The sequence below is a fragment of the Eumetopias jubatus genome, unplaced genomic scaffold, assembly GCF_037043125.1.
Source record: "Eumetopias jubatus isolate StellerSeaLion01/CBP00866 unplaced genomic scaffold, mEumJub1_p1.0 scaffold_10, whole genome shotgun sequence".
In the NCBI taxonomy this organism is placed as follows: domain Eukaryota; kingdom Metazoa; phylum Chordata; class Mammalia; order Carnivora; family Otariidae; genus Eumetopias; species Eumetopias jubatus.
The window spans coordinates 2,946,080-3,017,957 of record NW_028274816.1 but is presented as its reverse complement, the minus strand read 5'-3'; the positions used below and the strand labels follow the sequence as shown (position 1 = coordinate 3,017,957).

At 46.2% G+C, this 71,878-nt stretch overlaps 1 protein-coding gene across 1 annotated transcript; it reads left to right on the top strand.

The window, feature by feature from the left end:
- Positions 1 to 17,408: 17,408 nt before the first annotated feature.
- Positions 17,409 to 45,166, top strand: LOC114202188 (regulator of G protein signaling 12-like). Its single transcript, XM_088028238.1, is given in 14 exon segments — positions 17,409 to 17,523; positions 18,230 to 18,399; positions 18,895 to 18,987; positions 25,622 to 25,765; positions 26,247 to 26,426; positions 26,643 to 26,796; positions 28,520 to 28,596; positions 30,695 to 30,889; positions 31,231 to 31,304; positions 31,787 to 31,910; positions 40,923 to 41,019; positions 42,630 to 42,700; positions 43,070 to 43,223; positions 44,583 to 45,166. Coding segments are annotated over 14 exon segments (2,232 nt in total).
- The last annotated feature ends 26,712 nt before the right edge of the window (positions 45,167 to 71,878 follow it).

The window sequence follows — 71,878 nt, the reverse complement described above, 5'->3', positions numbered from 1 at the left end:
AAAGCTCTCAGTTTTTCCCATTGAGAATGATATTCGCTGTGGGTTTTTCATAGATGGTTTTTATGATATTGAGGTATGTACCCTCTCTCCCTATACTCTGAAGAGTTTTGATCAAGAAAGGATGCTGTACTTCGTCAAATGCTTTTTCTGCATCTATTGAGAGGATTATATGCTTCTTGTTCTTTCTTTTATTAATGTGTTGTATCACATTGATTGATTTGCAGATGTTGAACCAATCTTGCAGCCCAGGGATAAATCCCACTTGGTCGTGGTGAATAATCCTTTTAATGTACTGTTGGATCCTCTTGGCTAGTATGTTGGTGAGAATTTTTGCATCCATATTCATCAAAGATATTGGTGGGTAATTCTTTTTGATGGGGTTTTTGTCTGGTTTTGGGATCAGGGGAATGCTGGCCACATAAAATGGCTTTGGAAGTTTTTCTTCCATTTCTATTATTCTGGAACAGGTTCAGAAGAATAGATATTCATTCTTCTCTAAATGTTTGGTAAAATTCCCCTGGGAAGCCATCTGGCCCTGGGCTTTTGGTTTTTGGGAGATATTTGATGGCTGCTTCAATTTCCTTAGTGGTTATAGGTCTCTTCAGGTTTTCTATTTCTTCCTGGCTCAGTTTTGGTAGTTGATACATCTCTAGGAATGCATCCATTTCTTCTAGATTATCTAGTTTTTATCTATTATTTTAAAAAATAATAAAGATCAGAGCAGAAATCAATTCTAGACATAAAAAAAATCAGTAGACAGGTCAATGAAACTAGGAGCTTGTTCTCTGAAAGAATTATTAACATCAATAAACCCCTAGCCAGACTTATCAAAAAGAAAAGAGAAAGGACCTAAATAAATAAAATCATGAATGAAAGAGGTGAGATCACAACCAACACCAAAGAAATACAACTATAAGAACGTATTATGAGTAATTACATTCCAACAAATTAGGTAATCTGGAAGATATGAATGCATTTCTAAAAAAATATAAATTACCAAAACTGAAACAGGAAGAAATAGAAAACCTGAACAGACATAAAACCAGCAAAGAAATTGAATCTCTAATCAGAAATATCCCTACAAACAAGAGTCCAGGACCAGATGGCCTCCAGCAGAATTCTACCAAACATTTAAAGAAGAACTAATGCCTATTCTTCTAAAGCTCTTTCAAAAAATAAAAATGGAAGGAAAACTTCCAAACTCATTCTATGAGGCCAGCATTACCTTGATCCCAAAACCAAAGACCCCACAAAAAAGGAGAATCACAGACCAATATCTGGGATAAACATAGATGCCAAAATTCTAACCAAGATGCTAGCCAATAGGATCGAACAGTACATTAAAAGGATTATTCACCATGACCAAGTGGGATTTATTCCTGGGCTGCAAGGGTGGTTCAACCTTAGCCAATCAATCAACATCATACATCACATTAATAAAAGAAAGGACAAGAAACAAATGATCCTCTCAATTTATGCAGGAAAAGCATTTGAGACAATATAGCATTCTTTCTTGATTAAAACTCTCCACAGTGGAAGGATAGAGGAAACATACCTCAATATCATAAAAGCCATCTATGAAAAGGCCACCATGAATATCATTCTCAATGGGAAAAAACTGAGAGCTTTTCCTCTAAGGTCTGGAATATGACAGGGATGCCCACTCTCACCATGTTGTTCAACATAGTACTAGAAGTCCTCGCCTCAGCAATCAGACAACAAAAAGAAACAAAAGGAACTCAAATTGGCAAAGAAAAAGTCAAAATCTCACTCTTCGCAGATGACATGATATTTTATGTGGAAAACCCAAGAGACTCACCCCCAAAATTGCTAGAACTCACAAACAAATTAAGCAAAGTGGCAGGACATAAAATCAATGCACAGAAATCAGTTGCATTTTTATAACACAACAATGAGACCAAAGAAAGGGAAATGTAGGAATTGATCCCATTTACAACTGCACCAAAACCATGATACCTAGGAATAAACCTATCCAAAGAGTCAAATGATCTGTACTCCAAAAACTACAAAACACTTATGAAAGAAATTGAGGAAGACACAATGACATGGAAAAACATTCCATACTGATGGATTGGAAGAATAATTATTGTTAAAATGTGTACGCAACCCAGAGCAATCTACACAATCAAAGCAATTCCTATCAAAATACCATTGACATTTTACACAGAGCTGGAATAAACAATCTTAAAATTTGTATGGAACCAGAAAAGACTCTGGATAGCCAGATGAATGTCAAAAAAGAAAATCAAAGCTGGTGGCATCACAATTCCAGACTTCAAGATATATTACAAAACTTTAATCATGAAAACAGTATGGTACTGGCACAAAAACAGACACACAGATCAGTGGAACAGAATAAAAACCCAGAAATGGACCCTCAATTCTGTGGTCAACTAATCTTCCACACAGCAGGGAAGAATACCCAATGGAAAACAGACAGTCTGTTCAAAAAATCGTGCTGGGAACCTTGGACAGCCACATGCAGAAGAGTGAAACTGCACCCCTTTCTTACAACATACACACACCATATACAAACATAAACTCAAATGGATGAAAGACCTAAATGTGAGACAGCAATCCATCAAAATCCTAAAGGAGAACACAGGCAGCAACCATTTTGACCTAGGCCATGGGAACTTCCTGCTAGACACGTATCCAAAGGCAAGGGAAACAAAAGCAAAAATGAACTATTGGGACTTCATCAAGATGAACATCTTCTGCACAGCAAAGGAAACAGTCAACAGGGACGGAGCAAGATGGCGAAGGAGTAGGAGACCTGGATTTTGTCTGGTCGCAGGAATTCAGCTGAATAGGGGTCAAACCATTCTGAACACCTATGAACCCAACAGGAGATCAAAGAAAAGAATAGCAACAACTCTGAACAGAAAAGCGACCACTTACTGGAAGGTAGGACATGCGGAGAAGTGAATCCGAGGCGATATTCGGAAGGATAGACGGCGGGGGAAGGGGCCTCCGTTGGCCGCTTCTGGCAAGTGCTAGAGCAGCAGAGCACAAAATTGGAACATTTAGGAGCCGGCTCTGCTGAGGGACGTCACTCCAGTGGCTAAGTTGGAGGTGGAACCCTTGCGGGACAGTGTTGTCTCAGGACCCTCAGGGTCACAGAAAGACCGGGGGTGCCTGAGTGCGGTAGAGCTCCCAGGTATCAGAGCAGGGAAGCCGGCTACAGAGACGGAGCCGAGGATCGGTCTCTCAGCTCGGGGTTGCCATAAATTGTGATCCGCGGCCCAGTCGGGCCACTGCTCCTCCAGCAGGGACCTAACAAGCAGCAGATCTGGGGAGACTCCCCTTCCTCGCCTGGGAGAAGCGGTGCGGGAGCACACCGCAGGGATCTGCTGGGTTTAGAGACTCCACACGGGGTCGGGTGCCAGAGATAGAAACGCTCGGTCATAGGCTGGGTGAGCACGGAGTGCGGCCGGACCTGGGGAGATGGGAGTGGTTGTTTATCTCTGGGGGCGCACTGAGGAGCAGGGCCCTGAATTCTCAGCTCCTCCAGGTGGAGATTGGGAGGCCACCATTCTCACTCTCATCCTCCAAAGCTGTGCCGAGAGCTTGCAGGGAGCAAAAGCCCCTGAGAGCAAACCCGAGCAGATTGCTTAGCCCCGACTGAAAAGGGAGGGAGAATTCTGCCTCCGGCAAAGACATTTGGGAACCACGGCAACAGGCCCCTCCCCCAGAAGATCAGCCCGAACAGCCAGCAAGCCAAGACCAAGTTTACCCATCCAGGAGAACAGGAGAACTGCAGCGCTAGGGGAATACTGCACATAGAATTCATGGCTTTTTTTTACCATGATTCATTAGTTTTTCAACGTTAATTTTTTTAACTTTTTTTCTTTTTTTGAATTTTTCTTTTTCCCTTTTTCAACCAACATCTTATCAATCACTTTAGTAAAAAAACATTTTTTATTTTTCATTTTTAGAAAATTTATCCCTTAATAGTAGTTAACCTTATTTTTGGCATATTTATATGAGTTGTTCTCTCTTTAAACTTTTGAGATACAGTTTCCTCAAACAGATCAAAATATACCCTAAATTACTAGTATATGGCTTAGTTCTAGTCTCCTGCCTGATCACATTCTCTCCCTTTTATTTTCTTCTTTTTTTTTAAATCTCCTTCTTTCTTTTTTCAAACAACTTCTTATCTATCAATTCCTTTTATAAAATCTTTTATAATTTTTATCTTTACAGTCATTTTCCATCCCTTCATTGTATCAACCCTTATTTTGTACATATATAAGTCTTTCTTCCTTTAAAATTTTAGGAGGCACTTTGTTCTAACAGACCAAAATACGCCCAAAATCTAGTGTGTGGCACTGATCTATGCACTAGCCTGATCATATTTGATCATATTCTGTTTTTTTTTTGTTTTGTTCTGTTTTTCTTTGCTTTTATCTTTATCTTTTTTTTCTCTTTCTTTTTTTTTCCCTTTCTTTTCCCCTGGTTTCAGGTCTTTTCTGATTTGTATAGAGTACATTTGCTGGGGACGTTGTTAACCTGTTAGCATTTTGTTCTCTCATTCATCTATTCTCCTCTGGACAAAATGACAAGACAAAAAAATCAATCAGCAAAAAGAACAACAGGTAGTACTCTCTGCCAGGGACCTACTCAATACGGACATTAGTACGATGTCGGACCTAGAGTTCAGAATCATGACTTTAAAGATAGTAGCTGGGCTTGAAAAAAGCGTGGAAGTTATTAGAGAAACCCTTTCTGGAGAAATAAAAGAACGAAAAACTAACCAAGTTGAAATCAAAAAGGCTATTAATGAGGTGCAATCAAAAATGGGAGCACTAACTGCTAGGATAAATGAGGGAGAAGAGAGAATTAGCGACATAGAAGACCAAATGATGGAAAATAAAGAAGCTTAGAAAAAGAGAGAGAAACAACTATAGGATCACAAGGGCAGAATTCGAGAGATAAGTGATACGATAAGACGGAACAACATTAGAATAATTGGGATCCCAGAAAAAGAAGAAGAAAGAGAGAGAGGGGCAGAAGGTATATTGGAGCAAATTAGAGTAGAGAACTTCCCTAATGTGAGGAAGGAAACAGGCATCAAAATCCAGGAGGCACAGAGAACCCCTCTCAAAATCAATAAAAATAGGTCAACACCCCGACATCTAATAGTAAAACTTACAAGTCTCAGAGACAAAGTGAAAATCCTGAAAGCAGCTCGGGAGAAGAGATATGTAACCTACAATGGTAGAAACATTAGATTGGCAACACACCTATCCACAGAGACCTGGCAGGCCAGAAAGGACTGGCAAGATATCTTCAGAGCACTAAACGAGAAAAATATGCAGCCAAGAATACTATATCCAGCTAGGCTGTCATTGAAAATAGAAGGAGAGATCAAAAGCTTCCAGGACAAACAAAAACTAAAGGAATTTGCAAACACGAAACCAACCCTCCAAGAAATATTGAAAGGGGTCCTCTAAGCAAAGAGAGAGCCTAAAAGCAGCATAGATCAGAAAGGAATACAGACAATATACAGTAACAGTCACCTTACAGGCAATACAATGGCACTAAATTCATACCTTTCAGTAGTTACCCTGAATGTAAATGGGTTCAATGCCCCAATCAAAAGACACAGGCTATCAGATTGGTTAAAAAACAAGACCCATCCATATGCTGTCTGCAAGAGACTCATTTTAGACCCAAAGACACCCCTACATTGAAAGTGAGGGGGTGGAAAACCATTTACGATGCTAATGGACACCAAAAGAAAGCTGGGGTGGCAATTCTTCTATCAGACAAATTAGATTTTAAAACAAACACTGTAATAATAGATGAAGAAGGACACTATATCCTACTTAAAGGGTTTATTCAGCAAGAAGATCTAACAATTGTAAATATCTATGCCCCGAACATGGGAGCAGCCAATTATATAAGGCAATTAATAACAAAAGCAAAGAAACACATTGATAACAATACAATAATAGTGGGGGATTTTAACACCCCCCGACTGAAATGGACAGATCATCTAAGAAAAGATCAACAAGGAAATGTTGATCTTTATTTTTTTTTTTTACTTTTTTTAAAATTTTTTTATTGTTATGTTAATCACCATATATTACATCATTAGTTTTTGGTGCAGTGTTCCATGATTCATTGTTTGTGCATAACACCCAGTGCTCCATGCAGAACGTGCCCTCCTCAATACCCATCACCAGGCTAACCCATCCCCCCACCCCCCTCCCCTCTAGAACCCTCAGTTTGTTTTTCAGAGTCCATCATCTCTCATGGTTCGTCTCCCCCTCTGACATACTCCCATTTTCTTTCTCTCCTGTTATCTTCTTCTTTATCTTTTTTCTTAAGATATGTTGCGTTATTTGTTTCACAAGTACAGATCTGTGATTCAACAGTCTTGAACAATTCACAAAGCTCACCGTAGCACATACCCTCCCCAATGTCTATCACCCAGCCACCCCATCCCTCTCACCCCCAACCACTCCAGTAACACTCAGTTTCTTTCCTGAGATTAAGAATTCCTCATATCAGTGAGGTCATGTGATACATGTCTTTCTCTGATTGACTTATTTCACTCAGCATAACACCCTCCAGTTCCATCCACGTCGTTGCAAATGGCAAGATCTCATTCCTTTAATGGCTGCATAATATTCCATTGTGTATATATACCACTGCTTCTTTAGCCATTCATCTGTTGATGGGCATCTTGGCTCTTTCCACAGTGTGGCTATGGTGGACATTGCTGCTATAAACATTGGGGTACACGTCCCCCTTCGGGTCCCTACATTTGTATCTGTGGTAAATACCCAGTAGTGCAATTGCTGGATCGAACGATAGCTCTAATTTCAACTGTTTGAGGAACCTCCATACTGTTTTCCAGAGGGGTTGCACCAGCTTGCATTCCCACCAACAGTGTAGGAGGGTTCCCCTTTTCCACATCCCCGCCAACATCTGTCGTTCCCTGACTTGTTAATTTTAGCCATTCTGACGGGTGTGAGGTGGTATCTCATTGAGGTTTTGATTTGGATTTCCCTGATGCCGAGCGATGTGGAGCACTTTTTCATGTGCCTGTTGGCCATTTGGATGTCTTCTTTGGAGAAATGTCTGTTCATGTCTTCTGCCCATTTCTTGATTGGATTCTTTGTTCTTTGGGTGTTGAGTTGGATAAGTTCTTTATAGATTTTGGATACTAGCCCTTTATCTGATATGTCATTTGCAAATATTTTCTCCCATTCTGTCAGTTGTCTTTTGGTTTTGTGGACTGTTTCTTTGGCTGTGCAAAAACTTTTTATCTTGATGAAATCCCAATAGTTCATTTTTGCCCTGGCTTCCCGTGCCTTTGGCGATGTTTCTAGGAAGAAGTTGCTGCGGCTAAGGTCGAAAAGGTTGGTACCTGTGTTCTCCTTTAGGATTTTGATCGACTACTGTCTCACGTTTAGGTCTTTCAACCATTTGGAGTCCATTTTTGTGTGTGGTGTAAGGAAATGGTCCAGTTTCATTCTTCTGCATGTGGCTGTCCAATTTTCCCAACACCATTTGTTGAAGAGACTGTCTCTTTTCCATTGGACATTCTTTCCTGCTATGTCAAAGATAAGTTGACCATAGAGTTGAGGGTCCATTTCTGGGCTCTCGATTCTGTTCCATTGATCGATGTGTCTGTTTTTGTGCCAGTACCATACTGTCTTGATGATGACAGTTTTGTAATAGAGCTGGAAGTCCGGAATTGTGATGCCGCCAGCTTTGCTTTTCTTTTTCAGTATTCCTCTGGCTATTCTGGGTCTCTTCTGGTTCCATACAAATTTTAGGATTATTTGTTCCATTTCTTTGAAAAAAGTGGATGGTATTTTGATGGGGATTGCATTGAATGTGTAGATTGTTCTAGGTAGCATTGACATCTTCACAATGTTGATTCTCTCAATCCATGAGCATGGAACGTTTTTCCATTTCTTTGTGTCTTCTTCAAATTCTTTCATGAGTATTTTATAGTTTTCTGAGTACAGATTCTTTGCCTCTTTGGTTAGATTTATTCCTAGGTATCTAATGGTTTTGGGTGCAATTGTAAATGGGATCGACTCCTTGATTTGTCTCCCTTCTGTCTTGTTGTTGGTGTATAGGAATGCCACTGATTTCTGTGCATTGATTTTATAGCCTGCTACTTTACTGAATTCCTGTATGAGTTCTAGCAGTTTTGGGGTGGAGTCTTTTGGGTTTTCCACATACAGTACCATATCATCTGCAAAGAGTGAGAGTTTGACTTTCTCTTTGCCGGTTTGGATGCCTTTGATTTCTTTTTGTTGTCTAATTGCTGTGGCTAGGACTTCTAATACTATGTTGAATAGCAGTGGTGACAGTGGACATCCCTGCCGCGTTCCTGACCTTAGGGGAAAAGCTCTCAGCTTTTCCCCATTGAGAATGATGTTCGCTGTAGGTTTTTCATAAATGGCTTTTACGATATTGAGGTATGTACCCTCTCTCCCTATACTCTGAATAGTTTTGATCAAGAAAGGATGCTGTACTTTGTCAAATGCTTTTTCTACATCTATTGAGAGGATCCTATGATTCTTGTTCTTTCTTTTGTTAATGTATTGTATCACGTTGATTGATTTGCGTATGTTGAACCAGCCTTGCAGCCCAGGAATAAATCCCACTTGGTCGTGGTTAATAATCCTTTTAATGTACTGTTGGATCCTATTGGCTAGTATTTTGGTGAGAATTTTTGCATCCATGTTCATCAAGGATATTGGTCTGTAATTCTCTTTTTTGATGGGGTCTTTGTCTGGTTTTGGGATCAAGGTAATGCTGGCCTCATAAAATGAGTTTGGAAGTTTCCCTTCCATTTCTATTTTTTGGAACAGTTTCAGGAGAATAGGTATTAATTCTTCTTGAAATGTCTGATAGAATTCCCCTGGGAAGCCATCTGGCCCTGGGCTTTTGTTTCTTGGGAGATTTTTGATGACTGCTTCAATTTCCTTAGTGGTTATAGATCTGTTCAGGTTTTCTATTTCTTCCTAGTTCAATATTGGTAGTTGATCCATCTCTAGGAATGCACCCATTTCTTCCAGGTTATCTAATTTGCTGGCATAGAGTTGCTCATAATATGTTCTTATAATTGTTTGTATTGCTTTGGTGTTGGTTGTGATCTCTCCTCTTTCATTCATGATTTTGTTGATTTGGGTCATTTCTGTTTTCTTTTTGATCAGTCTGGCCAGGGGTTTATCAATCTTGTTAATTCTTTCAAAGAACCAGCTCCTAGTTTCATTGATCTGTTCTACTGTTCTTTTGGTTTCTAGTTCATTGATTTCTGCTCTGATCTTTATGATTTCTCTTCTCCTGCTGGGTTTAGGCTTTATTTGCTGTTCTTTCTCCAGCTCCTTTAGGTGTAGGGTTAGGTTGTGTATTTGAGACCTTTCTTGTTTCTTGAGAAAGGCTTGTATTGCTATATACTTCCCTCTCAGGACTGCCTTTGCTGTATCCCAAAGATTTTGAACAGTTGTGTTTTCATTTTCATTGGTTTCCATGAATTTTTTTAATTCTTCTTTAATTTCCTGGTTGACCCATTCATTCTTTAGTAGGATGCTCTTTAGCCTCCATGTATTTGAGTTCTTTCCGACTTTCCTCTTGTGGTTGAGTTCTAGTTTCAAAGCATTGTGGTCTGAAAATATGCAGGGAATGATCCCAATCTTTTGGTACCGATTGAGACCTGATTTGTGACCTAGGATGTGATCAATTCCGGAGAATGTTCCATGGGCACTAGAGAAGAATGTGTATTCCGTTGCTTTGGGATGGAATGTTCTGAATATGTCTGTGAAGTCCCTTTGGTTCAGTGTGTCATTTAAAGTCTTTATTTCCTTGTTGATCTTTTGCTTAGATGATCTGTCCATTTCAGTCAGGGGGGTGTTAAAGTCCCCCACTATTATTGTATTGTTGTCAATGTGTTTCTTTGCTTTTGTTATTAATTGCCTTATATAATTGGCTCCTCCCATGTTCGGGGCATAGATATTTACAATTGTTAGATCTTCTTGTTGGATAGACCCTTTCAGTAGGATATATTGTCCTTCCTCAGCTCTTATTACAGTCTTTGTTTTAAAATCTAGTTTGTCTGATATAAGGATTGCCACCCCAGCTTTCTTTTGGTGTCCATTATCATGGTAAATTCTTTTCCACCCCCTCACTTTCAATCTGGGGGTATCTTTGGGTCTAAAATGAGTCTCTTGCAGACAGCATATGGATGGGTCTTGTTTTTTAATCCAATCTGATAGCCTGTGTCTTTTGATTGGGGCATTGAGCCCATTTACATTCAGGGTAACTATTGAAAGGTATGAATTTAGTGCCATTGTATTACCTGTAAGGTGACTGTTAACTGTCTGTTGTCTGTGTTCGTTTCTGCTCTTTGCTGCTTTTAGGTTCTCTCTTTGCTTAGAGGACCCTCTCAATATTTCTTGGAGGGCTAGTTTCGTGTTTGCAAATTCCTTTAGTTTTTGTTTGTTCTGGAAGGTTTTATCTCTCCTTCTATTTTCAATGATAGCCTAGCTGGATATAGTATTCTTGGCTGCATATTTTTCTCGTTTAGTGCTCTGAAGATATCTTGCCAGTCCTTTCTGGCCTGCCAGGTCTCTGTGGATAGGTCTGTTGCCAATCTAATGTTTCTACCATTGTAGGTTACATATCTCTTCTCCCGAGCTGCTTTCAGGATTTTCTCTTTGTCTCTGAGACTCGTAAGTTTTACTATTAGATGTCGGGGTGTTGACCTATTTTTATTGATTTTGAGAGGGGTTCTCTGTGCCTCCTGGATTTTGATGCCTGTTTCCTTCCTCACATTAGGGAAGTTCTCTGCTATTATTTGCTCCAATATACCTTCTGCCCCTCTCTCTCTCTCTTCTTCTTCTGGGATCCCAATTACTCTAATATTGTTCCGTCTTATCATATCACTTATCTCTCGAATTCTGCCCTCGTGATCCTGTAGTTGTTTCTCTCTCTTTTTCTCAGCCTCTTTATTTTCCATCATTTGGTCTTCTATATCGCTGATTCTCTCTTCTGCCTCATTTATCCTAGCATTTAGTGCCCCCATTTTTGATTGCACCTCATCAATAGCCTTTTTGATTTCGATTTGGATAGATTTTAGTTCTTTTATTTCTCCAGAAAGGGTTTCTCTAATGACTTCCATGCTTTTTTCAAGCCCAGCTAGTATCTTTAAAGTCATGATTCTGAACTCTAGGTCCGACATCGTACTAATGTCCGTATTGGGTAGGTCCCTGGCTGACGGTACTACCTCTTGTTCTTTTTGCTGAGGTGATTTCTTTCATCTTGTCATTTTGTCCAGAGGAGAATAGATGAATGAGAGAACAAAATGCTAACAGGTTTACAACGTCCCCAGCAAATATACTGTATACAAATCCGAAAAGACCTGAAACCAGGGGAAAAGAAAGGGAAAGAAAGAAAAAAGAAAGAGAAAAAGAAAAAAAAAGATAAAAACAAAAACAAAACAATACAAAAAAGGCAGAATATGATCAAATATGATCAGACTAGTGCATAGATCAGTGCCACACACTAGATTTTGGGCGTATTTTGGTCTGTTAGAAAAAAGTGCCTCCTAAAGTTTTAAAGGAAGAAAGACATATATGTACAAAATAAGGGTTGATACAATGAAGGGATGGAAGATGACTTTAAAGATGAAAATTATAAAAGATTTTATAAAAGGACTTGGTAAGATAAGTTGTTTGAAAAAAGAAAGAAGATTTAAGAGAAAAAAAGGGAAAAGGTAGAGAATGTGATCAGGCAGGGGACTAGAACAAAGCCATACACTAGTGATTTAGGGTATATTTTGATCTGTTAGAAGAAACTGTACCTCAAAATTTTAAAGAGAGAACAACTTATATATATATGCCAAAAATAAGGGTAACTACTATGAAGGGATAAAATATGACTCTAAAAATGAAAAATAAAAAATGTTTTTTTTTTAAAAAGGGATTTATAAGATGTTGGTTGAAAAAGGGAAAAATAAAAATAAAAAAACAGTCAATAAAAATTAACTTTGATGAAATAATGAATCATGGTCAAAAAAAAAAAAAAAAAAGGCCATGAATCTATGTGCAGTATTCCCCTAGCGCTGGAGTTCTCCTATTCTCCTTGATCGATCAACTTGGTCTTGGCTTGCTGGCTGTTTGTGTTGATCTTCTGGGGGAGGGGCCTGTTGCTGTGGTTTCCAAATGTCTTTGCCGGAGGCGGAATTGCCCCGCCCTTGTCGGTCCGGGCTACGGAAGCTGCTCCGGTTTGCTCTCAGGAGCTTTTGTTCCCTGCAAGCTCTCGGTACAGCTTTGGAGGACCAGGGCAGAAATGGTGGCCTCCCAATCTCCACTCGGAGGAGCTGAGAATTCGGGGCCCCGCTCCTCAGTGTGCCCCCAGAGAAAAGCAGTCACTTCCGTGTCCCCGGTCTCCGGCCGCACTCTGTGCTCACCCGGCCTGTGATCGAGCGTTGCCATCTCTGGCACCCGACCCCGCACGGAGTCTCCAAACCCAGCAGATCCCTGCAGTGCATTCCCGCACCGCTCCTCCCCGGGAAGGAAGGGGAGTCTCCCCAGATCTGCTGCTTGTTGGGTCCCTGCTGGGGAAGCCGTGCCCCGACTGGGCCACAGATCACAGTTTATGGCAACCCCGAGCTGAGAGCCCGCGACTCTGCTCCGTCTCTGCAGCCGGCTTCCCTGCTCTGATACCTGGGAGCTCAGGCGCACTCAGCCACCCCCGGTCTCTCTGTGACCCCAAGGGTCCTGAGACCACACTGTCCCGGGAGGATTCCACCCCCGCTTAGGCACTGCAGCGACGTCCCTCCGCCGAGCCAACTTCTAAAAGGTCCGATTTTGTGCTCTGCGGCTCTATCACTTGCCAGAAGCGGCCGATGGAGGCCCCCTCCCCCGCCGTCTATCATCCCAAATATCGCCTCGGATTCACTTCTCCGCACGCCCTACCTTCTAGTAAGTGGTCGCTTCTCTGTTCAGAGAGTTGTTGCTACTCTCCTGTTCGATCTCCTGTTGAGTTTGTAGGTGTTCAGAATGGTTTGATCCCTATTCAGCTGAATTCCTGAGACCAGACGAAATCTAGGACTCCTACTCCTCCGCCACCTTGCTCCGCCTCGGAAATGTTGATCTTTAAATGACACACTGGACCAAATGGAATTCACAGATATATTCAGAACATTACATCCCAAGGCAACAGAATACACATTCTTCTCTAATGCCCATGGAACATTCTCCAGAATTGATCACATCCTAGGTCACAAATCAGGTCTCAACCGGTACCAAAAGATTGGGATTATTCCCTGCATATTTTCAGACCACAGTTCTTTGAAACTACAACTCAATCACAAGAGGAAAGTCAGAAAGAACTTAAATACATGGAGGCTAAAGAGCATCCTACTAAAGAATGAATGGGTCAACCAGGAAATTAAAGAGGAATTAAAAAAAATTCATGGAAACCAATGAAAATGAAAACACAACTGTTCAAAATCTTTGGGATACAGCAAAGGCAGTCCTGAGGGGAAAGTATATAGCAATACAAGCCTTTCTGAAGAAACAAGAAAGGTCCCAAAGACACAACCTAACCCTACACCTAAAGGAGCTGGAGAAAGAACAGCAACTAAAGCCTAAAGCCAGCAGGAGAAGAGAAATAATAAAGATCAGAGCAGAAATCAATGAACTAGAAACCAAAAGAACAGTACAACAGATTAATGACACTAGGAGCTGGTTCTTTGAAAGAATTAACAAGATTGATAAACCCATGGTCAGACTGATCAAAAAGAAAAGAGAAATGACCCAAATCCACAAAATCATGAATGAAAGAGGAGAGATCACAACCAACACCAAAGATATACAAACAATTATAAGAACATATTATGAGCAACTCTATGCCAGCAAATTAGATAACCTGGAAGAAATGCGTGCATTCCTAGAGATGGATCAACTACCAAAATTGAACCAGGAAGAAATAGAAAACCTCAACAGACCTATAACCACCATGGAAATTGAAACAGTCATCACAAATCTCCAAAAAAAAAAAAGAAAAGAAAAGAAAACCCAGGGCCAGATGGCTTCCCAGGGGAATTCTATCAGATATTTAAAGAAGAATTAATACCTATTCTTCTGAAACTGTTCCAAAAAATTGAAATGGTAGGAGAACTTCCAAACTCGTTTTATGAGGCCACCATTCCCTTGATCCGAAAACCAAAGACCCCATCAAAAAGGAGAATTACAAACCAATATCCTTGATGAACATGGATGCAAAAATTCTCACCAAAATACTAGCCAATAGGATCGAACAGTACATTAAAAGGATTATTCACCACGACCAAGTGGGATGTATCCCTGGGCTGTATGGTTGGTTCAACATCCACAAATCAAACAACGTGATACAATACATTAACAAAAGAAAGAACAAGAATCATAGGATCCTCTGAATAGATGCAGAAAAGGCATTTGACAACGTACAGCATCCTTTCTTGATCAAAACTCTTCAGAGTATAGGGATGGAGGGTACCTACCTCAATATCATCAAAACCATCTATGGAAAACCCCAGAGAAATATCATTCTCAGTGGGGAAAAACTGAGAGCTTTCCCCGTAAGGTCAGGAATGCGGCAGGGATGTCCACTCTCACCACTGCTATTCAACATAGTATTAGAAGTTTTAGCCACAGCAATCAGACAACAAAAAGAAATCAAAGGCATCCAAATCGGCAAAGAGGAAGTCAAACTTTCACTCTTTGCAGATGATATGATACTGTATGTGGAAAACCCAAAAGACTCCACCCCAAGACTGCTAGAACTCATACAGGAATTCAGTAAAGTACCAGGATATAAAGTCAATGCACAGGAATTAGTGGCATTCCTAGACACCAAGAAGAAGACAGAAGAGAGACAAATCAAGGAGTCGATCCCATTTACAATCCCAAAAGCATAAGATACCTAGGAATAAATTTAACCAAAGAGGGAAAGGATCTGTACTCAGAAAACTATAAAATACTCATGGAAGGAATTGAAGAAGACACAATGAAATGGAAAAACGTTCCATGCTCATGGATTGGGAGAACCAACATTGTGAAGATGTCCATGCTACCCAGAGCAATCTACACATTCAATGCAATCCCCATCAAAATACCATCCACTTTTTTCAAAGAAATGGAACAAATAATCCTAAAATTTGTATGGAACCAGAAGAGACCCCGAATAGCCAGAGGAATCTTGAGAAAGAAAAGCAAAGCTGGCGGCATCACATTTCCGGACTTCCAGCTCTATTCCAAAGCTGTCATCATCAAGACAGTATGGTACTGGCACAAAAACAGACACATCGATCAATGGAACAGAATCGAGAGCCCAGAAATGGATCCTCAACTCTATAGTCAACTCATGTTTGACAAAGCAGGAAAGAATGTCCAATGGAAAAAAGACAGTCTCTTCAACAAATGGTGTTAGGAGAATTGGACAGCCACATGCAGAAGAATGAAACTGGACCATTTCCTTACACCACACACAAAAATAGACTCCAAGTGGTTGAGAGATCTCAACGTGAGACAGGAGTCCATCGAAATCCTAAAGGAGAACACAGGCAGCAACGTCTTCGACCTCTGCCGCAGCAACTTCTTCCTAGAAACATCGCCAAAGGCAAGGGAAGCCAGGGCAAAAATGAACTATTGGGATTTCATCAAGATAAAAAGCTTTTGCACAGCAAAAGAAACAGTTTACAAAACCAAAATACAACCGACAGAATGGGAGAAAATATTTGCAAATGACATATCAGATAAAGGGCTAGTATCCAAAATCTATAAAGAACTTATCCAACTCAACACCCAAAGAACAAATAATCCAATCAAGGAATGGGCAGAAGCCATGAACAGACATTTCTCCAAAGAAGACATCCAATGGCCAACAGGCACATGAAAAAGTGCTTAACATCGGTTGGCATCAGGGAAATGCAAATCAAAACCTCAATGAGATACCACCTCACCCAGTCAGAATGGCTAAAATTAACAAGTCAGGAAACGACAGATGTTGGCGGGGATGTGGAGAAAGGGGAACCCTCCTACACTCTTGGTGGGAATGCAAGCTGGTGCAACCGCTCTGGAAAACAGTATGGAGGTTCCTCAAACAGTTGAAAATAGAGCTACCTTACGATCCAGCAATTGCACTACTGGGTATTTACCACAAAAATACAAATGTAGGTATCCGAAGGGGTATGTGTACCTCAATGTTTATAGCAGCAATGTCCACAATAACCAAACTTTGGAAAGAGCCAAGATGTCCATCGACAGATGAATGGATAAAGAAGAAGTGGTATATATACATAATGGAATATTATGCAGCCATAAAACAGAATGAGATCTTGCCATTTGCAATGACGTGGATGGAACTGGAGGGTGTTATGCTGAGTGAAATAAGCACAAGGTGATTCTAGGTGGTCCGTCCACGTCTGGTGGAGTTGCTGGCTTCTCAGAGGGCTGTGATCATGCCCCTTGCGGCTGGTCGTGCTGTGCTCAATGTTTAGCAGTGGGGGGGTCTGTGCCATGTGGTGAACTTGGCGTCTTGCTGATGAGCTCTGGGCTGGGGCCTTCCCCTGCAGTCCTCGTTGAGTAGCCGTGGCAGATTCTACCACAAGGCTTTCATCTAAAATGTCACATGTACCGCATGGCGGATTCTACTGAGCTACAAAGAAAATAAAATTGTCCTTCTCTCATCTTGTTTCATCTTCTGAATCTTATTTAAACTTTCTTCTATAGCAGTATAATATTAGATTACTTTTTGACTTTCTATTTTTCTTTTCTTTTCCAATCTAAATGCTTTTTCAGATTTGAATGATTCCTGCCCAAGTGGCTTCTAGTTACCACATGGGTCCCCTTTGACCAAAATCTGGGCTCTGCTTTCTTGGCCCTCTGTTCTCTGGGTTAGCAGGGCTGTGCCATGGCCTGGTTGTGGGCGTGGTGGCCACAGGCCGGGCCTCTGTCCACTGCTCTCTCTGCACAACCATGGGTGGGCGTCAGCCTAAAGGGTAGCAAGGCCTCACACTGCCTCGCTGGTCCTCATTTCAGCCACTGCTGGCCCCTCATCACTAAGAAGATGCATTTCCAGTTGGCCTAGAGCTCAAGCTGACCAACTAGTCCCCTGGGCTCCTTTCCACCACCAGCCCTGATGGCCGCCTGTGTGTGGCGGCACAGGAGCCCAGGATGTAGCAAATGAGCCCTGTTTCATTAGTTAGCTTTGCTCCTCCAAGCCTCACACCCACACGGGTTAGGGATTTTTCTGTCTTGTGTCCTCTGTGGTCTGTGGGCCGTGACTCGGTCCTCAGTCTCCTTGGTGTTAGGGTCCGCAGAGGGAACAGCCCTATGGGACGTGCTGTTCGTATAGAATGAGACGCGTCCATGGCAGAATGTTTGTCCGGTCCTACTCCCGGCCGGCCTGGGTCCTTCCTTTGGGTTTCGCCGGCTAGGCCTGCCCATGTAGGAACCAGGAGCCCCAGCATGCTGCTCACACGAGGTGGGAGACGGTGACATGGGGCTCCCCGAGCACCTCCCCTTCCCTTTGTGAAGGGGGTGGATTATTCGGGAACTTGCCTAAAAGACAAAGAAACTCATGCTATTTGGGGCTATTTTGTAGATGCTTGGGAGCCAGCCTCCTGTGGCATGTGTCGTGTTTTCTGCTCTGGGGTGGCCTCTAATGAGTTGTCACAACATGTGTGGTTAAATAGGACATTTGGACGTTATGCCACAACAGGGCACACGTGTGAATGCGTGCTTTCACATGGCATACGTTCCCTCCAGACGCAGAGCACCGCCCTAGGTCCTGGACACCCCGTCTGTGCCCCTTTCCCTCTGCTCACCCCACGGAGACCCGGTGCCTCCCGAGCCTCACACGTGGGATCACCTGGGAGCCCCGTTGTGTCCGCAGCGTGCGCTCAGTCACGGACTTGGGGCGTGTGGTTGGGTCGCTGCTCTCCTTGCACCATGTACGTGCGTGTGTGGCCGTGTGAGGACTGGGGTTGGTTGTGTTCCACGCCACGTTCCCTGTGCCTAGAACAGCGCCGGGCGTGTTGTAGGCGCTCGGTGCGGACTGATGGCTGAGTGCATGTTTTAGGGAAGGTATGTCGGGGAGAGCCCCTGCCGCCCGCCAAGAAGGCTGGCCAGGCCCTGCTGGGCAGGTGGGGAGGACACCCGTGCGGGTGAGGTGTGTGCTGGTCCCGCAGAGCTGACTGGCGCTGACCTGAAGGACTGCGTGAGCCACCACAGTCTGAGCAGCAATGCCAGCCTCCGGAGCGTGCAGAGCTGCCGGCGCCTGCGAGAGAGGAGAGCCGCCAGCTGGGCCGTGTCGTTTGAGCGCCTCGTGCAGGACCCTCTCGGGGTTCTGTACTTCTCTGTGAGTAAGGGGGCGTGGCCGGGCCAGGGTAGGGGGCGTGTGCACCCTCTGCTGGGGCTCCTCAGGCAGGACCCCGGGGCTCCGACCCTGAGGACGGAGGTGGTGCTGTCACCGTGGCGCCCTCCCGAGGGCGTCCCCCCTGCCCACCTGCTCGGCACACTCGAGGCCAAGGGGCTGGGGGACGTCTGCCCAGCCTGGCCTTGGCTCTGCGTCAGGGGTCTCCCCGCAGCAAGGGGCACAGGAGCTTCTGGTAAACGCTGGGAGGCCGGCTACATGTGGCGAGTCTGGCTAGGGGGAAGGGGCGCCATGCCCTTGGGAGCCCACAGCGGTCCTTAAAGTGCATGAGGCTTTGCAGTCTGTCGTGCGTGGCCCCAGGTGAGTTAGGGAAATGGGCTTATAAGCCCCTGGCATCCACAAGGGTGAACACAGGGAAGAAGTGGGAATGCAGCAGCAACTTGGTCATATGTGAGCATTCACTGATGGTGTTTTTCTTAGGATTTCCTAAGGAAGGAATTCAGTGAAGAGAACATTTTATTCTGGCAAGCCTGTGAATACTTTAACCATGTACCTGCACACGATAAAAAAGAGGTAAGTGTGTTCATGCCTGGAACGTGGGATGATCTCACTACGGACTAGCGTCTAGTGCAGCTTGAGGTCGACATAAAAATGTCCTCATATGGTTTCTTTTTTTTATTTTGAGTTAAGTACCTTTATTTAATTTTTTATTGTTATGTTAATCACCATATATTACATCATTTGTTTTTAATGTAGTGTTCCATGATTCATTGTTTGTTCATAACACCCAGTGCTCCATGCAGAATGTGCCCTCTTTAATATCCATCACCAGGCTAACCCATCCCCCTACCCTCCTCCAGTCTAGAACCCTCAGTTTGTTTTTCAGAGTCCATCATCTCTCCTGGTTCGTCTCCCCCTCTGACTTACTCCCCTTCATTCTTCCTCTCCTGCTATCTTCTTCTTTTTCTTTTTTCTTAAAATATGTTGCGTTATTTGTTTCAGAAGTACAGATCTGTGATTCAACAGTCTTGCACAATTCACAGCGCTCACCGTAGCACATACACTCCCCAATGTCTATCACCCAGCCACCCCATCCCTCCCACCCCCAAACATTCCAGTAAAACTCAGTTTGTTCCTGAGATTAAGAATTCCTCATATCAATGATGTAATATGATACATGTCTTTCTCTGATTGACTTATTTCACTAAGCATAACACCCTCCAGTTCCATCCACATCGTTGCAAATGGCAAGATCTCATTCCTTTTGATGGCTGCATAATATTCCATTGTGTATATATACCACTGCTTCTTTATCCATTCATCTGTCGATGGACATCTTGGCTCTTTCCACAGTTTGGCTATTGTGGACATTGCTGCTTTAAACATTGGGGTGCATGTACCCTTTCGGGTCCCTACATTTGTATCTTTGGGGTAAATACCCAGTAGTGCAATTGCTGGATCAAATGGTAGCTCTAATTTCAACTGTTTGAGGAACCTCCATACTGTTTTCCAGAGGGGTTGCACCAGCTTGCATTCCCACCAACAGTGGAGGAGGGTTCCCCTTTCTCCACATCTCCGCCAACATCTGTCGTTCCCTGACTTGTTAATTTTAGCCATTCTGACGGGTGTGAGGTGGTATCTCATTGAGGTTTTGATTTGGATTTCCCTGATGCCGAGCGATGTTGAGCACTTTTTCATGTGTCTGTTGGCCGTTTGGATGTCTTCTTTGGAAAAATGTCTGTTCATGTCTTCTGCCCATTTCTTGATTGGATTCTTTGTTCTTTGGGTGTTGAGTTGGATAAGTTCTTTATAGATTTTGGATACTAGCCCTTTATCTGATATGTCATTTGCAAATATTTTCTCCCATTCTGTCGGTTGTCTTTTGGTTTTGTGGACTGTTTCTTTGGCTGTGCAAAAGCTTTTTATCTTGATGAAATCCCAACAGTTCATTTTTGCCCTGGCTTCCCGTGCCTTTGGCGATGTTTCTAGGAAGAAGTTGCTGCGGCTAAGGTCGAAAAGGTTGCTACCTGTGTTCTCCTTTAGGATTTGGATGGACTCCTGTCTCACGTTTAGGTCTTTCAACCATTTGGAGTCTATTTTTGTGTGTGGTGTAAGGAAATGGTCCAGTTTCATTCTTCTGCATGTGGCTGTCCAATTTTCCCAACACCATTTGTTGAAGAGACTGTCTCTTTTCCATTGGACATTCTTTCCTGCTTTGTCAAAGATAAGTTGACCATAGAGTTGAGGGTCCATTTCTGGGCTCTCGATTCTGTTCCATTGATCTATGTGTCTGTTTTTGTGCCAGTACCATACTGTCTTGATGATGACAGCTTTGTAATAGAGCTGGAAGTCCGGAATTGTGATGCCGCCAGCTTTGCTTTTCTTTTTCAAGATTCCTTTGGCTATTCGGGGTCTCTTCTGGTTCCATACAAATTTTAGGATTATTTGTTCCATTTCTTTGAAAAAAGTGGATGGTATTTTGATGGGGATTGCATTGAATGTGTAGATTGCTCTGGGTAGCATGGACATCTTCACAATGTTGGTTCTCCCAATCCATGAGCATGGAACGTTTTTCCATTTCTTTGTGTCTTCTTCAATTTCTTTCCTGAGTATTTTATAGTTTTTTGAGTACAGATCCTTTGCCTCTTTGGTTAAATTTATTCCTAGGTATCTTATGGTTTTGGGTGCAATTGTAAATGGGATCGACTCCTTCATTTGTCTCTCTTCTGTCTTGTTGTTGGTGTATAGGAATGCCACTGATTTCTGTGCATTGATTTTTATAACCTGCTACTTTACTGAATTCCTGTATGAGTTCTAGGAGTTTTGGGGTGGAGTGTTTTGGGTTTTCCACATACAGTATCATACCATCTGCAAAGAGTGAGAGTTTGACTTCCTCCTTGCCCATTTGGAAGCCTTTGATTTCTTTTTGTTGTCTGATTGCTGTGGCTAGGACTTCTAATACTATGTTGAATAGCAGTGGTGAGAGTGGACATCCCTGCCGCATTCCTGACCTTAGGGGAAAAGCTCTCAGCTTTTCCCCATTGAGAATGATATTCGGTGTAGGTTTTTCATAGATGGCTTTTATGATATTGAGGTATGTACCCTCTATCCCTATACTTTGAAAAGTTTTGATCAAGAAAGGATGCTGTAGTTTGTCAAATGCTTTTTCTGCATCTATTGAGAGGATCATATGATTCTTGTTCTTTCTTTTGTTAATGTATTGTATCACGTTGATTGATTTGCAGATGTTCAACCAGCCTTGCAGCCCAGGGATAAATCTCACTTGGTCGTGGTGGATAATCCTTTTAATGTACTGTTGGATCCTATTTTTGCATCCATGTTCATCAAGGATATTGGTCTGTAATTCTCCTTTTTGATGGGGTCTTTGTCTCGTTTTGGGATCAAGGGAATGCTGGCCTCATAAAATGAGTTTGGAAGTTTTCCTTCCTTTTCTATTTTTTGGAACAGTTTCAGGAGAATAGGTATTAATTCTTCTTTAAATCTCTGATAGAATTCCTCCTGGGAAGCCATCTGGCCCTGGGCTTTTGTTTGTTGGGAGATTTTTGATGACTTCTTCAATTTCCTTAGTGGTTATAGGTCTGTTCAGGTTTTCTATTTCTTCCTGGTTCAATTTTGGTAGTTGATCCATCTCTAGGAATGCACCCATTTCTTCCAGGTTATCTAATTTGCTGGCATAGAGTTGCTCATAATATGTTCTTATAATTGTTTGTATTGCTTTGGTGTTGGTTGTGATCTCTCCTCTTTCATTCATGATTTTGTTGATTTGGGTCATTTCTGTTTTCTTTTTGATCAGTCTGGCCAGGGGTTTATCAATCTTGTTAATTCTTTCAAAGAACCAGCTCCTAGTTTCGTTGATCTGTTCTACTGCTCTTTTGGTTTCTAGTTCATTGATTTCCTCTCTGATCTTTATTATTTCTCTTCTCCTGCTGGGTTTAGGCTTTAGTTGCTGTTCTTTCTCCAGCTCCTTTAGGTGTAGGGTTAGGTTGTGTATTTGAGACCTTTCTTGTTTCTTGAGAAAGGCTTGTATTGCTATATACTTTCCTCTCGGGACTGTGTTTGCTGTATCCCAAAGATTTTGAACAGTTGTGTTTTCATTTTCATTGGTTTCCATGAATTTTTTTAATTCTTCTTTAATTTCCTGGTTGACCCATTCATTCTTTAGTAGGGTGCTCTTTAGCCTCCATGTATTTGAGTTCTTTCCGATTTTCCTCTTGTGATTGAGTTCTAGTTTCAAAGCATTGTGGTCTGAAAATATGCAGGGAATGATCCCAATCTTTTGGTACCAGTTGAGACCTGATTTGTGACCTAGGATGTGATCAATTCTGGAGAATGTTCCATGGGCATTAGAGAAGAATGTGTATTTTGTTGCTTTGGGATGGAATGTTCTGAATATCACTGTGAATTCCATTTGGTCCAGTGTGTCATTTAAAGTCTTTATTTCCTTGTCGATCTTTTGCTTAGATGATCTGTCCATTTCAGTCAGGGGGGTGTTAAAGTCCCCCACTATTGTTGTATTTTGTCAATGTGTTTCTTTGCTTTTTTATTAATTGCCTTATATAATTGGCTGCTCCCATGTTCGGGGCATAGATATTTACAATTGTTAGATCTTCTTGTTGGATAGACCCTTTCAGTAGGATATAGTGTCCTTCCTCATCTCTTATTACAGTCTTTGTTTTAAAATCTAGTTTGTCTGATATAAGGATTGCCACCCCAGCTTTCTTTTGGTGTCCATTAGCATGGTAAATAGTTTTCCACCCTCTCACTTTCAATGTTGGGGTGTCTTTGGGTCTAAAATGAGTCTCTTGCAGACAGCATATGGATGGGTCTTGTTTTTTAATCCAATCTGATAGCCTGTGTCTTTTGATTGGGGCATTGAGCCCATTTACAATCAGGGTAACTATTGAAAGGTATGAATTTAATGCCATTGTATTGCCTGTAAGGTGACTGTTACTGTATGTTGTCTGTGTTCCTTTCTGATCTTTGCTGCTCTTAGGCTCTCTCTTTGCTTAGAGGACCCCTTTCAATATTTCTTGGAGGGCTGGTTTCGTGTTTGCAAATTCTTTTAGTTTTTTTTTTTTTTGTTCTGGAAACTTTTGATCTCTCCTTCTATTTTCAATGACAGCCTAGCTGGATATAGTATTCTTGGCTGCATATTGTTCTCGTTTAGTGCTCTGAAGATATCTTGCCAGTTGTTTCTGGCCTGCCAGGTCTCTGTGGATAGGTTTGTTTCCTATCTAATATTTTTACCATTGTAGGTTACATATCTCTTCTCCCGAGCACTTTCAGGATTTTCTCTTTGTCTCTGAGATTCGTAAGTTTTACTATTAGATGTAGGGGTGTTGACCTATTATTATTGATTTTGAGAGGGGTTCGCTGTGCCTCCTGGATTTTGATGCCTGTTTCCTTCCTCACATTAGGGAAGTTCTCTGCTATAATTTGCTCCAATATACCTTCTGCCCCCCTCTCTCTCTCTTCTTCTTCTGGGATCCCAATTATTCTAATGTTGTTTCATCTTATCGTATCACTTATCTCTCGAATTCTGCCCTCGTGATCCTGTAGTTGTTTCTCTCTCTTTTTCTCAGCCTCTTTATTTTCCATCCTTTGGTCTTCTATATCACTGATTCTCTCTTCTGCCTCATTTATCCTAGCAGTTAGTGCCCCCATTTATGATTGCACCTCATTTTGATTTTGACTTGGTTAGATTTTAGTTCTTTTATTTCTCCAGAAAGGGTTTCTCTTATAACTTCCACGCTTTTTTCAAGCCCAGCTAGTATCTTTAAATCATGATTTGAACTCTAGGTCCGACATCGTACTAATGTCCCTATTGAGGAGGTCACTGGCTGACGGTACTACCTCTTGTTCTTTTTGCTGAGGTGATTTTTTTCATCTTGTCATTTTGTCCAGAGGAGAATAGATGAATGAGAGACCAAAATGCTAACAGGTTTACAATGTCCCTAGCAAATATACTGTATAGAAATCAGAAAAGACCTTCCAGTAAGTGGTCGCTTCTCTATTCAGAGAGTTGTTGCTACTCTCCTCTTCGATCTCCTGTTGAGTTCGTAAGTGTTCAGAATGGTTTGATCCCTATTCAGCTGAATTCCTGAGACTAGACGAAATCTAGGTCTCCTACTCCTCCGCCATCTTGCTCCGAGTTAAGTACCTTTAAAACACAACAGTGCTGAACCTACAATGCAGGCACTACCTGCTGGAGACGTGTAAACAGGCTCCTCTCTGTGTCTTCTTAATTGGAATATAAGGCACGTTGCAAAGCTCTGGCCATAGGTCAGGGAGAGCACACTTTTCTGTGGTGTCCCGATACACTGCACAGTCTGGCTGGAAGCACTGATGATCTCCTCTGTTGCAGGGTGGCTTCCGAACAGAATTTGTGCATAGGTTCACCAGATGTGCCTCTTCAGATGCCAAAGTCCACTTTCTCTGTTACTTTTCAGGATTCCACTCCAGGGGGTGCCGGCTTCTCCCAGGATGGAGGGCTTGCCCGGGTGCAGCCAGGTCATGGGGAGGGGACCCTCATATGATTTCTAAACGCTTCTTTTTCAGGATAAGTGTCTGAATATATGTGATATTTACTGTTGCCTGAACATGGTGTGCGTAAAAGCCCTTGGCGTTTATCAGCACATGTGCTGCCACTCAGTGTGTTGAAAGGGGGACTGAGATCCCCAGACAGAAGAGCCCCTCACAATGTCCTTTGTACTGCCTCACTGCACGCACCACACGCGCCGGCCGCTAAGCCCCCCAGTGCCGGTCCTGGTCCATGCTGTAGCTCACTCGATGCCATCTGTGGTCCTCCAGCCACCACACATGAGGTCTCTTATCTGCTTGCCACGCTCGGTGCTGCACGGACTGAGCTCCCCCTTTGCTGGGGCTGCGTGTGTGAGGCGCTGAACACAGGACGGCGCCCCCTGGATGCAGCACCTGAGTCTCTGGAACAGTTTCGTAGCCCACTGAAAAAATCCGGGGAGGAGCCTATTTGGTGAAAACTTTTGTACTGGCTTGGACTTTTATTTATTTATTCAATCAAGAAATATTTATTGGGCCCTAAGAAAACGCATCTCCAGTGCCTGGCCCCGTGTCCGGCTTTGGAATACGGAGTGACACAAGCAGCACCCGTGCACGGGGCGGGGGGGGTCTGTGTCTCGTGCGCCCCGCTCACACACGTGTCCTTCAGCTTTCCTACAGGGCCCACGAGATCTTCAGCAAGTTCCTGTGCAGCAAAGCCACCACTCCCGTCAACATCGACAGCCAGGCCCAGCTGGCTGATGACATTCTCAGTGCTCTGCACCCCGACATGTTCAAGGAGCAGCAGCTCCAGGTGACTGTGCCTCAGTTTCCCACAGGGACTCCTCGCCAGGGTTCTCTCCTTGTGGGAGAGCGTGCTCGCGAGCCAGCCACCAGACAGAGAGGAGGGGTGCCGACGGGTGTGGTGTGGCCAGAAGGAGCCCCGTGTCACCCACCGGGCTCTCAGGGAGCAGGCTGCAGTGGCCTCTCCTTTGTGTCACGTGCACGTAGGTGCGGAGTTGTTCAATTCTAGGACGTCACTGTGATTAAAAGGGTACGTGGGACCTAATATGTTTTAGAGCCCAGGTCCCACTGGCCCCCTTGGAGATGACTTATGTTGCTAAATCGCACGAATAATGTGGGGAAATGGAGGGAAGTATTTCCAAGGCGGTTCTCACTTCCTTCAAATCTCTGGTTACTCTGGGTCTCATTCTTACTTAACAAAGTAGAGCTTCTCCGGGACTGCACGTTTCTAGCTGCTTCCGGAGCTAAACCGTGTGGCATGTGCTCTGTAGATCTTCAACCTGATGAAGTTCGACAGCTACACCCGCTTTCTCAAGTCCCAGCTGTACCAGGAGTGCATCCTGGCCGAGGTGGAAGGCTGCTCGCTCCCCGATGTGCTGCAGGTCCCCAGCAGCCCAGCATCCAAGCACAGCATCAGCGCGGATCACTACAGCGTGTCCACACCAAAAAAGGTACCTGCGCTCAGGCTGCATCCTCTCAGTGAGGGGAGCCGCCCTGTGAGGAGGGAGAGCAGAGGCTGCTGGGATGCAGCGCACCCCCCCCCGGGGGGGGACAACACAGCCCCCCCGGGATGCCCTGTGCCTGTGGCTGGGGGTGGGGTTTCTGCCGCCCTCGCGCTTTGGGTAACGTTGAAATCATGTTATGTTAACGTCTCCATTGGACGGCAGCTGAGCGGGAAATCGAAATCAGGAAGGTCCCTGAATGAGGAGCTGGGGGATGAGGAGAGCGAGAAGAAGAGGAAAGGAGCGTTCTTCTCTTGGTCAAGGACCAGGAGCACCGGGCAGTCCCAGAAGAAGAAGGAGCACGGTGACCACACAAATGGTTCGTGGTGTGCAGATGGGTGGCCGGGAGGTGGCCCGTTTGGGCGCAGACGGGGTGGTGGGGCCGGGCCGGGAGGGCGCATCTCGGGTGCGTAGAGCGCAGTGCTGTGTCCCGGGCATGGCCCTTTGGGGGCGGGCCAGCGAGAGTGAACCAGGGCGGCTTGAGTGCCTTTTGAGAAGGGGGGTGAGGGTGCATGCCAATCCACTCCCCCTCATGTCAGGGCGCCCTGCGGGGGTGGGCATCACATCCCGTCCTCTCCTGGCCTCTTGTAGGAAACTGGGAGGAGAGGGGCACCTGGGTGGCTCAGTCATTAAGTGTCTGCCTTCGGCTTGGGTTGTGATCTCAGGGTCCTGGGATCGAGCCCCACATCGGGCTCCCTGCTCAGTGCGAAGCCTGCTTCTCCCTCTCCCACTCCCCCTGCTTGTGTCCCCTCTCTGTCAAATAAATAAATAAAATCTTTAAAAAAAAAAAAAGGAAACTGGGAGGAGAAGAAAAATACAAGTGTCCTACCTGTGTACCCAGACTGCCTCTTGGTTTCCCAGGTACGCTTTCTTCCAGGTGTGCGTAGGGATACACGAGCCTTTGTAATTTCTTATTATTGTAAATCTGAAAGGTCACCTGTTCTAGATATTTTCTTCCTTGGTTTCTTTCTTGTGCGTAGCTCCGAAGATGGTGTGGGAGGGACAGGCTCATCCTGGGAGGTGGGTCCGAGGGAATGAGAGCACTTTCTGGATAAGGCAGAGAAACAGCCGCTGACACCAGGCATGAAAAAGGACGAGGTGGAAAGGCCTCGGAAGGATTTTCTCCTTGGGGGATTCTCAAGAAAGGGATTGTTTTCCAGGAAATAACCCACAGACTCCAGGCCTGTGGTCCCCAAGCTTGGGGCTTTATGGAGAGAGCACAGACAGGGAGCACCTGCGGGCGAGAGGCAGTGGCCACTCCTGGGACAGGGCCAATGCTGTGCCAGGTGGTCTGGATAGCATTCATCTTATCCCCTCCTCAGAGCAGCCCGCCAACTCTGTCTTCTTGTACCCATTTTACAGATGGCCATGCTCCTGGGTCGTGCTGTGGGTGGTTAATGCAAGTGTTCTTTCTAAAGGCCAGGCAGACAGACTTGCAGAATTCAACCAGTGAGAGACCGCTGTGGGGGTGGGACGAGTTGTTAGATGGAGGCAAGGACCCCTGAGCACCTGGGAGACAGGACAGTGGGCCAGTGGCTCAGAAGGTCAGTGGGACCCGGGGCTGCTGTCTCCTTATTCCTGGGCTTGCAGCTGCTGGCTGTGGCTCAGCGGCATGATTGGGGAGCAGGTCCCGTGTTCTCAAAGGACCTCTCTGGGTCAGTTGTCATTCTCTTTAGCCAAAGATAGCAGTGAGTTCAGGTGGCGGTGGTGAATGGCATGGTTGTTGGCTCACTTGAGGACTTTGTGGGAAGATGTGAGTTGAGCCGTGGGCAGAGGTGCGGTAATCGGCTGGGATGTTTTCATTTGGGCCCAGAAGCTGGTCCAGGGTCCGGCTATGGCCAAGGGCAGAGCAGAGCGTGCCATCTAGCTATGCCCAGGGGGTGCGCCTGACTGTCCACGAGGGGAGGTCGTGCCTCGGAAAGGCTTCTCCATGTCCTTTGTCTGCTCAGCCTGAAGGGTGGGGTTGGGAGATGTGACAGTAAGTGGGGAAAAGTAGAGCTGGTGCTGTTTGGTTTTCTGAGTCACTGTGTTTCCCCATCAAGAGCCCCTGCATGCCAATGGAGGCCTGGGCCGCCACGAGTCACAGGGCTCTGTGTCCTCCACAGGGAGCTTGGACCTGGTAAGTCACCACCTCCCCGTCCCCAGGGTCACAGCTGATCGGTGAACTCCTTCTTGGTGTTCAGCCATGCAGAGCCCACGCTCACAAAGCCCCACAAATGCATGCGTTGGATGCGGGGAGCAGGGCTTGGGCCGGGGCCCTTGCCAGCCTAGCGCTCCTGGCCGCGTGGGCACCCATTTGGCAGATGGGGGAGGACTGCTCCTTGAGTACTAAAGATATTTCTGGAATTACTCTGGATGTCTTTTTGCTCTCATTCATTTGCCATGTTTTGAACTCCCACTAAGAGCAAACAGAAGGCTCTGAAGCCAGGTGCTCTGTGTTTGTCTCAGAGTTGGAATATCCTACTAACGCAAACCTTCCTGTGTTTTGTGCTTCTGCCAGTGGGGGCCTGGATAAGGCAGAGAAACAGCCGCTGACACCAGGCATGAAAAAGGACGAGGTGGAAAGGCCTCGGAAGGATTTCCGAGGCGGGGGGGCTCCACCTCCCCTCACGCCCTACCCACGTGGCCCCAGTCTCCAGTTAGGGGCCTGCTGGCTGTTGTCTGTGGTCTGATACCAGGTTTGGAAACCCTAATTGTTGCCAACATCCTAGTCACTTGTCATTGTCAAGCAACAATGTAGCATATTATTCCTTCTTCAGTTACACTGTGTATCAGTTAAAGATGGAGGGGTTTACCCACGTGTCAGTTCGGTGTGGCTGCCTGCCAAACCACCCCAAAACTTTGGCTTATAACAAAGACCCTTTATTCCTGCGTCTGCATCCATAGGAAGGGAATAGTTGGGCCTGTTTTATCATCAGCCTACCACCTACAGACTATGTTTTCCGGAATGCAGTTGGGGTGACAGAGATTTCCAGACTGTCAGGAGGAGATAGTGGTGGGGTAGGTCACACATGGGAAGGACCTGTGCGGGGGGGCTGTCTGCAGCCAGGGGATGCTGTTGTAACTCAGAGACCACAGGAGACATCGCGGAGAGACCCAGAGTTCTGCTGCACAGATGGGCCCTGGATGCCCTCTTGGTCCGCCCACTGCCCATCAGGAGCCCCCACATCTGAGTGTGGGTCCTGGTGCTGGGACAGAGCACTAAATAGCAATTTCCTGCACTCCTGGCTTAGTCGATGAATAATGCAGACGCCTCTCCCTGCCCACCTTCCCCCACCCTGTGGGTGCGTCTCACTGCTGAGCACTTGGTGAACCTGGGCCATGTCCTCACCCAGGCAGAGGTGTCGAGCCTCCTCTGGGGGGAAAGGGCACCCGAGGCCTCAGCCTAGCACTGGCGCTGGCAGAGCGGGCCCTCTGCCAGCAGCTAAAGCAGGATCGCGGTCCCTGGCCTCCCCACACTTACCATGCTGAGCACTGAGTAATGTAGGCATGGTCAAGAACAAACTAACCCCACCCCTCACTGCTTTCTCCTGACCTGATGGCTGGTGTCTACGTTGGGGGGGTTCCTTACCCCCTCGGGTACATGTTCCTGCCTCTGAGCCCTTGTCTGAGCTGCCCTAGCCCCTCCCTCAGGCCGATGTGCTGCCCACAGTCTGTGCCTGTCAGAGAGGCCTCCAGTCCTGGGAGCTCTGGCAGAAGGGACTGCAAAGGCCAGAAGAAGCAGCAGAGGGGCCTCCCCACCTGGGTTGGGCCCCAGGCCCTCCGTGGGTGATCCAGCCTGCCTGGTGGGTCCCCAGTGCCACGGACTGAGAGGCAGGAGGAGTGGGTTCCACAGAATGACTGCATCTGCTTCCAGCTCAGGGAGGCCAAGACGAGAGCCCTGAAAACAACATGGCAGGGCCCATCTTATTCTGAGCACGAAAGCTCCTTAAATATGGCCCTTGGAAATGGTTCCACAGGAGATTGGAAGATAAGGCTGGAGGTGCAGACAGACTTTCTCTCTTCTCTCCTGTGTTACTGTAGAAGCCCCAACAACTTTGTCGGCTTCTCGTGCCCAACCCCCGTGTAGATCTGTCGCGGAGTTTCTGTGTGTACGGAGCTGCGTGTGGCTCAGGGATATGCACCGTACAGCCTCCCAAGGCCCACGCAAACCCGCCAGAGCCCTTCCCCCAGCACCCGGCGCACCTGCCTGTAACACTTGTCTCCCGGCTCCCCAGCCGGAGGCCTGCAGGACCTCGGTGCCAGAGCGGGACAAGGCTGCCAAGCCCTGCTGCATCCAGCTCCCCGATGGGACGTTTTGCGTGGTGGTTGTCAAGCCAGGGCTGTCCATCAAAGAGGTCCTGGCTGGACTCTGCGAACGACATGGCATCAACGGGGCTGCAGTCGACCTCTTCCTGGTGGGCGGGGACAAGGTATGGGGCTGCGTGGACGCTTGGGGCCCTGCCCATGGGCGGGGGTGGGGGGAAGGGCGGGTCTGTTGGTCTGGTCAGCTAAACCTGCCCAGTCACCGTAGGCTGGGGCTGGTTGAAGCCCTCAGGCTGTTGGCTCTGCCGCTGGGGCCTGGCCCCGCTGCCAGAAGCCCTCAGCATGCAAATGTTTGCTTCTCTGCAGCTCGGCCTCCTCTGGGCAGCTGGTTTTGAAGCCGCAATTTGCTCCGCCCAGCTGTGCATCCCAGGGCGGTCGGGGGGCGTGTCAGGGGCACGGGCTCGCCCCCACTCTGACGTTGGTCTCTGTTCTCTCCTGCATTGCAAATCCTCTGGTGCTGCATCAAGACAGTAGCATCTTGGAGTCTCGGGACCTGCGGTTAGAGAAGCATGCTTTGTTTCGGTACGAAAAACGCCCCCGGTTTCCTGAGGTCTCCGGGCCACGTGGCTGTCTCTGGGGGCGTCCTTGCGAGCCCTGCATGCTGGGCTGGGAAAGGAAGGCTGGCGCCCCCTTCATGAGCTGGGTGGGGGGTGGCAGCAGCTGCACGCAGCCCCCAGGGACCCATAGAGCCAAGGGATCACTCTCCGTCCTGTGTCGCAGCCACCATAGGGCTGCACGCAGGGGTGCGCAGGCAGGACAGCAGAGTGCTGGCCATCTGCTGGGGTGGGGGGCACTCTTTGCCGGCTGTGACAGCCCACTGGAAACCTTCGAGAAGCTCCCCCCACCCCCCCATGGCTTCCTTCTCATGCTGAAAGTGCTCCACAGCTGTAACCTGGCGCTGACCTGGTGACCCCACGGTGCCACCCCATTGTGGTGCCCTCAAGGAGGAATAGCTAAGTAGGTATCCGCAGCAACTCTGTTCATGTGTCTCCTCCTCCAACCAGGCTGGATCTGGTCCCAGGCTGGTCCGTGGGACTCAAGGCCAAGCCCACCAAGCCCGTCACAGAAGTGCTGCGGCCCGTGGTGGCCAAATATGGCCTGCACCTGAATGAGCTGGTGGCCAGGCTGGTGAGTGACGTGGGGGCCCCATGGCTGTGTTCCCTGTGCGGACAGACCAGCTCACGGGCTGCTGGACCCTGAGGCTCCGTGGATGGGGGCGTGTAGAAGCAGAGGCCATGAAGCCCTCGTGGGAGGGCGTCCCCGTGAGTGGAAATCCTCGTTGTTTATTGACACCTGATCATTCCCAGCGGGCTCTGGGTGATCGTGGAGGTGTGGCTTTGGTCCAGGGAAACCAAAAGGCGAAACACACCACTAAAAACCCCTGGAATACCGCTGCCATTTGCAGACGTGCTTGGCTGGCTGCATGCCAAGGGTATCGATATGTCCTGCATGTGAGCGGCTGCTAGACTTCTGCTGGTGGCCTCTGGGGAGGGGGGCGCTCTCCCTGACACCTCCCAAGTCCTTTCTGCACCGCTAGATTCAAAACTCTGTCATTTCCAAGCAGGATCCCTGGGGTAGGTGAGTGGGTGAGAGTGGACCACACTTTGGGGCAAAGACACCAGGTTGAGCCGGGGCAGAGTCCCCTGTCCCTGTGTGCAGAGGGTGTTTGTGGGAGATGTCCTGGGTCAGGGAGCCCGCATACCTGAGACCTGGACTCTGCTGAAAGCACCATGTGTTCCAAACACACTATCCTCCTTTGCTGTGAAACCTGGTGATTAATGACACAGTGTTCACCTTGTGTTCCTTCTTCAGAAAAATAAACTTTATCAGAGCTATGATTTCAAGTACTTTTAGGATTTTTTTTTTTGAGAGAATACATGTGAGTGGGGAAGGAGGGATGAGGGAGAGGGAGAGAGATTCTCCAGCAGACTCCCTGTTGAGCAGGGAGCCCCATTCAGGGCCCGATCCCATGACTTGAGATCACGACCCGAGCCGAAATTAAGAGTCGGACGCTTCGATTAAGCCGCACAGGTGCCCAACAAGTATTTTTAGGATTTTATTTTTTATTTATTTTTAATTTTTTTATTGTTATGTTAATCACCATACATTACATCATTAGTTTTTGATGCAGTGTTCCATGATTCATTGTTTGTTCATAACACCCAGTGCTCCATGCAGAACATGCCCTCCTCAATACCCATCACCAGGCTAACCCATCCCCCTACCCTCCTCCCCTCTAGAACCCTCAGTTTGTTTTTCAGAGTCCATCATCTCTCATGGCTCGTCTCCCCCTCTGACTTACTGCCCTTCATTCTTCCTCTCCTGTTATCTTCTTCTTTTTCCTTTTTCTTAAAATATGTTGCGTTATTGGTTTCAGAAGTACAGATCTGTGATTCAACAGTCTTGCACAATTCACAGTGCTCACCGTAGCACATACCCTCCCCAATGTCTATCACCCAGCCACCCCATCCCTCCCACCCCCAACCATTCCAGTAACACTCAGTTTGTTTCCTGACATTAAGAATTCCTCATATCAGTGAGGTCATATGATACATGTCTTTCTCTGATTGACTTATTTCACTAAGCATAACACCCTCCAGTTCCATCCAGTCGTTGCAAATGGCAAGATCTCATTCCTTTTGATGGCTGCATAATATTCCACTGTGTATATATACCACTTACTCTTTAACCATAAATCTGTCGATGGACATCTTGGCTCTTTCCACAGTTTGGCTATTGTGGACATTGCTGCTATAAACATCGGGGTGCACGTACCCCTTCGGGGCCCTACATTTGTATCTTTGGGGTAAATACCCAGTAGTGCAATTGCTGGATCGAATGGTAGCTCTAATTTCAACTGTTTGAGGAACCTCCATACTGTTTTCCAGAGGGGTTGCACCAGCTTGCATTCCCACCAACAGTGTAGGAGGGTTCCCCTTTCTCCACATCCCCGCCAACATCTGTCGTTCCCTGACTCGTTAATTTTAGCCATTCTGACGGGTGTGAGGTGGTATCTCATTGAGGTTTTGATTTGGATTTCCCTGATGCCGAGCGATGTTGAGCACTTTTTCATGTGCCTGTTGGCCATTTGGATGTCTTCTTTGGAAAAATGTCTGTTCATGTCTTCTGCCCATTTCTTGATTGGATTCTTTGTTCTTTGGGTGTTGAGTTGGATAAGTTCTTTATAGATTTTGGATACTAGCCCTTTATCTGATATGTCGTTTGCAAATATTTTCTCCCATTCTGTCGGTTGTCTTTTGGTTTTGTGGACTGTTTCTTTTGCAGAGCAAAAGCTTTTTATCTTGATGAAATCCCAATAGTTCATTTATGCCCTGGCTTCCCGTGCCTTTGGCGATGTTTCTAGGAAGAAGTTCCTGCAGTTGAGGTCAAAGAGGTTGCTACCTGTGTTCTCCTTTAGGATTTGGATGGACTCCTGTCTCACGTTTAGGTCTTTCAACCATTTGGAGTCTATTTTTGTGTGTGGTGTAAGGAAATGGTCCAGTTTCATTCTTCTGCATGTGGCTGTCCCATTTTCCCAACACCATTTGTTGAAGAGACTGTCTTTTTTCCATTGGACATTCTTTCCTGCTTTGTCGAAGATGAGTTCACCATAGAGTTGAGGGTCCATTTCTGGGCTCTCTATTCTGTTCCATTGATCGATGTGTCTGTTTTTGTGCCAGTACCATACTGTCTTGATGATGACAGCTTTGGAATAGAGCTGGAAGTCCGGAAATGTGATGCTGCCAGCTTTGCTCTTCTTTTTCAAGATTCCTCTGGCTATTCGGGGTCTCTTCTGGTTCCATACAAATTTTAGGATTATTTGTTCCATTTCTTTGAAAAAAGTGGATGGTATTTTGATGGGGATTGCATTGAATGTGTAGATTGCTCTGGGTAGCATTGACATCTTCACAATGTTGGTTCTCCCAATCCATGAGCATGGAACGTTTTTCCATTTCATTGTGTCTTCTTCAATTCCTTTCCTGAGTATTTTATAGTTTTCTGAGTACAGATCCTTTCCCTCTTTGGTTAAATTTATTCCTAGATATCTAATGGTTTTGGGTGCAATTGTAAATGGGATCGACTCCTTGATTTGTCTCTCTTCTGTCTTGTTGTTGGTGCATAGGAATGCCACTGATTTCTGTGCATTGATTTTATATCCTGCTACTTGACTGAATTCCTGTATAAGTTCTAGCAGTTTTGGGGTGGAGTCTTTTGGGTGTTCCACGTACAGTATCATATCATCTGCAAAGAGTGAGAGGTTGACTTCCTCTTTGCCGGTTTGGATGCCTTTGGTTTCTTTTTGTTGTCTGATTGTTGTGGCTAGGACTTCTAATACTATGTTAAATAGCAGTGGTGAGAGTGGACATCCCTGCCGCATTCCTGACCTTAGGGGAAAAGCTCTCAGCCTTTCCCCATTGAGAATGATATTCACTGTAGGTTTTTCATAGATGGCTTTTATGATATTGAGGTATGTACCCTCTAACCCTATACTCTGAAGAGTTTTGATCAAGAAAGGATGCTGTACTTTGTCAAATGCTTTTTCTGCATCTATTGATAGGATCGGATGATTCTTGTTCTTTCTTTTGTTAATGTATTGTATCACGTTGATTGATTTGCAGATGTTGAACCAGCCTTGCAGCCCAGGGATAAATCCCACTTGGTCGTGGTGAATAATCCTTTTATTGTACTGTTGGATCCTATTGGCTAGTATTTTGGTGAGAATTTTTGCATCCATGTTCATCAAGGATATTGGTCTGTAATTCTCCTTTTCGATGGGATCTTTGTCTGGTTTTGGGATCAAGGGAATGCTGGCCTCATAAAATGAGTTCGGAAGTTTTCCTTCCATTTCTATTTTTTGGAACAGTTTAGGAGAATAGGTATTAATTCTTCTTGAAATGTCTGATAGAATTCCCCTGGGAAGCCTTCTGGCCCTGGGCTTTTGTTTCTTGGCAGATTTTTGATGACTGCTTCAATTTCCTTAGTGGTTATAGGTCTGTTCAGGTTTTCTATTTCTTCCTGATTCAATTTTGGTAGTTGATCCATCTCTAGGAATGCACCCATTTCTTCCAGGGTATCTAATTTGCTGGCATAGAGTTGCTCATAATATTTTCTTATAATTGTTTGTATGTCTTTGGTGTTGGTTGTGATCTCTCCTCTTTCATTCATGATTTTGTTGATTTGGGTCATTTCTCTTTTCTTTTTGATCAGTCTGGCCAGGGGTTTATCAATCTTGTTAATTCTTTCAAAGAACCAGCTCCTAGTTTCGTTGATATGTTCTACTGTTCTTTTGGTTTCTAGTTCATTGATTTCTGCTCTGATCTTTATGATTTCTCTTCTCCTGTTGGGTTTAGGCTTTAGTTGCTATTCTTTCTCCAGCTCCTTTAGGTGTAGGGTTAGGTTGTGTATTTGAGACCTTTCTTGTTTCTTCAGAAAGGCTTGTATTGCTCTATACTTTCCTCTCAGGACTGCCTTTGCTGTATCCCAAAGATTTTGAACAGTTGTGTTTTCATTTTCATTGGTTTCCATGAATTTTTTTAATTCTTCTTTAATTTCCTGGTTGACCCATTCGTTCTTTAGTAGGATGCTCTTTAGCCTCCATTGATTTGAGTTCTTTCCGATTTTCCTCTTGTGATTGAGTTCTAGTCTCAAAGCATTGTGGTCTGAAAATATGCAGGGAATGATCCCAATCTTTTGGTACCGATTGAGACCTGATTTTTGACCTAGGATGTGATCAATTCTGGAGAATGTTCCATGGGCACTAGAGAAGAATGTGTGTTCTGTTGCTTTGGGATGGAATGTTCTGAATATGTCTGTGAAGTCCATTTGGTCCAGTGTGTCATTTAAAGTCTTTATTTCCTTGTTGATCTTTTGCTTAGATGATCTGTCCATTTCAGTCAAGGGGGTGTTAAAGTCCCCCACTATTACTGTATTGTTGTCAATGTGTTTCTTTGCTTTTGTTATTAATTGCCTTATATAATTGGCTGCTCCCATGTTCGGGGCATAGATATTTACAATTGTTAGATCTTCTTGTTGGATAGACCCTTTAGGTAGGATATAGTGTCCTTCCTCAACTCCTATTACAGTCTTGGTTTAAAATCTAGTGTGTTTGATATAAGGATTGCCACCCCAGCTTTCTTTTGGTGTCCATTAGCATGGTAAATGGTTTTCCACTACCTCACTTTCAATGTGGGGGTGTCTTTGGGTCTAAAATGAGTCTCTTGCAGACAGCATATGGATGGGTCTTGTTTTTTAATCCAATCTGATAGCCTGTGTCTTTTGATTGGGGCATTGAGCCCATTTACATTCAGAGTAACTATTGAAAGGTATGAATTTAGTGCCATTGTATTGCCTGTAAGGTGACTGTTACTGTATATTGTCTGTGTTCCTTTCTGATCTTTGCTGCTTTAGGCTCTCTCTTTGCTTAGAGGACCCTTTCAATATTTCTTGGAGGGCTGGTTTCATGTTTGCAAATTCCTTTAGTTTTTGTTTGTTCTGGAAGCTTTTTATCTCTTCTTCTATTTTCAATGACAGCCTAGCTGGATATAGTATTCTTGGCTGCATATTTTTCTCGTTTAGTGCTCTGAAGATATCTTGCCAGTCCTTTCTGGCCTGCTAGGTCTCTGTGGATAGGTCTGTTGCCAGTCTAATGTTTCTACCATTGTAGGTTACATATCTCTTCTCCCGATCTGCTTTCAGGATTTTCTCTTTGTCTCTGAGACTCATAAGTTTTACTATTAGATGTCAGGGTGTTGACCTATTATTATTGATTTTGAGAGGGGTTCTCTGTGCCTCCTGGATTTTGATGCCTGTTTCCTTCCTCACATTAGGGAAGTTCTCTGCTATTATTTGCTCCAATATACCTTCTGCCCCCCTCTCTCTCTCTTCTTCTTCCCGGATCCCAATTATTCTAATGTTGTTTCGTCCTATCGTATCACTTATCTCTCGAATTCTGCCCTCGTGATCCTGTAGTTGTTTCTCTCTCTTTTTCTCAGCCTCTTTATTTTCCATCATTTGGTCTTCTATATCACTGATTCTCTCTTCTGCCTCATTTATCCTAGCATTTAGTGTCCCCATTTTTTATTGCACCTCATCAATACCCTTTTTGATTTTGACTTGGTTAGATTTTAGTTTTTATTTCTCCAGAAAGGGTTTCTCTTATAACTTCCACGCTTTTTTCAAGCCCAGCTAGTATCTTTAAAGTCATGATTCTGAACTAATGTCCCTATTGAGTCGGTCCCTGGCTGACGGTACTACCTCTTGTTCTTTTTGCTGAGGTGATTTTTTTCGGCTTTTCATTTTTTCCAGAGGAGAATAGATGAATGAGAGAACAAAATGCTAACAGGTTTACAATGTCCTCAGCAAATATACTGTATACAAATCAGAAAAGACCTGAAACCAGGGGTAAAGAAAGGCAAGGAAAGAAAAAAGAAAGAGAAAAAAAAATAGATAAAAACAAAAACAGAACAATACAAAAAATGCAGAATATGATCAAATATGATCAGGCTAATGCATAGATCAGTGCCACACACTAGATTTTGGGCGTATTTTGGTCTGTTAGAAAAAAGTGCCTCCTAAAATTTTAAAGGAAGAAAGATATATATGTATAAAATAAGGGTTGATACAATGAAGGGATGGAAGATGAATGTAAAGATGAATATTAGAAAAGATTTTATAGAAGGACTTGATAAGATAAGTTGTTTGAAAAAAGAAAGAAAATTTAAGAAAAAAGAAGGAAAAAGGGAGAGAATGTGATAAGGCAGGAGACTAGAACAAAGCCATACACTAGTGATTTAGGGTATATTTTGATCTGTTAGAACAAACTGTATCTCAAAATTTTAAAGAGAGAACAACTTATATATATATGCCAAAAATAAGGGTAACTACTATGAAGGGATAAAATATGACTCTAAAAATGAAAAATAAAAAATGTTTTTTTTTTTTAAAAAGGGATTGATAAGATGTTGGTTGAAAAAGGGAAAAAGAAAAATAAAATAAAAAAAATAGTCAACAAAAATTAACTTTGATGAACTAATGAATCATGGTAAAAAAAAGCCATGAATTCTATGTGCAGTATTCCCCTAGCTCTGGAGTTCTCCCTTTCTCCTTGATCAGTAAATTTGGTCTTGGCTTGCTGGCTGTTCGTGCTGATCTTCTGGGGCAGGGGCTTGTTGCCGTGGTTTCCATATGTCTTTGCCGGAGGCTGAATTGCCCTGCCCTTGTCGGTCCGGGCTAAGGAAGCTGCTCCGGTTTGCTCTCAGGAGCTTTTGTTCCCTGCAAGCTCTCGGTACAGCTTTGGAGGACCAGGGCAGAAATGGTGGCCTCCCAATCTCCACCCGGGAGCTGAGAACTCAGGGCTCCGCTCCTCAGTGCGCCCCCAAAGAAAAGCAGACACTCCCGTCTCCCTGGTCTCCGGCCACACTCTGTCCTCACCCGGCCTGTGACCGAGTATTGCTATCTCTGGCACCCGACCCCGTGTGAAGTCTCCAAACCCAGCAGATCCCTGCGGTGCGCTCCCGCGCCGCTCCTCCCCAGGAAGGAAGGGGAGTCTCCCCAGCTCTGTTGCTTGTTGGGTCCCTGCTGGAGGAGCAGTGGCCCTACTGTGCCGCGGATTACAGTTTATGGCCACCCCGAGCTGAGAGTCCACGCCTTGGCTCTATCTCTGCAGCCGGCTTCCCCGCTCTGATACCTCAGAGCTCTGGCGCACTCAGGCACCCCCGGTCTTTCTGTGACCCCAAGGGTCCTGAGACCACACTGTCCGGGAGGATTCCACCCCGTGCTTAGCCACTGCAGCGACGTCCCTCAGCCGAGCCAACTTCTAAAAGGTCCGATTTTGTGCTCCGCGGCTCTAGCACTTGCCAGAAGCAGCCGGCGGAGGTCCGTCCCCCGCCGTCTATCCTTCCGAATATCGCCTCGGATTCACTTCTCCGCACGTCCTACCTTCAAGTAAGTGGTCGCTTCTCTGTTCAGAGAGTTGTTGCTACTCTCCTCTTCGATCTCTTGTTGAGTTCGTAGGTGTTCAGAATGGTTTGATCCCTATTCAGCTGAATTCCTGAGACCAGACGAAATCCAGGTCTCCTACTCCTCCGCCATCTTGCTCCATCCCCACCTATTTTTAGGATTTTAATTTTTCTCTGACTTGGGCCCCCATTGTTAAGGAGCCTTGAAATGAGTGAGAGGACCATGTTAAGTTGTTGACAGACATCCTGAGGGTAGCCTGAAGCCCATTCCCCGGCTGCTGGTCGTAGAGGGATGTGGCCTGGGCACCCTGATGCTTACTCTGTTGAGATTCTGAGCTAGCACTTCACCCCTCTGGGCCTCAGTCTCCCTATCTGTAAACTGGGGTCAGTCTTGGGAGCATGCCCCTGGGCTTGTTCCTGGGTGAGCTGTGTTCCGGCTGCTGAGACCCTGACTACGAAGAGCGGGTCCACTGCCTTGGGGCTCTAGCCACGGAGAATTCTTGTGGAGTGGGTTGTGACAGATGCAGCCTCTTCAGTGAATGGCGCCCACCTAGGGCAGGAAGGTGGGGAGCAGGGCAGCCCTGTGAGCTGGCGCTCCGTTTCCTCATGGCCGGTGCCAGGAGCTGACCGTCGGTCTCCGACGTGGCATCTGTCACTTTTATTGTTCTCCCGACTGATGGAACTCAGGGAGCTGACCTACGAGTTCAGGGTCCTTTGTCTAGTCAGCAGGGGAGGCATTCTGCGTTCACCCCTCACCCTCTAGCCGCGTCTGAGGGGTGGGGGGCGGGTTTTCACACGTGCCTCACCCAGGATAGGAGCAGTGAACAGACTCATGCCAACTTGACGCGATATTTAAAGCATCGGCTCTGTGGACAGAGATGTCTGCAGCATTCACAACCATTCCTTCCCCTGGGTCTCAGATCCCTGCGGGCCGGCCAGGGCTCAGAACCCATGTTCTCTGTGGCAGGAGTGTGTGGCCAGCCCCGGCATGGTCCCATGCATGTTGGCTGCACCTGTGGGGTGCCCTCTGAGGCAGCCTTCCAAGGGGCTAGGACCTGGGGTCACCTGGCATGTGACTCCATCATACCTGGAATGGGCTTCCTGTCAGCAGCTGGACCACACACAGCCGTGCTGGACAGTTCCGACCTGGGTGAGTGACTCGATGCACCATCTCTGACTCTAGAGTGGAGAGAAGGAGCCCCTGGACCTTGGCGCCCCCATATCAAGTCTGGATGGGCAGCAGGTCATCTTGGAGGAGAAGGAGCCGTCCAGAGGAAAAGGTAAGCCAGGCCCCGAGGCTTCCCCTGGTCCCCCTGACCTGCTGGGGTCCCCTTCTCTCTGCCTCCTGAAAGCCCCCAGCCCTGCTACCCCAGTGGTCTCATTTAGGGTCTTACAGGACCAGGCAAACCCCCTGCATGACAGAACTCAGCCCTAGCTGGGCATCTGAGGGGTCCAGCCTGGTCCAGACCTGTCTGTGGGCCAGAGGCAGCAGGACCAGGACCATGAGGGCCTCTCTCGGGGATCTGCCTGCCTGCTGACAAGTGGGGGGGGTGTCCTCTCAGCTGTAAGAAGGAGGGACAGGCCTCCTCGACACCCCCTCCCCATAGGATTGCGCCAAGGTTCCAGCGCTCCCTGTGTCCAGGGCTTTGGCCAGAGAGTGCTCCCTCCTGGGAGGCCTCACGGTGGTCTGCACGAGGGACATAGGCCCAGCAGTAGATAGGCCGTGGACTGGTGCCGTCAGTGACCCCACTTGTTGCTTGTGTGCGGAGAACTGGGAGGTTTACACAGCCCTTTCCCTCATGTTGTCTCTGCCGTGACAGGCCTACCCTGGGGACACTGGGGTACCCACAGCCGGTGGCCGACCTCGGGGCCAGCAGTCAGTCCCCCACACTTCAGCCCCGATGCTCCTCCTCAGAACACCCAGCCCCCTTCTAGGTGGAGGGCAGTAGGAAGCGTGTTTCCTCAAGAGGGCTTTTTGGAACCTCCTACCCAGTACCCAAGCAAGGAGATAACTCTGCAAGGAGCTGCTGGGTGCCACTTTGGATGGCTTCTTCCCTTTCCTGGGCTTCCACCCAGCGAGGCTGACTCTGCTCCACAGTGTAGCTGGGCTCACTTATCTCCGCCCCCCTGGAGGTCCTCCATGCTCCAGTTCCTGCTCCTCTCCCGCCTTGTTGCCGAGGAGACATCCTCCTGGGCCCACCCTCGGTTCCAGAGAATGCTGTGCTCTCAGTCTGGGGCCTGGTACCTGGCCACAGTGGAGTGAGTGGCCTAAGCAGGGTGTGGGCCTCCCTCAGGGTCTGGCAAGGTCAGATCTTCTGGCCTGTTTGTGCCCAGGGGAGTGTGACGAGGGTGCTGCAGGCAGGAGCCACTGCAGGCTTGTAAAGCTGGGGACAGGCAGGAGCACGGTTAGTCCTCTAGTTGATTCTGGGCCAGAGGAGTGGTCTTTGTCCCTCTGGTGCCGGCAGAAGCCAGCCTGCCATCCCGACGTGGGGCAACAGCCGTATTTGAAAACATGTCATAAGTGTGAGACTCTTCTGCTTTCTAAAGAATATTTGTACAAGACAGTACCTGAAATGAGCTTTTCATCTGCCACACCTCCACAAGTCCCCACACCTGCAGGGAGGACCCACCATGCCTCCTGTGCACGTCTTCACATGATGAGCATTTCCTGTCCCCGAAATGGTGGGTGGGAGAGGGTGGTCTTTGTCCCTTCGTCCTGCACCAGGGGTTTGGCCCATATGTGCGTCTTTAATACAGGATGTCTCGTACCTTGGGCTTCTCTACAGCTTTCTCTCAAAAACAATAGAAATATGATTATATTTAAATGTTCAGGTGGATTTGCATTTCGCTGTAATTATAAAGCGTGTTTCATTATGTTTAGTATCCACAGAGAAATAGAAAAGTGCACCAGCCAAACAGAATGTAACTGTAAATTCCAGTTCCAGAAATCACTCGGCTACGGTAATTGCTCCCTGCCCTTGTCCGCATGGGCCCTTCACTGCTGGCTGGCACAGCTCGGGCCGGGCCCCTCCCGCTCCTCCACGTGACTCCTGTTGTTTCCAGGGGCTGTGTGCTCGGGGCCGCCCCGCACCTTGCTCCCCGTCTGCTGCCTGGCTCCCCCTGCCTGTGGGCTGGCTCTTCCCCTGCGCTGGGGGGGGGGGTGCCTCACGCTAATGCTCTTGTTCTTGTGACCTTTATTGCTGTGATTGGTTTTTCCACAAGGCATGTAAAGTCTGTATTTCGGGGGGTGCTTTTTGTCTCTAACTGATGGATTGTGTGTTGTCATGTGTCTGACGTGTAAGTGGAACTTTGACTTTCCTTCTAATGCAGGGAGAGGAGAGAACACTAGGCAAGTCTAATTCTATTAAAATAAAAGGAGAAAATGGAAAAAATGCTAGGGATCCCCGGCTTTCAAAGAGAGAAGAATCTATTGTAAAGATTGGGGAAAAAAAATATCAGAAAATTAATTTGGACGAAGCAGAGGGTATGTGTGCTTTTTACAACTTCCGCATTTTCTAGTGAATGTGATGTTAGTCTTCCAGGGCCATCATTAGGACTCCTCCGAGCCATTGACATCAGAAGGACGCCATCCCTGTCACACTGAGCTGAGCATGCCCCTCGCCCCGGGTCAGTCTGAGGCTGCTGTGCCGCTCTTCCCAGTTGTCAGACTGAGCATCGGGCCTCTTAGAGGCCATGGAGTGCCCTTGAGGGGGGCAGCAAGTGGTCCCCAAGGGTCTGCCTGTGCCCTCCCCTCCCCAGCTCCTACAAGGGCTCAGTTAGTGTCAGGGGGTCCGTGTCAGGGTCACCAGTGGGGGGGGGTGAGGAGGCAGCAGCTGGGAGGGCCCTGGACTTGCTGACCTTGCCGACCAGAGGTCCCGAGGCAGGTCTGTGCCTTAGCCTGCTGGCTGGATGCCCTGCCCTCCCTGGGCCTGCAGGAGAGAGGGAGGGTGGCCTCAGAGACCCAAGGAGAGGTGATCTCTTATGGAAACTTCTTTTTCTTCTGAAAGCTTCTAACGGCAGAATCAAAACTAACAGCTAATACTGGGACCTGAATTGTGATCCAGGGAATGCTGGCTAGGCTGCGGGGCCCACAGCTAGCTTCCCGTGAAGGCCAACCCGAGCCCGTTCACCCCCCTCCTTTGGCCATTGCTGGCCACTGAGGAGGCAGAAGTAAGACACAAGCCTGCTCCTGGCTGAGAGCCACTAAGATTTGAGATTTTAAAGTCCTTGTCATTCTTCAAAGAGTGTCATTTAAATGCTAGAGAAAGGTCAGCTTAGACTCCTTCTACTTTGAACAGTGAACTCCAGTTATAGCTGGTGGTCAGCCCAGGTAAGGAGGCAGGAGCTCTGGGGGAGCCAGCGAGGAGGCTGGAGGCAGAGGTGGGGGAGAGAGTGGGGACCCCGCCAGGACCACGCTCTGTCAGGAGGTGGTGACCCCTTTTGGGGAGACTGTGGGCTCCCTCGTGCCTCAGGTGGCCTCCCCTCAGCATCACAAGGGAACCAGGACGTAGGTACAGGGCTTCCAAGGGTACTCAGAAACCCTGGGCTGGAGTATGGGTGATGAACATGCCTTTTGAAGAGTCCTCATACAGCCGTGTCCAGTCAGGGGTTTTGGTCTATTCGAGTCTGGACTTGAGACAACTGAATTCTCAGGGTAGGGCCTTCCCTGCAGCTCTGGGGGCAGAGAGGGTGCCAGATGGAGGCGCCTGGGTGGCCCGAGCCTCTACTTTCCAGGGCAGTGGGACAGCCCACGACACGAGCTTTCTAGATGGTGAACTTTTTGCAGTGCAGGCCTGGGTGTGGGACTCTCTAAAGCTTGGTCCATGTGGGTTTTTTCCACTAGAGTTTTTTGAGCTCATTTCCAAAGCTCAGAGCAACAGAGCAGACGACCAGCGCAGGTTGCTGAGGAAGGAGGACCTGGTGCTACCTGAGTTCCTGCGCTTACCGCCCGGCCCTGTGGAGCTGGCCCTGCCCTCGCCCACTGCCGCCAAGAGCTTTGGCAAGAGAAGCTTGACCAGCAATGGCAAGGAGAAGGCTCCCCGGCCCCCAGAATCCTGGGGGCCCACCCGACCCTGCCGCGAGAGCCCCGCGACCAGCCCTAGCTCGGCCGACAGCCTGCCGTTCAGTGCCCCCCAGACCCCCTCGCCCCACTCCCAGGAAGCCAAGGCTGGGGGCGTCCAGACCATGGAGGGTGAGCACGTGGCCGACCTGACGCTCACAGCGGAGGGGGACATCAGCAGCCCCAACAGCACTTTACTGCCACCCACCCCCACCCTGCAGGACTTGGCCAGACCTCCGAGACCAGGTACCTCCAGGTTTGACCCCCCCTGCACACCTTTGACTCTGCTCCTCCACTGTCTGCCTGGTGTTATCCACTCCATTTCCAATAAAAACAGAAACAGCTGTGGTAAGTCCCCCTCTACCTAGAATCCTTGCTCTAATGAGGTTCCAACGTGACCTTTGTTGTCCTTCTCACTGTGGGCCACCTCTGCCTTTTCTGAAAGGAGTGCCTCTGCGTGTGGCCAGCACGGATCATGGAGGGGCCCGGGGTGAGAGTGCCAGGGCCGGGGGATGCTCTGGGAGGGAGATGCGTATGAGCGGTGTCCGCACTGCCCCCAGCCTCTCCCTCGCTCCCACGGCCAGGACTGCCTCCCAGCAAGGCCTGGGGAGTTTCCGAAAATGTATGTGCTACTCCTAAAATGTGGATAGCTAGCATTTTTCGTGTTGCGGTCTTAAAACTGGAAAAAAAAAAAAAAAAAGCATTTGTCTTGAGCAACCGGGAAAGCCCCGTGTGATTTGGGAGAGGGAGCGTGCTCTCTGACCCCGGTGCTCCGTAGGGAGGGCTGCACACGCCTGCCCGACCGGCAGATCGCAGGGGGGGTCTGGCCCCTGGCCCCATGTGGGCTGCACCATGGCTCCCTCCCAAGGTGCCAGGGGAAGTCCTTGGGGCTCCCTGGCCCGGAATAGGCCTAGGCATTCCTCCAGATGGACGCTGGGATTCCTGGGTGTGGAGCTGAGCGGTCTGGGCGCCCGAGAGCGGCAGCTGCCCGGGCGTGAAGCGGGGCTCCCGGCCTTCCGGGAGCAGTTCCATCCTGCTCCGAACCATGACTTGTGTGCCTGTATCCCCACCCCAGCCCCCCGTTCCCCCGTCCCTGGGCTGTAGACGAAGAGCCTTTGCAGTGGACACTTTGATGGAGCCGCTGGTGGCTGTCCTTTCTCCCCTGTGTGCTCGGTGATGCGCGGACCCTGACGCCACGCGTGTGGTCTGCCGTGGGGGGTGACGCCGGTGCCTCCTTGGCTCGGCCCGGCCCAGGATGCCGATGGCAGTCCGAGTGTGCCCCAAGACCGGGGGCCCAGGAGGCATTTGTTGTGGTGTGTTCTGTACATATGTCCACATCTGGGTACTCTGGGGACATGTGCCACGTGGGCAGGCTCCCCAGCGCCCTCCCCCCAAGACCGCGCACAGACGCCAAACCGGGAGGAGCCGCAGTCTGTCCACGTGTTGCACTCTTGCACGTCTGCGCTGTGGCTGACTTTTTGCTCTCGTTTGTAGACGCCCCCGTGTCCCAAGTCTGTGTTCTTCCAAGAGTAATAAACTCTGGACCTTGTCATCGCACTGGTTTAAAGCTCTCTTCTTTTTCTTTTGAAAATTCCTTTCCACTTTCAATGGGTTTTGCCTTAGTATAGTGGCTTCTAAAGGTGCGCCCTCCCCTCAGGAGGTGGCCCTGAGCACCTCGCTCACACCCACAGATGCGGCTGGGTGACGGAGGCGGCACGGGGGCGGAGGGGGGCGTTTGCACGACCCTGGGAGGCCCCTCGGGGCAGCAGCAGGGAGCTGCAGTGCCATACTCAGGCCGCGCGGGGGCCTGGCGGATAGGGGCAGCCCCTCTCTGAGAGTGCTGATGGCCTCCGTGCTCAGGCCTCCCCCATCCGCGGCTGAGATCAGCAGCCCGTTCCTCCCAGCCTGGAGCCCACGGGGCTGGCCAGCCCTGGATGGGGCTGCGCACTCCGAGGTGGTACCGGCCGTCTGGCCCACGCGCTTCCCCCACTGTGGGCTGTTTGCCCACAGAACGACCACCAGTGTGGGAAATGCAGCCATGCCGGGCTTGTCCCCCAGGCATGTCGCAGTGGCCATGCACTGTCGGGTGAGGGCAGCTGTGCAGGAACACGGGTCTTCTGCGCACCCTGGCCAGACCGGCCCCACGGCCAGCACGCGTGCCCCAGCCCTCGGGCTCGCTGCTGTGCCGAGATGGAGGGGCTCCGGCCACGGGCCAGGGGGGCGGGTGGGCCCTGAGGCGTCCTGAAGGGTCTGTGATGCACGCGTGTCTCCCTGGACCTGACGAGCCCATCTGCTGGGAAGGGCCTTGGGCTTGAGCTTTCTTCTGTGCCACACACTCAGGCCCAGCTTGGTGAGGGCCGGCAGCCTGGAGGCCTCTGAGTTAGGGTCTTGGTGGGCTTTCTGTGTGGGAGAACCACTGACCCCATAAGCCGTGTGTCAGGCGCCCCCACGTTGCAATGAAGGGGAAGCCACCCCTAAGATTCCTCCGTTGAGTGGGGCAAGAGCATCTGTCACACCCCTGGGGCTGCCAAGGGGCACTGAGCACTGAATTTTATCTCTCAGGGTTTAGGAGGCAGAGCTCACTCACAGTTACTCTCACCAATTCTCGAAATTGCTGTGAAATATTTCTTAGCAACATGGTGGTCACCGAGGATCAGTTCAGGGTGAAGACGCGGGGCACTGACGCCCCTGGGCCACGTCTGCACCATGCAGCTAGTTGGGCGGCTGCCAGCATCGGGCCCCCAGGTGACGGGGTGGGGGTGTCCTCCTGCCCACCCTGGTCCTCAGTCCCCAGTGCCATGCACAAAGAGGCCCATCAGCACCCTGTATGGCTAGAGGACAGAGGTATTGGGATGGATGTGTGGACCGAGAAGTGAGTCCAATGCAGAGGGCCCCTGAAAATGAATCCTGTGGTGGCTTTGACACTGATTCCCAGCTGTTTTCTTCATTGTTATCTATTGGGTTTCCAAAGACACCCTGGGAGTTTGTGGGCACCCCCTGGCATTTGCGGTCCCGGGAAGGACCAGATGGGGAGGTGCGTGTCCTCGGGTCCCAGCAGAGCCAGAGACCAATTCCGAGTGTGGACCCTCCATTTCCCATGCCCAGGGTGGTGCTGGCCTCTCTCTGGTGTGCGAGGAGATGCCTGTGTCCACGTCCTCAGAGAGGGTGTAGGAATTATGTCCCACAGGGCACCTGTGTCCCACTCGCACCATGAAGAAGCAAAACATATCTGTGGAGCTGAGTGTTTGGTGAGGGTGTCCACAGCAGCCCAGGAGCCGCCTTCAGTGCGGGCTGGTGGCCCCAGCAGCCCCGGCCTCAGCCTGACCCAACGCTCGGGTGGCGTCGGACCCAAGGCGGGGCTTTACTCATGAGTAAAGGGTCAGTGGCCAGGAACCCCAGGGTGCAGGCTTGACCATGTGGGATTTGGGAGAGGTCTTTGCAAGGGGACATCTGGAGCCCTTCCGCAAAGGGCTGGGTTTAGAGAAATCTCTCCTCAACTGGCCCTCTGTCCGAGCGATGGACGGGCCAGAGAGGGCTGGGAGGGTCCCATGCCCCCTCCCCTCACCAGGCAGCAGGCAGGCGTGGGAAGAGCCCAGCTTTCCTCACTGCTGTCTGGCCATGCTGGTATCAGGGGAGTGGGTCAGGGTCCTGGCTGGGCCCCTCCTAGCCCTTCCAGGAGGCGAGGCCCCTGGGGACCCCAGCAGCCAGCGGCCCTTAGCAACTGTGGGTCCCTTGGTGACCACAAGGGCACAGCTGCACCCCTCCCAGGAAGGGGTCCCCGTGCAGCCACTCCAGCCCAGGGTCTGGGGGGCTCAGCTACGAGAGATGCTGCTCCCTGGCTGGGGCAGAAGTTGTCCCCACTTGGACACCTCCTTCAGCTGTCAGTGTGCAGGGTCCCCAAAGGCACACTCAGTTCCCAGAGTGGTGGCTTTCTGGGACCCACTGCTCACTTCCTAGCAGACACCTGTAGCCCTTGGTCCCTTCACACATAGCCCACCCAGCGGGGGTCGCGGGGGCCGAGTAATGTGGTTTCCGTGGGAACAGAACTGGAGAGTTAACCAGAGGCTACGGCCTTGACCTTGGCAGTAAAGGTAGCCAGACCACATGCCCTTGGTGTGGCTGCAATCCTGGGAGCCCATCTTCGTCTGGCTGCTCAGTGGTCAGCCCCCCTCGCCCATCCCATCCCCCAGCCACAGCCTTGGTGTGTCACCCCTGCTCAGCCCCAGATGACGTGGATGCCCTGCCTTACCTCAGCTGTGTCCAGGACAGTACCCACAGGGAGGCCTCTGGGGACAGCCGTGCACGTGTCCCCAGCCTCAGGCGCCACCGCCTATTCCCTTGTCCCTCCCCACATCTGCATGCATCCTGTCAGATGTCCTCTCTCTCCAGCAGAGGTCTGGCCCTTCCCTCTGGGTGGCCGAAGTATCCTCACACTGAGCACCCCTGCCATCCAGGGCCAGACAGCCCAGTCTTCCCCAGTACAACCCATGGCATGCACAGGGGTGGCCGGCTTTCTCAGGGACACGTCAGTGCTAGGGGCCTGCTGCCAGTCCTAGGACTGAAAGTTGTCAGGGCGCAGCCCTCGGCCAGGGAACTCGCCAGAAACCCCCTTTCCAGCCAGAGCAGGTTCTGGTGCTCTGGCCCTGCTCTGGCTGGAAAGGACCTAAGCAGACCTTCTCCAGCTAGATGCCTGTCTGGAAGCCTCCACAGGCTTCCCAGGGCAGATGGTGCTGGCCCAGCCCTGTCCCCAGACCCCCAGCACTGGTTATGACAAATCCATCCTCCCAGAGGCCATGCTCCGTGCCCCGCTGTCCCTGCCTTGGTCTGCTCTCCCTGGCTCCTGGGTCTGAGTGGAAACCACAGGCTCCCGTGGTCCTTAGTGTGACCTACCACCCACCCCCCGCTGTCCCCTGCTGTCCTGGACCCCAGCTACAGTGCCCACCTGGGGCCAGCACTGCTGGGGCTCCTGTCTGCAGCCCGTGCCCAGGGCTACCCTCTCCATGCCCACACCCGGTCTGGCCCTGAGACGGCCTGGTCCCCAATTTTCCCTCCCCTCACTGCGTGCTGCCATTTGCTGTGGTCCAGGCACCCAGCAGGTGCTCAGTACAGATTTGCTGAATGAAGAGCTTTAATCCAGACGTGGTCTAGTGGGCCTGGGGGTCCAAGTGGAGGGCTCCCTTGTGCATTTCATGGGCTAGAACCAGGACTTTGGTCAGGATTGTCCCTGCTCTTTCCCATGGGGACCCTGTCAGCTTTTGTGAAAGTGGGCAGAACGGGGTACCCAGGGCCAGCAGAGGCTTTGGGAGGGCCTGGAAGGGCCAGGGGCCAAGGGCAGACCCTGGGGTCCCTGTCCCTGGTCCTTTCCCCTTCCTGCCAACTTTCCAATTCAGTTGTGCCCACCTCTCCTTGTGATGTGGGAGCTTCACAGAGATGTCAGGATGGCCTGGAGGGACACCCAGGATCCGACCTCACAGGTGACGCACAGCGCGAGGGGCTGAAGTCCCAGCAGAGCACCTGAAGGCCAGGGAGGATTCCTCTGGGTCAGGAAGGGCCGTGGGACAGGCAGTGGGAGTTAGATCCTAAAAGAGAGCTTGGAGGTGGCCAAGGGGTCAGGCCATGCCCCTGGACCTGGCCCTGCCAGGGTCGACCTGTGCCATGCTGTCCCCAAGAGGAGGGTCCTGGCTCTGTGTCACATTCTCCTGATGCAGAGCCTTGGCAACCTGACAGAGCTGGTACTTAGCACAGAGAATGCTAGGGGACAAAGGAAGGGGTGGCCCAGGGAAGGACGGACCACAGACAGCCGGCAAGGGCAGCCGGGGCTCCCAGGGCTCTGGATTGCAGTCATGCTCCAGGATGATCAGGGTGCAGGGTCTGCAGTTTCCCAGGAAAAGGAAGGGTCCCAGAGCCACCCAAGTGGGCAGGAGACAAGGGGTTCTGGCTCCAGCATCAGGTCTGGGTGTGTGAGGGACCCGGGACAGAGGACCTTAATGAGCCTTGCCACGAGTAAACCTCACACCCAGAGCAGAACCAGGCTCCCTTTGGAAATGACTGCCCCTGGAGCCCCACCGGCCGGGGAGCACCGATGAGAGCTCTGGGCCAGGAGCCGCTCTGGGGTGGGCCCTGGCCCAGGGGCTGTGACACACGCCTGTTGCACAGGGCTGGGTCCCGCCACTGAGTCACAGTTCCTACTCAGGAAAGCAAGTCTGAACAGTCCAGGCAGGAAGGGCCTGGACTGCAGCCATCCCCCCACCCCGTGACGCTCCCGTCCTTGGCCCATGGACCCACCCGATGCCCTGTCCCCAGAAGCTGTTGTTCCTCCCTGTCCCGAGCCCACTGAGCTGCCCAGGGATTGGGGGGCCCTGTGGCCAAGGCCTGACCACTCCCTGCAGCTGTCTGTCTTCCCGGGGGTCCGTCTGGGGCTGGATGGGAGAAGGCTGGGCTCCTGAGCCTGGGTGGAGTCGCAGGCCCTTTAACGCTCCAGACACATGCTCGTTAAGGGGGCCAATCCCTGCCTCTGTGACACCCCAAGTCCCAGGCGAAGACCAGCCCCGCCCCATCATGTGTGGGCCCTGCAGCCTGGCATTTAGGGCCATGGGGACCCAGTGACAAGCAGGGGATGGTTTGGATCCCAGCCAGCCCTAGCAGAGTGGCTGTTGAAACACCTAAAGGGCTGTGCTATGTGGACCCTCAGACCTCCGGAGGGCAGCCTCTTTGGGGCCTCCCCCATGTGGTGCCACCCCCACTGGACCTGACTGAGTGGGACAGGCCCCGAGCAGCTCCGCTGTGGGACAGGGGGTGACCCTGCAGGCCAGGTGCCTGATGCTGATGTGCCGGCAGACCCAGGTGAAAGGCCTTCCTGCCGCCTCCTTGACTTGCTACTGAGAGGCCGGGCTAGACGTGGTCAGAGAGGGTGCCCGCCTCTGCCTGCAGGCCCCAACTTGCCCCAGGGTGGCTGTGTGGAGGCACCTCCAGAGGCGTGGGATGTGGCAGGGTCAGGGGACTTTTGGGGCCACAGAGCAGCTGGGAAGCCCAGACTCCTGACCTCTGTGGTCATCCCCACTTATGCTTGTAGGCCTGGGAACCAGGGAGGGAGCAGTCTTTCCCTCCACCAGCAAGGCTGGGGAAACTGAGGCCCAGGGACAGGGGGCAGTGGAGCAGGACCCGGTGTCCCTGGGGGCTGCACTCGTCCAGCCTGTATGGAGGTTCTTCAAACAGTTAAAAATAGAGCTACCCTATGACCCAGCAATTGCAGTGTTAGGTATTTACCCCAAAGATACAAATGTAGTGATCCGAAGGGGCACCTACACCTCAATGTTCATAGCAGGAAGGTCCACAATAGCCAAACTGTGGAAAGAGCCGAGATGTCCATCAATAAACAAGATGTGGTAATATATATATATATATAATGGAATATTACTCAGTCATCAGAAAGGATGAATACTTACCATGTCCATCGACATAGATGGAACTGGAGGGCATTATGCTGAGCAAAATAAGTCAATCAGAGAAAGACAATTATTATATGGTTTCACACATATGTGGGATTTAAGAAACAGTGCAGAGATCATAGGGGAAGGGAGGGAAAACTGAATGGGAAATCATCAAAGAGGGAGAAAAACCACGAAAGACTATTAACTATAGGAAAGAAACTGAGGGTTGCTGGAGGGGAGGTGGGTGGGGAGATGGTGTCATTGGGTGACTGGCACTAAGGAGGGCACACGATGTGGTGAGCACTGGGTGTTATACACAACTGATGAATTATTGAACACTCATCTGAAACTAATGATGTACTATATGTTGGCTAATTGAATTTAAATAAAAAATAACATAAGAAGTAATTAACTTCTGATGCATCTCACAACATGGATCATCCTTGAAAACATGCTAAGTGAAAGAAGCCAGATATAAAAAGCTACATATTTATGATTCCATATATATGAAATGTCTAGAATAGGCAAATCCATAGAGACATAAAACAGATTAGTGGTTGCCAGAGCTTGGGGAGGGGTAAATGGAGAGTGATGCTTAATGTGTATGTCGTTTCTCCTTGGAGTAATGAAAATATTCTGGAATTAGATAGGGGTGATGCTATCACAACACTGTGAATGTTCTAAAAGTCACTGAATTTTACACTTAAAAATTTTTGAAAGGTGATTGATGAAATGGTTGTGTGAATTTTACCTAATTTTTTGTTTAAATTCAACTTAGTTAACATATAGTGTATTATTAGTTTCAGGAGTAGAATTTAGTGATTCATCAATTGCATATAACACCCAATGCTCATTACATCATGTGCCCTCCTTAATGCTCATCACCCAATTACCCTATTGCCTCACCCACCTCTCTTCCAGCAACTTTCAGTTTGTTTCCTATACTTAAGAGGGTCTTATGGTTTGCCTCCCTCTCTATTTTCATCTTATTTTATTTTTCCTTCCCATCCCCTGTGTTCATCTATTTTGTTTCTTAAATTCCACATATGAGTAAAATCATCTGGTATTTGTCTTTCTCTGACTGACTTATTTTGCTTAGCGTAACACCAACTAGTTGCATCTATGTCATTGCAAATGGCAAGATTTCATTCTTCTTGATGGCTGAGTAATATTCATATATATATATATCCACCCACATATATATATTCCTATATATATATCCAATATTCTTATATATATATCCATATCTATATATCAATACCTATATCTACATCTCTCTCTATAGATATATATATTATACATCCTCTTTATCCATCATCTGTCAATGGACATGTATGCTACTAGCACAAAAACAGACATGTAGATCAATGGAACAGAATAGAGAACCCAGAAATGGACCCTCCATTCTATGGTCAACTAATCTTTGACAAAGCAGGAAAGAATGTCAATGGAAAAAGGACAGTCTCTTCAACAAATGGTGTTGGGAAAATTGGACAGCCCCCTGCAGAAGAATTACTGGACCATTTCCTTACACCACACACAAAAATAGACTCCAAATGGTTGAAAGACCTAAACGTGAGACGGGATTCCATCAAAATCCTAAAGGAGATTGCTGCCTAAAGGCAGCAACCGCTTCAACCTGAGCCGCAGCAACTTCTTCCTAGAAACATCGCCAAAGGCAAGGGAAGCAAGGGCAAAAATGAACTACTCAGACTTCATCAAGATAAAAAACTTTTGCACAGCCAAAGAAACAGTCAACAAAACCAAAAGACAATTGACAGAATGGGAGAAGATATTTGCAAATGACATATGAGATATGAGATATCCAAAATCTATAAAGAACTTCTTAAGCTCAACACCCAAAGAACAAATGATCCAATCAAGAAATGGGCAGAAGACATGAACAGACATTTTTTCAAAGAAGACATCCAAATGGCCAACAGACACATGAAAAAGTGCTCAACATCGCTCGGCATCAGGGAAATCCAAATCAAAACCTCAATGAGATACCACCTCACACCAGTCAGAATGGCTAATATTAACAAGTCAGGAAATGACAGATGTTGGCGGGGATGCGGAGAAACGGGAACCCTCCTCCACTGTTGGTGGGAATGCAAGCTGGTGCAGGCACTCTGGAAAACAGTATGGAGGTTCCTCAAAAAGTTGAAAATAGAGCTACCGTATGATCCAGCAATTGCACTACTGGGTATTTACCGCAAAGATACAAATGTAGGGATCTGAAGGGGTACGTGCCCCCTGATGTTTATAGCAGCAATGTCCATAACAGCCAAAAGGAATGAGATCTTGCCATTTGCAGTGACGTGGATAGAACTAGAGGGTGTTATGCTGAGCGAAATAAGTCAATCAGAGAAAGACATGTATCATATGACCTCACTGATATGAGGAATTCTTAATCTCAGGATAAAACCTGAGGGTTGCTGGAGTGTTGGGGGGGTGGGAGGGATGGGGTGGCTGGGTGTGTATGTGCTATGATGAGTGCTGTGAATTGTACAAGACTGTTTTTTTTTAAATTTTTTTATTGTTATGTTAATCACCATTTATTACATCATTAGTTTTTGGTGCAGTGTTCCATGATTCATTGTTTGTTCATAACACCCAGTGCTCCATGCAGAACGTGCCCTCCTCAATACCCATCACCAGGCTAACCCATCCCCCATCCCCCTCCCCTCTAGAACCCTCAGTTTGTTTTTCAGAGTCCATCATCTCTCATGGTTCGTCTCCCCCTCTGACATACTCCCCTTTTCTTCCTCTCCTGTTATCTTTTTCTTTTTCTTTTTTCTTAAAATATGTTGCGTTATTTGTTTCAGAAGTACAGATCTGTGATTCAACAGTCTTGCACAATTCACAGCGCTCACCGTAGCACATACCCTCCCCAATGTCTATCACCCAGCCACCCCATCCCTCCCACCCCCAACCACTCCAGTAACACTCAGTTTGTTTCCTGAGATTAAGAATTCCTCATATCAGTGAGGTCATGGGATACATGTCTTTCTCTGATTGACTTATTTCACTCAGCATAACACCCTCCAGTTCCATCCACGTCGTTGCAAATGGCAATATCTCATTCCTTTTGATGGCTGCATTATATTCCATTGTGTATATATACCACTTCTTCTTTAGCCATTCATCTGTCGATGGGCATCTTGGCTCTTTCCACAGTTTGGCTATTGTGGACATTGCTGCTATAAACATTGGGGTACACGTACCCCTTCGGGTCCCTACATTTGTATCTTTGTGGTAAATACCCAGTAGTGCAATTGCTGGATCGAACGGTAGCTCTAATTTCAACTGTTTGAGGAACCTCCATACTGTTTTCCAGAGGGGTTGCCCCAGGTTGCATTCCCACCAACAGTGTAGGAGGGTTCCCCTTTCTCCACATCCCCGCCAACATCTGTCGTTCCCTCACTTGTTAATTTTAGCCATTCTGACGGGTGTGAGGTGGTATCACATTGAGGTTTTGATTTGGATTTCCCTGATGCCGAGCGATGTTGAGCACTTTTTCAGGTGCCTGTGGGCCATTTGGATGTCTTCTTTGGAGAAATGTCTGTTCATGTCTTCTGCCCATTTCTTGATTGGATTCTTTGTTCTTTGGGTGTTGAGTTGGATAAGTTCTTTATAGATTTTGGATACTAGCCCTTTATCTGATATGTCATTTGCAAATATTTTCTCCCATTCTGTCGGTTGTCTTTTGGTTTTGTGGACTGTTTCTTTTGCTGTGCAAAAGCTTTTTATCTTGATGAAATCCCAATAGTTCATTTTTGCCCTGGCTTCCCGTGCCTTTGGCGATGTTTCTAGGAAGAAGTTGCTGCGGCTGAGGTCGAAAAGGTTGCTACCTGTGTTCTCCTTTAGGATTTGGATGGACTCCTGTCTCACGTTTAGGTCTTTCAACCATTTGGAGTCTATTTTTGTGTGTGGTGTAAGGAAATGGTCCAGTTTCATGCTTCTCCATGTGGCTGTCCAATTTCCCCAACACCATTTGTTGAAGAGACTGTCTTTTTGCCATTGGACATTCTTTCCTGCTTTGTCAAAAATAAGTTCACCATAGAGTTGAGGGTCCATTTCTGGGCTCTCGATTCTGTTCCATTGATCGATGTGTCTGTTTTTGTGCCAGTACCATACTGTCTTGATGATCACAGCTTTGTAATAGAGCTGGAAGTCCGGAATTGTGATGCTGCCAGCTTTGCTTTTCTTTTTCAGTATTCCTCTGGCTATTCTGGGTCTCTTCTGTTTCCATACAAATTTTAGGATTATTTGTTCCATTTCTTTAAAAAAAAGTGGTTGGTATTTTGATGGGGATTGCATTGAATGTGTAGATTGCTCTAGGTAGCATTGACATCTTCACAATGTTGATTCTCCCAATCCATGAGCATGGAACGTTTTTCCATTTCTTTGTGTCTTCTACAATTTCTTTCATGAGTATTTTATAGTTTTCTGAGTACAGATCCTTTGCCTCTTTGGTTAGATTTATTCCTAGGTATCTAATGGTTTTGGGTGCAATTGTAAATGGGATAGACTCCTTGATTTGTCTCTCTTCTGTCTTGTTGTTGGTGTATAGGAATGCCACTGATTTCTGTGCATTGATTTTATATCCTGCTACTTTACTGAATTCCTGTATGAGTTCTAGCAGTTTTGGGGTGGAGTCTTTTGGGTTTTCCACATACAGTATCATATCATCTGCAAAGAGTGAGAGTTTGACTTCCTCTTTGCCGATTTGGATGCCTTTGTTTTCTTTTTGTTGTCTGATTGCTGTGGCTAGGACTTCTAATACTATGTTGAATAGCAGTGGTGAGAGTGGACATCCCTGCCGCGTTCCTGACCTTAGGGGCAAAGCTCTCAGCCTTTCCCCATTGAGAATGATATTCGCTGTAGGTTTTTCATAGATGGCTTTTATGATATTGAGGTATGTACCCTCTATCCCTATACTCTGAAGAGTTTTGATCAAGAAAGGATGTTGTACTTTGTCAAATGCTTTTTCTGCATCTATTGAGAGGATCATATGATTCCTGCTCTTTCTTTTGTTAATGTATTGTATCACGTTGATTGATTTGCGGATGTTGAACCATCCTTGCAGCCCAGGAATAAATCCCACTTGGTCCTGGTGAATAATCCTTTTAATGTACTGTTGGATCCTATTGGCTAGTATTTTGGTGAGAATTTTTGCATCCATGTTCATCAAGGATATTGGTCTGTAATTCTCTTTTTGATGGGGTCTTTGTCTGGTTTTAGGATCAAGGTAATGCTGGCCTCATACAATGAGTTTGGAAGTTTCCCTTCCATTTCTATTTTTTGGAACAGTTTAGGAGAATAGGTATTAATTCTTCTTGAAATGTCTGATAGAATTCCCCTGGGAAGCCATCTGGCCCTGGGCTTTTGTTTCTTGGGAGATTTTTGATGACTGCTTCAATTTCCTTAGTGGTTATAGGTCTGTTCAGGTTTTCTATTTCTTCCTGGTTCAATTTTGGTAGTTGATACATCTCTAGGAATGCACCCATTTCTTCCAGGTTATCTAATTTGCTGGCATAGAGTTGCTCATAATATGTTCTTATAATTGTTTGTATTTCTTTGGTGTTGGTTGTGATCTCTCCTCTTTCATTCATGATTTTGTTGATTTGGGTCATTTCTCTTTTCTTTTTGAGCAGTCTGGCCAGGGGTTTATCAATCTTGTTAATTCTTTCAAAGAACCATCTCCTAGTTTCCTTGATCTGTTCTACTGTTCTTTTGGTTTCTAGTTCATTGATTTCTGCTCTGATCTTTATGATTTCTCTTCTCCTGCTGGGTTTAGGCTTTATTTGCTGTTCTTTCTCCAGCTCCTTTAGGTGTAGGGTTAGGTTGTGTATTTGAGACCTTTCTTGTTTCTTGAGAAAGGCTTGTATTGCTATATATTTTCCTCTCAGGACTGCCTTTGCTGTATCCCAAAGATTTTGAACAGTTGTGTTTTCATTTTCATTGGTTTCCATGAATTTTTTTAATTCTTCTTTAATTTCTTGGTTGACCCATTCATTCTTTAGTAGGATGCTCTTTAGCCTCCATGTATTTGAGGTCTTTCCGACTTTCCTCTTGTGGTTGAGTTCTAGTTTTAAAGCATTGTGGTCTGAAAATATGCAGGGAATGATCCCAATCTTTTGGTACCTATTGAGACCTGATTTGTGACCTAGGATGTGATCAGTTCTGGAGAATGTTCCATGGGCACTAGAGAAGAATGTGTATTCCGTTGCTTTGGGATGGAATGTTCTGAATATGTCTGTGAAGTCCATTTGGTCCAGTGTGTCATTTAAAGTCTTTATTTCCTTGTTGATCTTTTGCTTAGATGATCTGTCCATTTCAGTCAGGGGGGTGTTAAAGTCCCCCACTATTATTGTACTGTTGTCACTGTGTTTCTTTGCTTTGGTTATTAATTGCCTTATATAATTGGCTGCTCCCATGTTCGGGGCATAGATATTTACAATTGTTAGATCTTCTTGTTGGATAGACCCTTTCAGTAGGATATAGTGTCCTTCCTCATCTCTTATTACAGTCTTTGTTTTAAAATCTAGTTTGTCTGATATAAGGATTGCCACCCCAGCTTTCTTTTGGTGTCCATTAGCATGGTAAATGGTTTTCCACCCCCTCACTTTCAATGTGGGGGTGTCTTTGGGTCTAAAATGAGTCTCTTGCAGACAGCATATGGATGGGTCTTGTTTTTTAATCCAATCTGATAGCCTGTGTCTTTTGATTGGGGCATTTAGGCCATTTACATTCAGGGTAACTACTGAAAGGTATGAATTTAGTGCCATTGTATTACCTGTAAGGTGACTGTTAACTGTCTGTTTTCTGTGTTCGTTTCTGCTCTTTGCTGCTTTTGGGTTCTCTCTTTGCTTAGAGGACCCCTCTCAATATTTCTTGGAGGGCTGATTTCGTGTTTGCAAATTCCTTTAGTTTTTGTTTGTTCTGGAAGCTTTTTATCTCTCCTTCTATTTTCAGTGATAGCCTAGCTGGATATAGTATTCTTGGCTGCATATTTTTCTCATTTAGTGCTCTGAAGATATCTTGCCTGTCCTTTCTGGCCTGCCAGGTCTCTGTGGATAGGTCTGTTGCCAATCTAATGTTTCTACCATTGTAAGTTACATATCTCTTCCCCCGAGCTGCTTTCAGGATTTTCTCTTTGTCTCTGAGACTCGTAAGTTTTACTATTAGATGTCAGGGTGTTGACCTATTATTATTGATTTTGAGCGGGGTTCTCTGTGCCTCCTGGATTTTAATGCCTATTTCCTTCCTCACATTAGGGAAGTTCTCTGCTATAATTTGCTCCAATATACCTTCTGCCCCTCTCTCTCTCTCTTCTTCTTCTGGGATCCCAGTTATTCTAATGTTGTTTCGTCTTATCGTATCACTTATCTCTGGAATTCTGCCCTCGTGATCCTGTAGTTGTTTCTCTCTCTTTTTCTCAGCCTCTTTATTTTCCATCATTTGGTCTTCTATATCGCTGATTCTCTCTTCTGCCTCATTTATCCTAGTATTTAGTGCCCCCATTTTTTATTGCACCTCATCAATAGCCTTTTTGATTTCGATTTGGTTAGATTTTAGTTCTTTTATTTCTCTAGAAAGGGTTTCTCTAATAACTTCCACGCTTTTTTCAAGCCCAGCTAGTATCTTTAAAGTCATGATTCTGAACTCTAGGTCCGACATCGTACTAATGTCCGTATTGAGTAGGTCCCTGGCTGACGGTACTACCTCTTGTTCTTTTTGCTGAGGTGATTTCTTTCGTCTTGTCATTTTGTCCAGAGGAGAATAGATGAATGAGAGAACAAAATGCTAACAGGTTTACAACGTCCCCAGCAAATATACTGTATACAAATCAGAAAAGACCTGAAACCAGGGGAAAAGAAAGGGAAAGAAAGAAAAAAGAAAGAGAAAAAGAAAAAAAAAGATAAAAACAAAAACAAACCAATACAAAAAAAGCAGAATATGATCAAATATGATCAGGCTAGTGCATAGATCAGTGCCACACACTAGTTTTTGGGCGTATTTTGGTCTGTTAGAAAAAAGTGCCTCCTAAATTTTTAAAGGAAGAAAGACATATATGTACAAAATAAGGGTTGATACAATGAAGGGATGGAAGATGACTGTAAAGATGAAAATTATAAGATTTTATAAAAGGACTTGGTAAGATAAGTTGTTTGAAAAAAGAAAGATGATTTAAGAAAAAAAAAGAAAAAAAAAGGAAAAAGGGAGAGAATATGATCAGGCAGGAGACTAGAACAAAGCCATACACTAGTGATTTAGAGTATATTTTGATCTGTTAGAAGAAATTGTACCTCAAAATTTTAAAGAGAGAACAACTTATATATATATATGCCAAAAATAAGGGTAACTACTATGAAGGGATAAAATATGACTCTAAAAATGAAAAATAGAAAATGTTTTTTTTTTTAAAAGGGATTGATAAGATGTTGGTTGAAAAAGGGAAAAAGAAAAATAAAAAAAAACAGTCAACAAAAATTAACTTTGATGAAATAATGAATCATGGTAAAAAAAAAAAAAAAAAAGCCATGAATCTATGTGCAGTATTCCCCTAGCGCTGGAGTTCTCCCATTCTCCTTGATCGATCAACTTGGTCTTGGCTTGCTGGCTGTTTGTGCTGATCTTCTGGGGGAGGGGCCTGTTGCTGTGGTTTCCAAATGTCTTTGCTGGAGGCGGAATTGCCCCGCCCTTGTCGGTCCGGGCTAAGGAAGCTGCTCCGGTTTGCTCTCAGGAGCTTTTGTTCCCTGCAAGCTCTCGGTACAGCTTTGGAGGACCAGGGCAGAAATGGTGGCCTCCCAATCTCCACCCGGAGGAGCTGAGAACTTGGGGCCCCGCTCCTCAGTGCGCCCACAGAGAAAAGCAGTCACTCCCTTGTCCCCGGTCTCCGGCCGCTCTCCGTGCTCACCCGACCTGTGACCGAGCGTTGCTATCTCTGGCACCCGACCCCGCGCGGAGTCTCCAAACCCAGCAGATCCCTGCAGTGCGTTCCCGCACCGCTCCTCCCCGGGAAGGAAGGGGAGTCTCCCCGGATCTGCTGCTTGTTGGGTCCCTACTGGGGGAGCCGTGCCCTGACTGGGCCGCAGATCACAGTTTATGGCAACCCCGAGCTGAGAGCCCGCGACACTGCTCCGTCTCTGCAGCCAGCTTCCCCGCTCTGATACCTGCGAGCTCTGGCGCACTCAGGCACCCCCGGTCTCTCTGTGACCCCAAGGGTCCTGAGACCACACTGTCCCGGGAGGATTCCACCCCCCGCTTAGCCACTGCAGCGACGTCCCTCCGCCGAGCCAACTTCTAAAACGTCCGATTTTTGTGCTCCGCGGCTCTATCACTTGCCAGAAGCGGCCGGCGGAGGCCCCTCCCCCGCCGTCTATCCTCCCGAATATCGCCTCGGATTCACTTCTCCGCACGCCCTACCTTCCAGTAAGTGGTCGCTTCTCTGTTCAGAGAGTTGTTGCTAGTCTCCTGTTCGATCTTCTATTGAGTTCATAGGTATTCAGAATGGTTTGATCCCTATTCAGCTGAATTCCTGAGACCAGACGAAATCTAGGTCTCCTACTCCTCCGCCATCTTGCTCCGCCCCCCTGAATTGTGCAAGACTGTTGAATCACAGACCTGTACCTCTGAAACAAATAATACAATGTATGTTCAAAAAAAAAAAAAGAAGAAGATAGCAGGAGGGGAAGAATGAAGGGGAGGAAATTGGAGGGGGAGACAAACCATGAGAGACAATGGACTCTAAAAAACAAACTGAAGGTTCTAGAGGGGAGGGGGTGGGAGGATGTGTTAGCCTGATGATGGGTATTAAAGAGGGCACGTTTTGCATGGAGCACTGGGTGTTATACACAAACAATGAATCATGGAACATTACATCAAAAACTAATGTTGTAATGTATGGTGATTAACATAACGATAAAAAATTTTTAAAAAGAAAATAAAAAGAAAAAGGACAGACTCTTCAGTAAATGGTGCTGGGAAAATTGGACAGCCACATGCAATAGAATGAAACTGTATCATTCTCTTACACCAAACACAAAGATCAACTGAAAATGGATGAAAGACCCAAATGAGAGACAGCAATCCATCAAAATTCTAGAGGAGAACACAGGCAGCTATCTCTTTGACCTTGGCCACAGCAACTTCTTGCTAGACACATCTCCAAAGGCAAGGGAAACAAAAACAAAAATGAAATATTGGGACTTCATCAGGATAAAAACTTTTGCACAGCAAAGGAAACAGTCAACAAAACTAAAAGGCAGCCTATGGAATGGGAGAAGATATTTTCAAATGACATATCAGATAAAGGGCTAGTATCCAAAATCTATGAAGAGCTTACCTTATTCAACACCCAAAACCCAAATAATCTAGTAGAGAAATGGGCAGAAGACATGAACAGACATTTATCTCAATTTTTTAAAAAGCAATTATCATACATGGCTTTCTCCCTTCTTACACATATTCACTTCTCTCCACTACCCCATGGACCCTGGCAGTTGTTTTCATTGGAGATGATGGGAGAAGAGATTAACTGTTACAAATTATGATTCCTTTCCCCACAAGGACTAATTTTTTTTCTTATTTTTGCTAAGAAATCCAGAGAAAGTCTATATAGTTGGCAGCAAATCATTTTCAGCTTTGCTAATGAAACCAGAGGTCAAGTGTCCACAATGTCTACAACAACCCAAGTGAGTGCCTGTGACTCACTATCCATCCCCTTTCACATAAATATTTCTTGACTTTTTCATTGTTTGAATAAATGACTACAAGGCAAGAGCTCCTGAGAGGTTGCGATTAAAGTGCCTTTTATTGTAAAAAACATAATTAAATAATGTTTGGTTTTATCCTCTCTTTCGGGAGATGAAGCACAAAAGATATTGGAATCTCAAATGACACAGTCAGAAAGTCATCTAGTTAATAATACCTTTTTAATTATCACAGCTAGCTGCATTGCAATCATGTCTGCAAGGTTTAGTTGTATTTACAGAAATTAAACTGCAAGTCAAGTTGTGAAGCTCTCCCCTCTTATGAGTTGTCCAAAGACTATTAAACAAAATAGAATTTAAAAACAGCATGGAGTTATAAATAGCCTGCTGTTTGGTACAGTTTGTCAATCTGTTACCACTTATATATTTTCTCTAACAGCTCTCTAATTAGCACTCACTTTTGATACTACCGCTCCTAAAATGTTTACGTTGGAAGTTACAAATTACTGTCTAATTATACTGGCTACTTTGTTTTACATGAAGTATAAATAAAATACCATTCATGCTATAAAAAAAAATGTGCTGTCATCACTTTTTCTATAGGATGACTAATAAAGTTTGCCATTTTTACACTGGATATCAGCAATGAACAACTTTAATTAAATTTGGTAGTATAAGAATTCATGACTTCCTTTAGTAGTGAATTGCTTGCAAGTATGAAAACTTTGCATAAATGAAATCAAAAGATACAGTCCCAGTAGAGTAGCAAACTCAGCATCTGACTTGTTAGTGTCAGGAAAAAAAATGTTTTCAAAAGTTTTCAGCTCCCCATCTGCTGCTGTGCAATAAGAAACAAAATATTTGTGTTTCCACAAAGCCCAGTCCTGGTAAACCCTGGAAATCAGTGTTGGGAAGAATCAGAGCTGGGAAGAGCCACTATTTTGGGGGAAAAAAAAATCAGAGCAATGCTTCTGATAAAACTCACTTCTTGGCTGATCCATTTAAGTTCTTCTCATTCCATGAAGTATCCTTGTGAAATAAGCCAAACCAAAACTCATCTTTCTGTCATTGGGGATTCTTTGTCCAAACTCCTGCCACTTACAGTAATGTAAATTGTATTGTCTGTTCAAAATATTCATGCTTCTATTACCAAAGAGAGGGAATTATAGGAGATTACACATCTCACTTCACTGACACCTGGGGGCATTGTGATTTATTTTGACTAGTGATATGACAGTACCGACTTCTGAACAGAACTTTGAGTGTCATAACATGGCTTGTCATAGTTCATGAAGCCAGCATGTATCAGATAAAAGCTGTTCTTTCTGCCTTGGTCCTGGAATGAAGATGATGCAGGAGAGCCACAGTCAGCCCATGATGGACATGAACTTAAAATGAACTGAAATTTTAGGGGCTATTTTTTTTTACTGTAGCATTAACTTTTAGCCTATCTTGACTGATGCATACATCTAACTATCATGTGCTAGTTTAGTATTTAGTAAATATCTAATACTGAATTAATGAATAAACTAATAGATGGGTAGAATAAAAACTGTAATTATTATTATTAAGATTATATCTGCATATTCAAATGCAGGTTGTCCATGTTAACAGGAAATTGTCCTATATTATATTGAGACCAGCTGTATTTTCTGGGCACAAGGCCCACACATCTATATTTTACTCAAAAAGACAAAGTTGATCAACACCCCACATATTCCCTAATTACAGGAAATTGTAGAATATGTCAGAGGCCGGCTTTCCTTCATAAACTGATTGCTAAAGGTAGTCCTTCCCCACCACCCTGCCCATGCCTATGCAATATATCTACAACCCAGCAACATAGGTGCCATCTTTTCAATGTGTTTCATAAACTCTTTTATGACACAGACACGGCCAAGTGGCTGTCCAATGCATCTGCACAATGAGGGTTATTTGGATTTGGAAAATAATCAGGGCACCACACAAGGTGACCTGACTCCCACATAAGCAATCTCCTGGATCAGCCTCAACACACACAATTTTGGATCTACTTGTATGCTAATTATCAGCTGTTCTTGTAAGTACATAAAATATTAACACTCCATATAAAATCCCAATTGCACTGTCCCTAGCAATCTTCATTAAGTGTCACATATGGAATTAGTTCATTCTGGTCTATAAATTTTGGCCACCATGACTTCTTAGTAGAGTTTTGTTGGAAGATTAACTTTAGATTAACTTCAGAACTGATACTATTTCATATATTCCAAGTCCTCCACATAAGCCATAACTAAGACCAGCTTCTCATGAAACCAAAAACCCTGAGGAAATGAAAGCATTTATTGAAACTGCATTTCTGGTTACATAGTCATTTGGCATTCTCTGCCTCAATGGGCCTGGAAGCTTGTAGAAATGAAGAGTCCCATTAGACATCAGGGTAATTCAAATCAAACCACATTGAGATACCAACTTACACCAGTTAGAATGACTAAAATTGACAAGGCAGGAAACAACAAAAGTTGGAGAGGATCTGGAGAAAGGGAACCCTCTTCCACTGTTTGTGGGAATGCAAGTTGGTACAGCCACTTCAGAAAACAATGTGGAGGTGCCTCAAACAGTTAAAAATAGAGGTACCCTAGGACCCAGCAATTGCACTAATGAGTATTTACCCCAAAGATACAGATGTAGTGAAAAGAAGGGGCACATGCACCCAATGTTCATAGCAGATATGTCCACGATAGCCAAACTGTGGAAGGAGCCAAGATACCCTTCAACAGATGAATGGATAAAGATGTGGTCCATATATACAATGGAATAATATTCAACCATGAGAAAGGACGTATACCCACCATTTGCATTGACATGGATGGAACTGGAGGGATTATGCTAAGTGAAATAAGTCAAGCAGAGAAAGACAATTATCATATGGTTTCACTTATATGTGGAACATAAGGAATAGCATGGAGGACATTAGGAGAAGGAAGGGGAAAATGAAGGGGGGGGATTCAGAGAGGGAGATGAACCATAAGAGACTATCGACTACAGGAAACAAACTGAGGGTTTCAGAGAGGAGGGTGGTGGGGGTATGGGTTAGTCAGGTGATGGGTATTAAGGAGGGCACATACTGAATGGAGCACTGGGTGTTATACACAAACGATGAATCATGGAACACTACATCAAAAACTAATGATGTACTGTATGGTGACTAACATAACATAATAAAATAAAAAATAAAAATAAATTTTAAAAAAAAGAGACCCTTCTTGGTGATGGCAAAATGGACAGACTACTATTCTCTGCCATTCCCCCCAAACACTTTCAATATTTCACAGGAAAGGGGCATCATTTTTTTCCTTTCTTTCTTTCTTTTTTTTTTTTTTAAGATTTTATCCATTTAGATGAGGGAGGAGCAAGATGGCAGAGTAGGAGACCTAAATTTCATCTGGTCCCAGGAATTCAGCCAGATAGGGATCAAACCATTCTGAACACCTACGAACTCAACAGGAGATTGAAGAAAAGAATAGCAGCAACTCTGTGAACAGAAAAGGAACCACTTTCTGGAAGGTAGGACATGCAGAGAAGTGAATCTGAGGAAATATTTGGGAACATAGACCACGGGGAAGGGGGCCTCTGTCAGCCACTACTGGCAAGTGATAGAGCAGTGGAGCACAAAATCAGAACTTTTAGAAGTCCACTCTGCTGAGGGACATCACTCCAGTGGCTAAGCAAGGGTGGAACCCTCTCTGGGACAGTGTGGTCTCAGGACCCTTGGGGTTACAGAAAGACCAGGGGTGCCTGAGTGTAGCAGAGCATCCGTGTATGGGGCGGGGAAGCCAGCTGCAGAGACGGAGCTGAGGAGTGGGCTCTCAGATCAGGGTTGCCATAAACCATGATCTGTGGCACAGTCTGGCCACTGCTCTTCCAGCAGGGACCCAAAAGTTGGCAGATCAAGGGATACTCTCCTTCTTCCCCCGGGAGGAGGGGCACGAGAGCACACTGCACGAATCTGCTGGGTTTGGAGACTCCACGTGGGGGTCATGTACCAGAGATAGAAAAGCTTGGTCACAGTCCAGGTGAGCACAGAGTGTGGCCAGAGACAGGGGAGATGGGAGTGATTGACTGTTCTTCTCTGGGGACTCACTGAGGAGTGGGGCCCTGAATTCTCGGCTCCTCCAGAGCGGAGATTGGGAGGCAACCATTTTCACTCTCTTCCTCCAAAGCTGTATGGAAAGTTTGCAGGAAACAAAAGCTCCCTAGAGCAAAACTGAGCAGATTACTTAGCCCGCCCCGGCAAGGGCGGGGCAATTCTGCCTCCGGCAAAGACATCTGAGAACCACAGCAACAGGCCCCTCCCCCAGAAGATCAGCAAGAACAGCCAGCCAAGAACAAGTTTACCCATCAATGAGAACCGCAGAACTCCAGCACTAGGGGAATACTGTACATAGAATTCATGGCTTTTTTCCCATGATTCTTTAGACTTTCAAAGTTAATCTTTTAAATTTTCTTTTTCTTTTTTTAATTTTTCTTTTTCCCTTTTTCAACAAATATGTTATCAATCCCCCTTTTAAAAAAAACTTTTATTTTTCATTTTTAGAGTCATATTCTAACCCTTCATTGTAGTTAACCTTATTTTTGGTATATATATATATATATATATATAAATAAAGTTGTTCTCTCTTTAAAATTTTGGGATACAGTTTCTTCTAACAGATCAAAATATACCCTAAATCTCTAGTGTATGGCTTTATACTACTCTCCTGCCTTATCACATTCTCTCCCCGCTCTTCTTTTTAAATCCTCTTCTTTCTTTTTTCAACCAACTTATCATTTCCTTTATGAAATCTTTTATAATTTTCATCTTTACAGTCATATTCCATCCATTCATCATATTTACCCTTATGTTTGTACATATATAAGCTTTTTTTTCTTTAAAATTTTAGGAGGAACTTTCTTCTACCAGACCAAAATGCCCAATATCTAGAGTGTGGCATGATCTATGCACCAGCTTGATCATATTTGATAATATTCTGGGTTTTTTTGTTTGTTGGTTTTATCTTTTTCTTTTCTTTCTTTTTCTTTCCTTCTCTTGGTTTCACGTCTCTTCTGATTTTTTTGGTGTATATTTTTCTGGGGTCGTTGTTACCCTGTTAGCATTTTGTTCTCTCATTCATCTATTCTCCTCTGGACAAAATGACAAGATGGAAAAAAAAACTCAAAAAAAAAAAAAAAGAATAAGAGGCAGTACTGACTGCCAGGGACCTAATCAATATGGACATTGATAAGATGTCAGAGCTAGGGTTCAGAATGATGATTTTAAAGATACTAGCTGGGCTTGAAAAAAGCATGGAAGTTATTTGAGAAACCTTTTCTGGAGAAATAAAAGAACTAAAATCTAACCAAGTCAAAATAAAAAAGGCTATTAATAAGATGCAATAAAAAATGGAGGCTCTAACTGCTAAGATATATGAGGCGGAAGAGAGAATTAGTGATACAGAAGACCAAATGATGGCAAATAAAGAAGCTGAGAGAAACAACTACTGGATCACGAGGAGAGAATTTGAGAGATAAGTGATACCATAAGATGAAACAACATTAGAATAATTGGGATCCCAGAAGAAGAAGAGAGAGAGAGAGGGGCAGAAGGTATATTGGAGCAAATAAGAGCAGAGAACTTCCCTAATTTGGAAAAGGAAACAGACATCAAAATCCAGGAGACACAGAGAACCCTGCTCAAAATCAATAAAAATAGGTCAACACCCTGACATCTAATAGTAAAACTTCCAGGCCTCAGAGACAAAGAGAAAATCCTGAAAGCAGCTCGGGACAAGAGATACGTATCCTACAATGGTAGAAACATTAGATTGGCAATAGACCTATTCACAGAGACCTGGAAGGCCAGAAAGGACTGGCATGATATCTTCAGAGCACTAAATGAGAAAAATATGCAGCCAAGAATACTATATCCAGCTAGGCTGTCACTGAAAATAAAGAATTATATAATATAATAAAATAGATAAAAGATTAAGTTTATCTCATTTGCTGCTATATAGTTGCTCAAATATGTTCTTATAATTGTTTGTATTTCTTTAGTGTTGGTTGTGATCTCTCCCTTTCATTCATGATTTTATTTAATTGGGTCATTTCTCTTTTCTTTTTAGTAAGTCTAGCCTGGGGTTTATCAATATTGTTAATTCTTTCAATGAACAAGCTCCTAGTTTCCTTGATTTGTTCTACTGTTCTTTTGGTTTCTATTTCGTTGATATCTGCTCTGATCTTTATTATTTCTCTTCTCCTGCTGGGTTTAGGCTTTATTTGCTGTACTGTCTCCAGCTCCTTTAGGTGTAGGGTTAGGTTGTGTATTTGAGACCTTTCTTGAAAGGCTTGTATTGCTATATACTTTCCTCTCAGGACTGCCTTTGCTGCTATCCCAAAGATTTTGGACAGTTGTGTTTTCATTTTCATTTATTTCCATGATTTATTTTTACATTAAATTTTTAGTGTTATGTAAATCACCATACATTACATCATTAGTTTTTGATGTAGTGTTCCATGATTCATTGTTTGTGCATAACACCCAGTGCTCCAAGCAGAATGTGCACTCTTTAATACCCATCACCAGGCTAACCCATCCACCCAAACCCCTCCCCTCTAGAACCCTCAGTTTGTTTTTCAGAGTCTATCGTCTCTCATGGTTGATCTCCCCCTCTGATTTACTCCCTTTCATTCTCCCTCTCATGCTATCTTCTTCTTCATTTTTTTTCTTAACATATATTGCATTATTTGCTTCAGAGGTACAAATCTGTGATTCAACAGTCTTGCACAATTCACTGCGCTCACCATAGCACAGACACTCCCCAATGTCTATCACCCAGCCACCCCGTCCCTCCAATCCCCCCATCACTCCAGCAACACTCAGCTTCTTTCCTGAGATTAAGAATTCCTCATATCAGTGAGGTCATATGATACATGTCTTTCTCTGACTGACTTACTTCACTCAGCATAGCACCCTCCAATTCCATCCACGTCATTGCAAATGGCAAGATCTCATTCCTTTTGATGGCTGCATAATATTCCATTGTGTATATATACCACTTCTTCTTTAGCCATTCATCTCTCGATGGACATCTTGGCTCTTTCCACAGTTTGGCTGTTATGGACATTGTTGTTATAAACATCGAGGTGCATGTACCCCTTCGGATCCCTACATTTGTATCTTTGTGGTAAATACCCAGTAGTGCAATTGCTGGAGCGTAGGGTAGCTCTATTTTCAACTATTTGAGGAACCTCCATACTGATTTCCAGAGTGCCTGCACCAGGTTGCATTCCCACCAACAGTGTAGGAGGGTTCCCCTTTCTCCACATCCCCGCCAACATCTGTCGTGTCCTGACTTGTTAATTTTAGCCATTCTGACGGGTGTGAGGTGGTATCTCATTGAGGTTTTGATTTGGATTTTCCTGATGCCGAGAGATGTTGAGCAATTTTTCATGTGTCTGTTGGCCATTTGGATGTCTTCTTTGGAAAAATGTCTGTTCATGTCTTCTGCCCATTTCTTGATTGGATTATTTGTTCTTTGGGTGTTGAGTTGGATAAGTTCTTTATAGATTTTGGATACTAGCCCTTTATCTGATATGTCATTTGCAAATATTTTCTCCCATTCTTTCGGTTGTCTTTTGGTTTTGTGGACTGTTTCTTTTGCTGTGCAAAAGCTTATTATCTTGATGAAATCCCAATAGTTCATTTTTGCCCTGGCTTCCCTTGCCTTTCGCGATGTTTCTAGGAAGAAGTTGCGGCGGCCGAGGTCGAAGAGGTTTCTGCCTGTGTTCTCCTTTAGGATATTGTTGGAATCCTGTCTCACACTAAGGTCTTTCAACCATTATAGGTCTATTTTTGTGTGTGGTGTAAGGAAATAGTCCAGTTTAATTCTTCTGCAGGTGGCTGTCCAATTTTCCCAACAACATTTGTTGAAGAGACTGTCTTTTTGCCATTGGACATTCCTTCCTGCTTTGTCAAAAATAAGTTGACCATAGAGTTGAGGGTCCATTTCTGGGCTCTCTATTCTGTTCCATTGATCTATGTGTCTGTTTTTGTGCCAGTACCATACCGTCTTGATGATGACAGCTTTGGAATAGAGCTGGAAGTCCGGAATTGTGATGCCGCCAACTTTTCCTTTCTTTTTCAACCTTCCTCTTGCTATTTGGGGTCTTTTCTGGTTCCATACAAATTTTAGGATTATTTGTTCCATTTCTTTAAAAAAAGTGGATGGTATGGGGATTGCATTGAATGTGTAGATCCTGTAGGTAGTATTGACATCTTCACAATGTTTATTCTTCCAATCCATGAGCATGGAACGTTTTTCAATTTTTTGTGTCTACCTCAATTTCTTACATGAGTATTTTATAGTTCTCTGAGTACAGATCCTTTGCCTCTTTGGATAGATTTATTCCTAGGTATCTTATGGTTTTGGGTTCAATTGTAAATGGGATCGACTCCTTGATTTGTCTCTCTTCTGTCTTGTTGTTGGTGTATAGGAATGCCACTGATTTCTGTGCATTGATTTTATATCCTGCCACTTGACTGAATTCCTGTATGAGTTCTAGCAGTTTGGGGTGGAGTCTTTTGGGTATTCCACATACAGTATCATATCATCTGGAAAGAGTGAGAGTTGGACTTCCTCTTTGCCGATTTGGATGCCTTTGATTTCTTTGTGTTGTCTCATTGCTGTGGCTAGGACTTCTAAAACTATGTTGAATAACAGTGGTGATAGTGGACATCCATGTGCGGGTCCTGATCTTAGGGGGAAAGCTCTGAGCTTTTCCCCATTGAGAATGATATTTGCTGTAGGTTTTTCATAGTTGGCTTTTCTGATATTTCTGATATTTTCTGATATTGATTGATGTATGTACCCTCTATCCCTATACTCTGAAGAGTTTTGATCAAGAATGGATG